Source organism: Rutidosis leptorrhynchoides, chromosome 2, assembly GCF_046630445.1.
Source record: "Rutidosis leptorrhynchoides isolate AG116_Rl617_1_P2 chromosome 2, CSIRO_AGI_Rlap_v1, whole genome shotgun sequence".
Classification (NCBI taxonomy): domain Eukaryota; kingdom Viridiplantae; phylum Streptophyta; class Magnoliopsida; order Asterales; family Asteraceae; genus Rutidosis; species Rutidosis leptorrhynchoides.
The window spans coordinates 89,483,229-89,555,317 of record NC_092334.1 but is presented as its reverse complement, the minus strand read 5'-3'; positions in this window follow the sequence as shown (position 1 = coordinate 89,555,317).

Below are 72,089 nucleotides of genomic sequence, written 5' to 3'. Positions count from 1 at the left end.
GAAAGAATGGTCCATTAAATTGGAGGATGCACTCTGGGCTTTTAGAACAGCCTACAAAACTCCAATTGGAACCATACCTTTTAGACTTGTTTATGGAAAAGCATGTCATCTTCCAGTAGAAATTGAACACAAAGCATTTTGGGCTTTGAAATCATGTAATCTTGATTTACATGAAGCTGGACATCTACGATTAAGTCAATTAAACGAATTAGAAGAATTAAGACATGAAGCATACGAAAATTCGTTAATCTATAAAGAAAGAACGAAGAAATGGCATGATAAAAGAATCAGAAGTTCAAAAGAATTTAAAGAAGGAGACAGAGTTCTTCTTTTCAATTCACGATTCAAGCTATTTCCTGGAAAATTAAAATCAAGATGGTCTGGACCATTCATAGTCAAAAGAGTTTTTCCATACGAAACGATAGAATTAATAAATTCAAATGGGATTGAATTTAAAGTTAATGGTCATAGAGTTAAACATTACATACATGGTCCGATGGAAGTCGACAACGAAGTTAATCACAATTTCGACACCACAGCTAACTAAGTGTGGGGAGAATCAAGTCTTTAAAGGATAATATGTATTTCTGTTAGAGTTAGATTGTCTGTTTTCGTGTAGTTCTTCAAAATGGAACCCGAATGGTCTTTCCCTAGCAGACCCTAAAGAACTAGTCTTCTCCCCCCATTCTGAATTTTTATTTTTTTTAGGTTTTTACGAAATGAAGACTGCCTGTGAACTAAACCATGGTCTAATGCTACACGCTTTGATCACTAAACGTAATAATGACATACTACCGAGTGAATTAGTATCAGTAATCAGAGAAAGAATGGACGGAGTTAGAAAAGAATCCAGATGCGAAGATAATAAGTTACAATTTGGTAAAGGAAAATCAAAATCCGCAGCGAAAAGAAGAGCACGACACCTAGAACGATGTCACAAATGCGGAAAACGGTCACATGGAGGTAAATGTTCAAATAATCAAATATATTCAAACACTGAATTTGTTACTTTATGCAGAGACGGACCGTTCATATGTTTAGAAGAAAAGACACTGAATGCTCGAGGTTACGCCTATGTAGCCATGGAAAACCAATTAAACCGACTATCTTATGAATGGGATAGATCATATAACTAAGAAATCTGTTTCACAGGTATGTCTGTACAGTTTTTATTTTTATTTTTAACCTTTTGATAATAAACGCTAATTTGTTCGCTAAAAAGTATTAAATTGGTATTGAATAAAATTAGGTTTGGCGACCGAAATTATTGATATCATTCAAAAATTTATTACATCACTGAGAAATTTAACGTTTATTCTTAAGGTATAAATATATTTAATCAATCAACCCAAAATATTTCAAAAATTCGTCATGAGTTAAATTAGGTCTTGGAACCGAAATTACTTTACCGAAAAGAGGGGCGCATATTTTTGATAATATTTGATTGATTAAAGTGGGATAAAAAGCCAAAAAGATTTTTAATTTTATTTTTACCATGTTTTTTAAAATTAATATATAAATCTTAAATTAATATTGTAAACTTTGTAAAAACAATATTTTCAAAATTGTAAATATTTGAAAAATTAATATAAGTTTGGTGTGAATTTATAATATGAATTTTTAAATTAAAATGGTGTGAATTTTTAATTATTAAAATATGAATTATTAATTTTATGCATTTTAAATTGTAAGTTTGGTGTGAATTTTTAATATTAATTTTGAATTTTATATTTAAATTGTGTGAATTTAAAAACAAAAATTTACTTAATCTCATTAACTTAAAAATATGATTTTTAAAATTCGTCGTAAGTTGAAGACTAGGTCTTTAAACCGAAATTGCTTTACCCGAGGGAGGGACGAGAACTTTTATTATCATTATTTTTAATCTTATTGAATTAAAGTATGCCAAAAACATTGAAAAAACTCAAAAATCTTAGCTTTTAAAACAATCGCTACAAAAAGACAAATTTTAAAATTTTGTCGAGGGACGGACTAGGATATCGATCCGAAACGACCTCGTCCTAAATAACAAGGGAAACAAAATTTTAAAATTAAGTACTTAATTGTTTTATAAGTTAATGATTATATATAAAAAAAATTATCAAACTCCGCGACTCGCGGAGTTCGAAGGGTTATTCACTGCGAGTCGCGGAGGGACTGAAAATCAGAAAAAAATATAACCGCAGAACAGATCAGTCCCCAACCCACAAAAACTAAAAACCTGCGAAAATACTGCCGAAAATAAACGAAAAAACACCCCCAAAATCACAATTTTTAACCGTTAATCACCAAATCTTTTTCTAAAATCATGTTGAGAAGGATGCTATCTAGGAATTACTCAAGAAAAACGGTAAATTTCTACACCTAAACACCATTTAATCCGAAATTTGGTGTTCTTGAGCAATTTTTTCCCCAATTTGATTTTAATACTTTTTAGTGTAATTATGCTTAAATTGTTTATGTATTATGCTTGTATAACCTAGATTGATGCTGTTTAACATGATTAGAAGCCTTAAACTTCAAATTTTGAGTAATCTAGGGTTTGTGTTCTTGAGCAAATTTGGGGCTTTTTGATATAAACAGGTTATGGCCGATTTTTGTCATGAATTGTTGCTAAATTAAGTAGTGTAACATGTTTAGGTAGTTAAATGATCCAAACTTTGAGCCTAAACATGATTTTGAGAATTAAAGTGGATTTTTTCAAGTCTAAAATTCATGAACTTGATTTTTGAAAGATAATGCCATTTGAGACTTGTTTAATTGCTAGTAATGATTATTTTGACATGTTATTTGAGTTGAATGCTTATGAACTTGGCGAACATTTTCGTATATGCTTATTTGAAAAAGTGTAGATTTGATAAAAATGTGAAAATGAGCTTAAGTTTGATATAAATTGATCATGTCATTGTAATTATTTTGATTGATGATTTTGCTGACACTAATGCATATTTGGATGCACAAAAATTGTGTTTGATGTGTTTTGCAGACTGAAAGGGGTGAATCTTCATCACGAGCCCGCAATGTTCCTTCTGAGAATGCGGAACAACAGGAGGTGGATAACTACTACAAGCAGGATATACCTCATCCAGTCATGACCTTTTCTGATATGCACTTGGAAGAGTTGCACCCGAACCTGAGATTTGACAGACTTTGGATAGATTATCCAAAATATCAAAGGGGTTTGCATACTCTTCATTCTAAGGTTGTTGAGGTACCAAGGGTCATAGAATGGGGACCCTTAGAAGCTGTAGAATTGGCCGGGCCAATTAGGGAATTACTTGTACAGAGGTATGGTAATTCTTCTTTTAATGACTGGGTACGTTTATTCACCATGCGTAGACCTGTATATAAAGTATGGTGTGAAGAATTGTTATGTAGTATAGAGTTGAATGATCGGGTAGCTAGTTTAACCGATCGTTCTTTTATTAGATTTTTGTTAGGCGGTTCGATGCGCCACATGTCTTTACTGGACATGGCTCAGGCTTTACGTATATATATGCCTGAGGAGTTAGCATCTGCCGATTGTAGAGGGTTGATACTAAACGGTAGAAAGATAGATGAAAATTTTGATAGACACGGTGTGTGGAGTCAAATGACAAGCCATCACCGTTTCAAAGGGGGAAATTACTCTTATTTGGACATAGATAGAGCCGAATTAAGAGTGATTCATAGGTTTTTAGCTAATTCGATTACACAAAGGGGTAAGAACAAGGAAAAGGTAAATGAACAGGATTTGTTTTACCATATGTGTATTCGAGACCCACAAAGCGCTGTAAGTATACCGTATTGTGTGGGTTATTATTTATCAGCTATGGTTCGGGGGATGCGACCGCATAGCATAATAGGAGGTGGTATTTTTATTACTTTGATTGGTGAATATCTCGGTGTGGATATAAGTCGGGGGGAGATTATTAATAGAAGAACCAGAACTCCGCGATACTATAGGTTTAAATGTATACCATGGTGCGAAAGTTTTGAAAAGGCGAAATAACGCCGCAGTACCATACCATGGTAGACATCCACAGGTTGAGAGAAACCAACAGCAAGGTAATGTAGGAGGGGGGAATGAGATGCAAGAAATGCAAAGGTTTATAGCTTCTCAGGAGTACGAAAATGCTAGACAGAGAGCATTTGAAGATTGTCAAGTTCATCAGAACCAAATCATAGCTCATTGCCAACATATAGGTAGAAACTATATTCCTACACCGAAACCCATCTTCCCTCCCTGGTCTATAGAGATGCAGCCACCGTATCCTACGTATGACCCTGCCGAAGCATTCTATAGCACCTATGGTTATGCCTGGAACCCCTATTGGTACCAGTATCATCCCTAGTATACTTAGTTTTATTTATTTTGTAATTTGTAATGATTGATACGTTTAATACTTTTGTTAATATTGTAATAGTTTTTATAATTGTCTAACTTTTATTCTTAGATTTTAATAATTTTTGAATGTGGGGTAATATACCAAACTTCAAAAATATGTATATATGTTTGCAGTTTATCTTATGTACACAACAGGGTAAAACAAACGCATTTTCAAAGACTGGCATTAAGTTCAGCAAAAGCAACTAATTTTGAAGACAAGATGCAAAATATATGTGAAATAACAACAAGACGGAATGAACAAATGATGTGCACCATTTATCATTCAGCAAACAAACGCCAATATATTTGGAAACTTTGGTAAAAATTTAATCATTTTCACACAAATCACCCTCAATAATTTAAATTATTCCTGATTTCTTGCAAATGAGGGCATTGCAAGATCTTAAGTGTGGGAAGGGGTTAAATTCTTTCGGATTTTAAAATTTTTTACTTTATACACTTGGTTACCATTAAAAATACTAGTAAAGCAGTAGTTGTATTAGAATCTAGTGCTCTCTGATAATAAAGAACAGCCCTGGTCTTATATACTGACTACCCAATTCTAGTAAAATTTTTCAAAATTTTCAATTAAATGAACTCAAAATCATGTTTATACATATTTATGAACGATAAAACTAGGTTTTAACACAGAAATTATTGTTACCTCGGAAAGGACATAAATTGAGAAACAAACCAAAATGTTAAAATTCATTTAAAATGGAATAGAGGACGATAAAAAGGAAAATAAAAGCCAAGTGTGGGAAAATTTACCAAGTTATCTTAAACATATGTCACATATATCTGTAACAAATAACTGAAAATACTTTTGCTTTGGACTAAACTAAACTGTTTTACCCGATGAAAGAAAAGAAGAGATGGATCTACACGATGAATCAATTCCATCATTAAAAGGAAGTAAAGTCTTCCGAAAAAGAAACGTGCTTCTTGATTTAGGTCATGAAGTTGTCGTCCAGACCAGCTGTAGGTTGACGAAAAATCTAGAAAAGTCATCACTAAAATCAGCAGGAAATTCACGGACCTCAGCATTAAACAGGGTCGCCAAGTGGTCAGATTTATCCTAACCATGAGAAGGATTTATCTCGTACAATGGGGGGGCACCATGCAAATTAGCTGGATAAGACTAATGAATCAGATCCCCAGAAAGGATAATCTCCTTAAAGATTAAAAATCAGCTTTTAAGACTGATATTATTCAATCCTAGAGATTGACCTTAAAGATTGAGAATTCAAACTCATGGAATTCAATGATATCTAAACTCGAGCTTGAACGAGAAAATATTTTGATCAAAATTACAAACCGATTTGTTTTCTGAAAACCCTATTTTCAATGGGTTCATTACCATTGAACGTAAAATCCTAGGAATTCACCTGGAATTCATTAGGTCACCTGAACTAAAACGGGTGTCAACCGTAAGAACGGTGGTTGCATAGTGGTCAAAGACAGGACCTTGTGCCATACCGAAAAATTATAAGGGTGAGCTTTACTATTGCTCCTACCAAGGATAGTAATTGCGTCCGACACGTTATAGACCATAATTAAAAGCATGTCAGGGGACATTGCCTTAACAGTTGCTTGTTCAACGCTTTCCTTTACAACCGGACGGTAGTTTACCGAAAGGTAATATACGGGACAAGTAAACTGGACGTGTTGCTTTCCAAATACAAGGTTAGCAAGTGGGCGACACAAAACCATAAGTTTTGAGCTAAAATTTTCAAATCTGAAACCCACCAAACCCACAAAAATATTTTGCAAACACCGATAAAGGGTTATTCCGGAAAACTTATCTAGGGTAAAAACTAGATTTAATTTTCAAAAGATCAAATGTTTTCATAAAGATCCAGTTTCCTTAATGGATCTAAATTTTTATAGTCATGTGGGACTGTAAACCATATCATTACTACCATTGTTTATACCGCCGTAAAGAAATCACTGATGTACAAAGTGTGAAGAATAAAGAAGTGATTCTAGTATTTCAAGACGATATTGCTTGAGGACAAGCAACGCTCAAGTGTGGGAATATTTGATAATGCTAAAAACGAACATATAATTCATAGCATTATTCCTCAAGAAATACAAGCTTTTAATTGCAATTGTTCTATTTACAAGTGATATTCGTTTAAATAATAAAAGGTGAAGACAAAAGACAGATTCGACGAATTGAAGACGCAAACGACCAAAAAGCTCAAAAGTACAAAAGACAATCAAAAAGGTTCCAATTATTGATAAGAAACGTCTCGAAATTACAAGAGTACAAGATTCAAAACGCAAAGTACAAGATATTAAATTGTACGCAAGGACGTTCGAAAATCCGGAACCGGGACATGAGTCAACTCTCAACGCTCGACGCAAAGGACTAAAAATTACAAATCAACTATGCACATAAATATAATATAATATTTAAATAATTCTTATAATTATTTAATATATTATATATATTTATAAATCCGTCGGCAAGAAAGACTCCAAAGTATCTGAGCTGTAATTTCAAACTCCGCGACTCGCGGAGTTTGAAGGCAAAATATACCGCGAGTCGCGGAGCCCCAAAAGTCGAAAATCCCTATAAAAGCAAACGAATTCTGATCGCAAATCATCATCTTTTTTCTTCTTCTCCTCATACGTAAAATATATATATATATTTATAATTTACATTTTAATTTTAATTATAATTCTAATAATAAGGGTATGTTAGCGAATGTTGTAAGGGTGTAAGTCGAAATTCTGTCCGTGTAACGCTACGCTATTTTTAATCATTGTAAGTTATGTTCAACCTTTTTACATTAATGTCTCGTAGCTAAGTTATTATTATGCTTATTTAAAACGAAGTAATCATGATGTTGGGCTAATTACTAAAATTGGGTAATTGGGCTTTGTACCATAATTGGGGTTTGGACAAAAGAACGACACTTGTGGAAATTAGACTATGGGCTATTAATGGGCTTTATATTTGTTTAACTAAATGATAGTTTGTTAATGTTAATATAAAGATTTACAATTGGGCGTCCCTATAAATTACCATATACACTCAATCGGACACGATGGGCGGGGTATTTATATGTACGAATACTCGTTCATCTAACCGGACACGGGAATGGATTAATAGCCACTAGAATAATTAAAACAGGGGTGAAATTATGTACAAGGATACTTGGTATAATTGATAATAAAATATTAAAACCTTGGGTTACACTCAGTCGACATCCTGGTGTAATTATTAAACAAAGTATTAAAATCTTGTTACAGTTTAAGTCCCCAATTAGTTGGAATATTTAACTTCGGGTATAAGAATAATTTGACGAGGACACTCGCACTTTATATTTATGACTGATGGACTGTTATGGACAAAAACCAGACGGACATATTAAATAATCCAGGACAAAGGACAATTAACCCATGGGCATAAAACTAAAATCAACACGTCAAACATCATGATTACGGAAGTTTAAATAAGCATAATTCTTTTATTTCATATTTAATTTCCTTTATTTTATATTTAATTGCACTTCTAATTATCGCATTTTTATTGTTATTGTATTTAATTGCACTTTTAATTATCGTACTTTTTAATTATCGCAAGTTTATTTTATCGCACTTTTATTATTCGCAATTTCATTATCGTTATTTACTTTATGCTTTAATTTAAGTCTTGTATTCATTTTTAATATTTTACATTTGGTTTTAACTGCGACTAAAGTTTTAAAATCGACAAACCGGTCATTAAACGGTAAAAACCCCCCTTTATAATAATAATATTACTTATATATATATTTGTATTTTTATAAAAGTAAACTAATATAGCGTTAAGCTTTGTTTAAAAAGATTCCCTGTGGAACGAACCGGACTTACTAAAAACTACACTACTGTACGATTAGGTGCACTGCCTATAAGTGTTGTAGCAAGGTTTAAGTATATCCATTCTATAAATAAATAAATATCTTGTGTAAAATTGTATCGTATTTAATAGTATTTCGTAGTAAATTAATAGCTATTTTATACCACTCCGCTACCACATCACAATCCCACGTAGTAAATAACCAAGATTTTATATTTTTTTTTCTTTCTTTTCAACCGCCACAAATTGATTAGCTAACTGGACTCTTGACCTTGATTTGGGCCGATATACAACTCATTTCTTTTGCTGATTGGGCCGAGAGCTCTTTTCTTGATGGACCGAGGTTTCTTTTTCTGGTGAGCCGAATTATATGAAGTCGAGATGATACGGTTTTAGATGATGATTGTTGATCATGATGGAAAAAGAGATGACTAGTGATATTAGTGATTATGATTATGGTTTAAGGATGTTAATGATATAGATCATACATAAAAATAATAAAGACAACGAAGATACATAAAATAATAAAGATGATGGTGATAAATCATTTATAATGACGGGTATGAAATGATGATAATATTATGTTGACGATGACTATGATTACAACTTATGATTTATGTTGTTGAGCCGAAGACGATTGGGTTGTTATCGGGTTAGCGGGACGTCGCGGGTTCAAACCCGGACATGGGTGTTTTTTTAAAAAGGATTACTTCTTTGAGGTAGTTACTTGTTGTTATTAAAATTATTATTATTATTATTATTATTATTATTATCATAAAAATTATCATTTTTCGAATTATTACTATTAACAAAAGTATTTTTATTAAAACTATCATTTTAAATATTATCACTCATATTATCATTATTAACATTATTAACATTATTATTATTATTATTATTATTATTATTATTATTATTATTATTATTATTATTATTATTATTATTATTATTATTATTATTATTATTATTATTATTATTTTCATTATATTTATTATTGTTATCCTCATTAGTAAAGTCATTATTATTATTATTATTATTATTATTATTATTATTATTATTATTATTATTATTATTATTATTATTATTATTATTATTATTATTATTATTATTAACATTAATTATATAGATATTACATTTAACAAATTACTGATTTTTGAGAATATTGACTAGTTTAAAAATAACTATACGTAAAATATAATTGAAGAAATGAAGTATATATATGTAGATAATTACACATTTAAAATATATATAAATAGTATATAGAAGGAATTATGTGGTTATATGTGTTAATATATATACATGATATAGGTTCGTGAATCCGAAGCCAACTCTATATTTGTTCAATGACGTCATATATATTTTTACTACAAAATACAGTATGGTGAGTTTCATTTGCTCCCTTTTTAGTTGCTTTTACAATATATATTTTTTTGGGCTGAGAATACATGCGCTGCTTTTATAACTGTTTTACGAAATAGACACAAGTACTTAAAAATACATTCTACGTTGAGTTGTACCACTGGCATACTTCCCTGTAGCTTGGTAACTACTATTTACATGGGCCAGTGTTAACGCGAATCCTGTTGATAGATCTATCGGGCCTGACAACCCCAACCGGGCTGGACGACCAGTATTCAACGGTTGCACAGTACTTCGTTTCGGTGACTACATTTGGTACGGTGTAGTGATTTTATATAAAAGGGAATATGCGACGATGATTAATAGTTAAGTATGGTTACCAAGTGCTCAACCACTTAGAATGCTTTTCATACACTTGCGAGTGTATTATGTTTATGATAACGGAAATCTTGTGGTCTATTAATATATTAAAATGATTGATATGATAAACCTATGAACTCACCAACCTTTTGGTTGACACTTTAAAGCATGTTTATTCTCAGGTACGAATTAAGTCTTCTGCTGTGCATTTGCTCAATTGAAAGATATTATTTGGAGTCATTCCTGGCATATTTAGGAGAGTACCTCGCAATGGGACCAGATGTTAATGATTTCGTCCAGGTGAATAAGGACGGGTTTTGACATAAACGGTCCGATCTATCACTCACTCATTCGAGAATTTTACGCTAATTTCAACTTTGTGAATGATGAAGTATTTTTCAATCTTCTGGGTGTTAATTATCATTATTCACTCAAGGATTTCGGGATCATGTTGGATGTCCCCACTGAGGGAGAAAAATTCTACAACATGCAACATGATCTTTTGAATCTTCCTGACTTCATTTCAGACAAAACTCCTCTAATCGATACACTGTGCAAAAATGATGCTCCAAGAGCTGAAATTGAGAAATCTGGTGTACAAGGAAAACATCTTCGTCATGAGTATGACACTTGGAATAAAATCATCATCCACAACATCTATTGCAAATCTGGTAATCAATCAAATATCCATGCCACTCAATTTGCTCTGATGTGGTGCTTAGAAAATGACATCAAAGTAAACATGGCGTATCTCATGGCATCAAGGATGAACAGAACTGTTACGGAAACCACTCGTGCATTACCCTACGGACTACATCTTAATAAAGTGTTTGACTATTTGGGTGTCACAAGTGATAACTTTCATCAACCTACACTTTCCATATTCAAAGGACCAAAAACCTCAGAAGTAAGCTCCCGAAAAAGAAAAAGGATGTATGGTGAAGCAGGGACCAGTAGAAAAAATACTGTGATACCTGACAGTGAAGACGAAGAAGCTGGTGAACAAGTTCAAGAGTGTGAGGTAATGGCAAAGTTGGACAAAGTCTACAAGGAACAAATTAAGAATCTCAAAAAGGAGTCAAAAATTGTGAAGATGATGAAAGGGGTAATAAAGAAGTTGACTTGCAAGACAAGTGACACGGAGGATGAAAATTCAAGTGAATCAATCTAAGAATTCTTTGAAGAAGGAAATTTGTGGAATGTGTTGCAGATAACATACGGTCGCGGACACGACTGACCGTGACAGTGACCGCAGATTGACTGCAATTCATTCAAGGTTCATTAATAGCAAATCAATACCACTAACTTACAAACAATATCCAAAAGCAATCAAATTTAACTCCTCCTTTAAAATTCTTGAACAAAACAATTACTCAAAATGGTTGGAAATCCTTTACTCAAGATTCTTTAAATTGAGAAATCTCAAAGAACATCTTGCACTCCAAAACAATGAGCTCTCCAAAATCTTTTATCTTCTCAAACTCCAAACATCACTCAAATCTAAAAATGATAAAAGTTCACAATAAACTTCCATGTGATGAAAAGAAGAACTCTCTAGATGATTCAAGATACATCCAAGAAGAACATGAAGTGTTCTACGACTATCCTACTCTTCAAAAAGAGTTTGATAAAATTGGATGGGGATCATTTCTCTCACTCAAAACCTACACCTTTCCCTCTCCTGTCAAACAATTCTATTTAAAGTTTGAATTTACCTCTAACAAAAAGGTGAAATTTACTTTGTTTGATCAAGAACATGTGATGACACTTAAGCAATTTGGCTACATCCTTAGAGTGCCAACTAAAGGAGTTGAGTTTTATGATACGAAGAATCATATACAACTCCTTCCGAAGTTCATTCCAAGAAGAGCACTAACCTCACTATTCATTGATCCCGAACTCAAACTAAGCACTCTCTGTCAAAAAGGCATCTTTGACAGTGATATTCGATCAGAATATGGAACGTGCAAATCAATCATAAGTCACAACATTTTCTTCAGAAAAGAAGGTGACGATCAAATGTCCGTAACTGAACTTGGACTCTTGTGGTGTCTAACCAAGTCAATACCAGTAAATCTTGCCTTCATAATGGCTTCAAGGATGCAAGATCTCAAACAAGATCTTACACAACCTTATCCCTATGGTCGCCGCTTGACGTTCTTGATCAAGCATCTCGAAGCGCTATACCCCACATCGTCTTCAGGAAACAAATGCACCATCACTCATGCCTAATTCCATCAAGACGTGTTCAAGCATTCTAGGAAAATTAATTTGTTGTATTTTCCATGCATATTTTCATATATGCATTACTATATTTCATGCTTGCTTTGAATAAAATATGTGCTTGTTGGTTTTTTTAATATATATGTTTTTCCAACGTGCACAATTTAAGGGGGAGTTTTGTTCTAAGGGCGAGCTTAGTTCTAGGGGGAGCTAACCTTTTTGCTTCAACAAAAGGGGAAGAAAGATGGATACAAGTGATTATTAACACTTGTGTATTTATAGCAAAATGTCCCTCATTACTTGTATGTTTGTCATCATCAAAAAGGGGGAGAATGTTGGTTGAATGTGGGTTAATGCACTAAACGATAAACTTAAGTATGATTAACCAAAGTGTGATTAATCAAAGAATATGTTTTGATGATGACACATACATATGCAAAAGTGATGACTGACATCTTAACATAAAACACGCAAGCTCACTAATCCACACTTTATCTTGAAAACGACCAAGTCAAACATAGGTTAAAGAATGAAATTAAAAGTTCAGCTAAACACACGGTCGAGGTACGGTCGACCGCATAGTCAACCGTGAAAACCCAAACTAAATTGCAACGCAGTTTTGTGAAAAACAAGTTGCACGGTCGCCACCACGGTCAACTGCAGTGCGACCGCAGTTTTCTCTGTTACCATTTTTGACCAAATAAAGTTTGACTAGTTCCCGACATCTATAATTCATGAAACCTTTCTCAACATACTTAGAATAGATGCCTTCTTCATAATCAACCGAGTTTTGGTCATAAAAACACTAATTGTGATTAATTACGTCTAATGACATCTTAATGACAAATTAACTAAGATTAGGCATAACACATAAGTGTTAATCAACAACTTATGATCTTAATTCGTATCTAGATATCCTTAGTATGATCATCAAGTACTAACACACTTAAGCCAATGTCACTAGAACAATGATTGCTATTAGAAATGACTTAGTGATTAATTAAGGCTAAATGAGGAACAATGCTCTCAAGATTAACTAGTAATGACTTGTAGTCCTAAAACACACTTAGATACATTTAGGATGGTCACCAAGTCCCAACTAGAGATTGCTCTTCCCTTGTGCATGTGTTGGACATTAATGTGTGCTTACACATTAATCATGTAATGTGTTATATTGCACATTAAACTTATTAAGTGATTGAATTATAAGTTGTGCAAGTATCTATATGATTGATCCTAGAATAACTATCTCTTGCTATGTGAGTATTACTTGCTACTTGCCAATATGCTTAGTACTCATAAACTTGTCAACTTGATTAATATGTTTGCTATGTGCTCATTAGTTAGGATTCAAGTAACTAACCTACTCCAATAGATTAAGTGTAAAATGGTTCACAATGAAAGTATAGTCAATTGTCTATTTGATCTAGTCTAAGTAACTAAGGGTGATTACTTATGACTTAGCTTTGATGTCTCTACATACTTCATGATTATCTTATAGAGACATTGTTCAATTAATCTCTAACTAAACTTAAAAAGAACATGACTTGTGATTAATTGAAACTAGGAAGTTAATGACATAGTGACTAGTCTTTAGAATTGAACCAAAGACATTAATGTGACTAACTAAGTCTTGACCAAACTGAAATTTCCCTAAATATCAATCAAGACACTTCTCCAAGAATGTTGGGTTTGCCACTTTTGGAATGATTAGTCACTTTCATGCAATAAGACCAAATCTCACACACTTAATGCATATATTACTTGTATAGGATGTTTGGTTTCTTTTGCAGGTGCTAGAAGGAGTAAAGGTGTCAAAATGTGGTATTCAAAATGTGATACTAATTTTGGACTGGAGCACGCACGATCGCACCACGGTCGACTGTGCAGGCAACCATGTGTCAACAGCTACTTTTTGAATCTCACTATAAAAGGCAAACATTTAAGAGAATTTGAAGCTGACCCTCTTGCATATTTCAAAGGCTTATCTCCAGTGATCACAAGTGCATCAACTACTACTCAAATGTGATCAAGCAAGAGAAGATTCTATGATCTTATAGATATAGAATTGGGTTGTTGTAAACTTACTAATCAAAATCATTTATCTTGTGAGTTTACTTAATGTAATGTATGTCCTAGTATTGTGTTAGGATCATCATTGCAAAGTGTATAAGTCTTGTAACTTCAATTAGTAGAAGCATAGTCTAGCTTAGTGATCTACTTCCTTAAAGGGACTTAGGAAGTTGATTAATCTTTTTTGGAGATTAATACTTGTCCAAGATGAAGACAAGTTGATCTAGGTTGGAGTTGATCTTTCAAAGGGATAGAAAGATTAGGTTTGTTGTCTACCAAAGAAGTTGAAGACTTGTAAATCGGATCTCCACCGGGTTTGGAGAAAAGTGCTTAGTGAAGCAACAAGTCCCGATTAGTGTAATCGGGAAGTGGATTAAGGTGGATTAGTTAACATCCACCCGAACCACTATAAATCCTTGTGTCTATGTTCTTTACATTACTTCATTTATCATTTTGAACAAATACACTACATACATCAAGTTTGAGTTGAGGTGGTTGATCAAAGTTAAATCGAATTTGGTGATCAATCGAAAAAGTGTTAAAAAGTATTAAGTAACTATTCACCCCCTCTAGTTACTTACAATTGGTATAAGAGCGGTTGCTCAAATCATTGCGCTACAAACGATCGTGAAAGCGTCAAAATTTGTTTTGTGCAAAAACTTGAGTCAACGATTCTCGGATCAACTCAAACTATGGGATACCCCGAATGATACCCATAACCTCCATAGCTATAACCCATAATTTCCTTAGCTTTATCCCGCTCGAAAAACTCGTTTAGAAATCGCTCCTAATAATACTAATATTAATAATAATAAGATTAATATTAATAATCTTAATATTAATAGTAATAATAATAATATAATTAATAATATATACGATGTAAATATAGATCAGAGAGATAGGTGTGAGTAAACACGCAAAACTGAGTTCAATATATATACAAGTCTGGTGGCCGACATTCATGCGAGCGCATGCGTGTTCTATATCCTTTCCATGCGAGCGCATGAATACATGTTACCTGTCCGATTCAATTGTTTACACTGCCGACACTTTTTACATAAACATGATTATATATATATATATATATATATATATATATATATATATTATTTAATATATAACATATTTAATCTTTAGAATTAATTAAATATTATATTATATTCTCGTGCATAGTTGATTTGTAATTTTTGCACCGATGAATTGTACGTTGACGCTCGACTTACGTGCATGTTCCGGTTTTTCGAACGTCCTTTCATACGCTTAGAAAACTTGTACATTACGTTTCGCGACACGTACCTTTATCAATAATTAGACTTATTTCACCAACAATTATACTCCATGAAATGTAACTTATACATTTGAATATTTTGATCATTTTCTTCTATAAATCGATGTCTCGCTATATATACATATGATAATTTAAATCAAAACATTTTGTATCTATTTAATATTATATTTCATCATTTCGTAAAATATAAATATAGTTTCATTTAGAAATATAAACTTATATATTTTAGAAATATTTGTTTACTAATATAATATTTAGTTTTTCAAAAACTAATTATATTTCAAAGTATAATTTTAGATCGTTTACATAATAGAGATTATTATATCATATAACGTTTTCATTTTAAAACTTAACTAAGTATAGTTCATTTATGTACTAGCGCTTATTTTAACTTCTTAATGTACTAATTGACATATCTAAATATTAATCGAGTCAATAAGCGAGCGTTACAATCGTTTACTTAATTAATTTGAAATCATATATATAATACTCGTTGTGAGTTATTTAAATATCTAATTCAAATAGTTAATGTTATAACTTATTGTACATATTCAAATTAAGTTATTCAAACAAAACATTTTAATAATTAAATTCTATTGAATCGAAAAACGTTTTCATACGTTTGAAACTAAATCAATTGAATATTATGAACTTTAGCTTTTCACAAACTTTTGTCTAACTCTCGTTAGTTGACACATTTGTTCTTACTTATAAATCACATTACTATCTATTCCGAATAACGTTAAAAAGAAACAATTTCTCAAATCAATGTGGACCTCGTAATAGAGACCCGTAATCATATCACAATGTATCTGATAATTCAATCATTTGATATTATCTTTTAATTTGGATAGTTTAATATATCTAATAGATATGAAAACCAATAAGTTTAATGTTCGATATCATACACGAAATACTTTGTTAATGTTTTCAATTAGCATTCATATATTTATATATATATATATATATATATATATATATATATATATATATATATATATATATATATATATATATATATATATATATATATGCACATCAAGTTATATATATATTGTTCGTGAATCGTCGAGAACAGTCAAAGGGTAAATGAATACATGAATATAGTTCAAAAGTTTTGAGATTTCAACATTACAGACTTTGCTTATCGTGTCGGAAACATTAAATCATTTAAAGATAAAGTTTAAATTTGGTCAAAAATTTTCGGGTTGTCACACATTGTTTCATAGATTATTCGTTCGACGTAAAGGACAAGCTTTGTTATACAAACTTGAAAATTGTTGGCATCACTGGAGAATTGATGAGGGCAGTTGGTAAGGTAAAATTGGATGTAACGTTGGGAGCACACCCTCTGGTCTGAACAGAAATTATGGACTTCACGGTTCTTAATAGCAGATCAAGGTTTAATGCTTTGTTTGGTAGGAGGACTTTACAAAAATTTGGAGCAATTACTTCCACACCACATGCAGAATTGCAAATTCCAACTCCAAATGGAATCGCTGTGGGTGCACTCTGAATATGTGGGACCGGCAAGAGAGAGGTCAGTCGTTTATGAAGCTCAGGAGAATTTTGCTAGAGGAGGACCGTCAAGGCAGTTGTTTAATAGAAATGATGTGAATGGGTATTTCAAACCACCCAAGATGTGGGCGCCTTAGAGGCATAACGCAGGACGCTGCACGGGGAGAATACTGTTAACATGAGTTGTGCAGTTCAGATTGTCAAAGCATGTTTTTTATTTTCATCAGTTCAGACAAAGCACAATACAATTTTTGTAATTTTCTGGATGGGATTGATCACCCTGTCCATACGAAGATGTTGCACAAAATATTGTATGTGCGACAAAATGATATCAATAAAATTTTATATTTTCTCACGCAAAGCGTTACGCGTTACGAATGTAAAACATATCATTCATACCTACCCACATAAGGCAATGAATTGTTATGCCTCTGATGGTAGATGCTCTTGTGTCAACATTATAGACACAAGGGATCGGCTAGCGTAAGTGTTTACTTGACTAGAAGGCACCGAGGTAAAAATAAGATATCTATAAAAATGTCATGATATACAGAATGGTTTATCACAAATGCATAAATCCATTTATATATGGAAAGTGGGAAAATTTAACATAAAATATAAGTGTATTTTGAAAGCCGCACAACGCCTAAGCGCAATACGGAGAGCGGAATATTCTTTAACAGAATACTTTACACACATATCTTAAACAAGCTTATCGTTTTTATGATTCATTATCAACATAAAAAACAACGTGTTTGATTCATAATTTGTTTTAGAAATTGATTATAAATATTCAACACATCTTTACAAAATAAACGCCCTTATGCAGCACGAAGGGCAGATAGCGATTTGATATATTTTATATATGAAAATAACCAGGGAATATATGTTTTACTGATAAGCTGATGAGAAGCAAACATACAATTTTTATAAATCGTATACATTATGCCATATAATAGCAGCAATTCTCAACTTCATAAATATATCATGAAATGACTTTTGGCGGACAGCGGAAAATGGATGGAACTCTAATACATATGCCATATCAAAATCAGTTCAACGCAAAAATGTTTTGTATACAATATGGCATATGCTACTTAAGCTTTTTATAGCTAACAATAGTTAGGCATATATATACTATCAAATACATGTTAATCATAAAAGAAGCATGGCAATTTCAAAAGTGATAGCAAAATGTATAAATATGTCAAACACACAGGTTATGTATTGTTATTACAGACAGATTTCAAAGTAATTTCAAATAGGGACTTCCAGGATATCTTTCACAGATGCATCTTCTCTCTCACATACCTCTACCACAGAAACAATTTTCAATGTGGACACTTCACTAATTGCCACTTGCAGATTTGCTTCAGCATCAGGATTGATGTATTTTGAAATTATAGTAGGTAGAGGATCTGGTTTGTCAGGAAGGGCATTTAAAATTTCTTCAACAGCATCTGAAATGTCCTTCTCAATGAAAGCCTCCGGATACTTATGAAAAGTTTGGCCACCAAGCCCAGAACTCAATACCCTCTGCACAAGGGCAGTAATGCCAGCCTTCAAGTCAATAAAATTCTTTTTAGAAGCAGCAGTAGCAACAGTGTTTTCTTTAACAACACGCTTCTCCGCCTCCAGCATTTTCTTTAACTCTTCATTTTCTTTCAACAGAACTTCTTTTTCATCCATTAATTTTTCTTTCTCTACCCTCTCTGTAACACACTTTGTTTCAACCAGCTGCAAAGTCTCTTCTTTCTTTTTCGCCAAGTCCACTGCTGTTTTCCACTTTAAATTAACATCTTTTAAATCAACCTCCAGTTTCTTCAGCCTCTGGGCATTATGAACAACATTAGCAACAATGGTTTCTTGAGCCTCCTGCATCTTAAGGCCATGCATCACATGATGATTAAGAAGCACCATTTTTGCAGCGGTAGACAGGCAACTTTGTTTATATATCATTGTGGATAGAGAGGAAGAAAGCTCAGCAATTGTGTTTGCCTGCAAAATAAACATATATTCATAAACTGCAAACAATTATATGTTATAAATTGATCTTCATGGATCAACCTGTGATGTGTACCTTTAGAAACTTAACAAAACTGTCAGATTTATTGACAGGGTTCTCCAAAAAAATTCTTAAACCAGCCAACGGCACAAAAGTATCATCATTGGTTTCATCATCATCATCATCATCCTCATTATCATCTTCAACATAAACAGCTTTATTGCTCTCATCTTTATTACCACCAGCAGTGGTTTCCTCATCATCTTTTGACAGAATCAATTCTATACAATGACAAGAAAAATGAGTATGCAGTTAGCATTGTAACATTTTACATATATTATTAAAAAAGGCATAAGTAAAAAGCATACTTATTTTCTTCGACTTTTCAGATGCTTTCCCTACTGCACGGTTCCAAACACGTTGAAAGGACCCGTCCTAATCCATCCGGACGAAGTCCATATCGATTATAAACAATTCCTAATAGTTGATTACATCGCGAGGTACATGGCCTCTATATGATACATTTTACAAACATTGCATTCATTTTTAAAAGACAAATTTGCTTTACATCGAAAGTTGACGGCATGCATATCATTTCATAATATATCCAACTATAATTGACTTAATAATAATCGTGATGAACTCAATGACTCGAATGCAACGTCTTTTGAAATATGTCATGGATGACTCCAAGTAATATCTCTAATATGAGTAAATGCACAGCGGAAGATTTCTTTCGTACCTGAGAATAAACATGCTTTAAAATGTCAACCAAAAGGTTGGTGAGTTCATTAGTTTACATAAACAATCATTTCCATCATTTTAATAGACCACAAGATTTCATATTTCCATTTCTCATAAACATACGTCCCACGCATAGAGATAAAAATATCATTCATATGGATTGAACACCTGGTAACCGACATTCACAATATACATATAAGAATATCCCCATCATTCCGGGATCCTCCTTCGGACATGATATAGATTTCGAAGTACTAAAGCATCCGGTACTTTGGATGGGGCTTGTTGGGCCCGATAGATCTATCTTTAGGATTCACGTCAATTAGGGTGCCTGTTCCCTAATTCTTAGATTACCAGACTAAAAAGGGGCATATTCGGTTTAATAATTCAACCATATAATGTAGTTTCGATTACTTGTGTCTATTTCGTAAAACAGTTATAAAAGCAGCACATGTATTCTCAGTCCCAAAAATATATATTGCAAAAGCATTTAAAAAGGGAGCAAATGAAACTCACAATACTGTATTTTGTAGTAAAAATACATATGACGACATTGAACAATGCAGGGTTGACCTCGGATTCACGAACCTATATCATTTGTATATATATTAATACACATAATTGTAATCGAGCAAGTTTATATAAATTATTATAAATAATGTACTTGTTTAATCATTTGTTATTTAGATCAATTTAATATATTTAGTTTATATATAATTATAACTAATATTTTACCATTCATAATAATATGTTACAAAAATATATATTAGAGTTTATATATGATAACAATATATATTTACGTATTAATTGATACCTTTTATATATATAGCTTAGTAATTATCATTCTAATAATAATAGTGTAGTGGTATATGAATTTTATTATCGTTGTATTGTATTTTTATATAAAACTATCCATTTTACAACTAATGATAATAAAAGTAAGTTTAATAATACATTACCAATATTTATATTATTAATAAAGATAATATTATTAGTAATTATACTCATATTACTAGTAATAAACATAATAATGATAATAACAATAATAATAATTCTTAAGGCTAATACTAAAACGATATCAATATTCATGACATTTATATTAATACTAATAATAATAATAATATAATAATAATAATACTACAATAACGATAATATTAGTATTGATAATATTAGTAATTATAACCATATTGATAATACTAATATTTATAAAGTGATACAAATTTGTAATATTAATGATAATAATATTAATAATCCTAATCATGTTAATAATAATAATGGTTATACTAGTAATAACCCTAATAATAATACTTTTAATTATTCGAATAAACATATTAATGAAATTAATAATAATAACAATTAACAACAACAATAATTTATAATATTAATAATAACAATAATAATAATGATAATAATAATAATAATATAATAATAATAATAATAATAATAATAATAATAATAATAATAATAATAATAATAATAATAATAATAATAATAATAATAATAATAATAATAATGATAATGTTAAATTATACCTTTGTAGCCTTAAAAACAATAAAACTATCGGAGACGGGACTCAAACCCGAGACCTCACGCCCACTCGAAACACTCAACACCACTCCTCTATCTTTGTTTTTCCGAAATTGTTAGAACCTGAATTTATATAACCCCTTTTCTGTTTCACCTTCTTCATTTGATTAACTCGTCGACCAGTGACCCAATTCATAATCAACATAACGAGTTAAGCTTTGAATTAAGGTTTGAAACTTATTTATAAAAGATCTGTAATGAATACTTTTATTAAACAGACAACAAAACTAAAAAAAATATATATATATATAAATCTGTTATTTCAGCTTGCAACGAACACATACCATCTCCAATACTGATTTTGATTTTTAGACAGTTTCAGACTAAAATTTCTTAATGAAATAGATTGTAAATCATTACTAGAAACTAACTGGATCATTAATTGATCTTAAAACATCAAAACATATTCGAATTTCTTGATGAACACAATATTTGACTTTTTAAATTTCAAACTTTGACTCTCAAATTTGAGCTCGATAGATAAAATTGGGACACGAAATTTTGTAGAAAGATCGATTGAATCATTCCTAACAACTTTACATTTATATATTTTGAAAAACAAAACGAATTTGAGCTGTTTGAAATTGGAACCAAAAACAGAGAAAAGGAGCTGTGTTATTTAAATAAAGTTTTGATTTTTCTGTTTTTAAATCTCAAATTGTGTAATAAGAGTTTTGTATAAAGGTTGAGTGATAATTTTACAACTGAATTCGCTAACTGTGATTGGTTTTGTAGCCTACTTGACTCGACGGAGAACTCATTCAGGTACCAAAAAAAAATATATATATGACAAGGATTGATAACAAATTTTGTTGTCTAGCAAATTGGATTGGTATCCTTTTGGACAGATTAAATTACCTTTAGAGATGGTAAATGATTGCAAGCTGGATTGGAATCAAAATCGTACGTACCATATATATAAATATTGTTAATAATTGATATTTATAATTATATTAAATTTAATCTAAATTCTAAATATAAATAATAATATTAGTAATAATAATAATAATAAATCACAATAATAAGGATTCTAATAAAATTGATAATAATAATGTTCTTGATGTTATGCGAGGTGTATATAAAATAGCTTATATTTTAGCAGTAAATACTATTAAATACGATACAATTTTACACAAGATATTTATTTATTTATTGAATGGATATACTTAAACCTTGCTACAACACTTATAGGCAGTGTACCTAATCGTACAGTAGTGTAGTTTTTAGTAAGTCCGGTTCGTTCCACAGGGAAAATCTTTTAATCAAAGCTTAACGCTATATTAGTTTAATTTATAAAAATACAAATATATATATAAGTAATATTATTATTATAAAGGGGGGTTTTTACCGTTTAATGACCGGTTTGTCGATTTTAAAACTTTAGTCGCAGTTAAAACAAAATGTAAAATATTAAATAAATAAAAGACTTAATTTAAAGCGTAAAGTAAATAACGATAATGAAATTGCGAATAATAAAAGTGCGATAAAATAAACTTGCGATAATTAAAAAGTACGATAATTAAAAGTGCAATTAAATACAATAACAATAAATAAAAATGCGATAATTAGAAGTGCAATTAAATATAAAATAAAGGAAATTAAATATGAAATAAAAGAATTATGCTTATTTAAACTTCCGTAATCATGATGTTTAACGTGTTGATTTTAGTTTTATGCCCATGGATTAATTGTCCTTTGTCCTGGATTATTTAATATGTCCGTCTGGTTTTTGTCCATAACAGTCCATCAGTCATAAATATAAAGTGCGAGTGTCCTCGTCAAATTATCCTTATACCCGAAGTCAAATATTCCAACTAATTGGGGACTTAACCTGTAACAAGATTTTAATACTTTGTTTAATAATTACACCAGGATGTCGACTGAGTGTAACCCAAGGTTTTAATACTTTATTATCAATTATGCCAAGTGTCCTTGTACATAATTTCACCCCTGTTTTAATAATTCCATAGACTATTAATTCATTCCCGTGTCCGGTTAAATGAACGATTATTCGTACATATAAATACCCCGCCCATCGTGTCCGATCGAGTGTATATGGTTATTTATAGGGACGTCCATTTGTAAATCTTTATATTAAAATTAACAAACTATCATTTAGTTAAACAAATATAAAGCCCATTAATAGCCCATAGTCTAATTTCCACAAGTATCGTTCTTTTGTCCAAACCCCAATTATGGTACAAAGCCCAATTACCCAATTTTAGTAATTAGCCCAACATCATGATTACTTCGTATTAAATAAGCATAATAATAACTTAGCTACGAGACATTAAATTAAAAAGGTTGAACATAACTTACAATGATTAAAAATAGCGTAGCGTTACACGTACAGAATTTTGACTTACATCCTTACAACATTCGCTAACATACCTTTATTATTAGGATTTAAAATTAAAATTAAAATTTTAATATAAATTATATATATATATTTACGTATATATTGAGAGAGAGATAGATTATATATGGATATTTTTACTCGTCGAACTGCGTTGCTTTTATAGGCTGTTTCAAAATTAGGGGCTTCGCGAGTCGCGGCCCATTTGGTCTTCGAACTCCACAAGTCGCGGAGTTCCATTTTACAGCTCACTCAACTTTGGCTCTTTGTTTGCCGACGATTATATAAATAAATATAATATATAAATAATTTTAGTAATTATTTAAATATTATATTATATTTATGTGCATAGTTGACTTGTAATTTTTAGTCCGTTGCATCGAGCGTTGAGAGTTGACTCTGGTCCCGGTTCCGGATTTTCGAACGTCCATGCGAATAATTTAATATTTTGTACTTTGCGTTTTGGATCTTGTACTCTTGTAACTTTGAGACGTTTCTTATCAATAATTGGAACCTCATTGATTGTATTTTGTACTTTTGAGCTTTTTGGTCGTTTGCGTCTTCAATTCGTCGAATCTATGTTTTGTCTTCACCTTTTATTATTTAAACGAATATCACTTGTAAATATAACAATTGCAACTAAAAGCTTGTCTTTCTTGAGGAATAATGCTATGAAATATATGTTCGTTTTTAGCATTATCAAATATTTCCACACTTGAGCGTTGCTTGTCCTCAAGCAATATAGTCTTGAAATACTAGAATCACTTCTTTATTCTTCAAACTTTGTACATTAGTGATTTCTTTACGGCGGTATAAACAATGGTAGTAACGATGTGGTTTATAGTCCCACATGACTATAAAAATTTAGATCCTTTAATAAATTGGATCTTTATGAAAACATTTGATCTTTTGAAAATTAAATCTAGTTTTTACCCTAGATAAGTTTTTCGGAATAACCCTTCACCGGTGTTTGCAAATTATTTTTGTGGGTTTGGTGGGTTTCAGATTTGAAAATTTTAGCTCAAAACTTGCGGTTTTGTATCACCCACTTGCTAACCTTGTATTAGGAAAGCAACACGTCCAGTATACTTGCTCCGAATATTACCTTTCGATAAACTACCGTCCGGTTGTAAAGGAAAGCATTGAACAATCAACTGTTAAGGCAATGTCCCCTGACATGCTTTTAATTATGGTATATAACGTGTCGGACGCAATTACTATCCTTTGTAGGAGCAATAGTAAAGCTCACCCTTATAATTTGTTAGTGTGGCACAAGGTCCTGTCTTTAACCATGCTATGCAACCACCGTTCTTACGGTTGACACCCGATTTGGTTCAGATGACCTAATGAATTCCAGATGAATTCCTAGGATTTTACGTTCAATGGTAATGAACGCATTGAAAATGGGTTTTCAGAAAACAAATCGGTTTATAATTTGATCAAAATATTTTCTCGTTCAAGCTCGAGTTTAGATATCATTGAATTCCATGAGTTTGAATTCTCAATCTTTAAGGTCAATCTCAAGGATTGAGTAATATCAGTCTTAAAAGCTAATTTTTGATCTTTAAGGAGATTATCCTTTCTGGGGATCTGATTCATTAGTCTTATCCAGCTAATTTGCACGGCGCCCTCCCCATTTTACAAGACAGATCCTCTCATGGTTAGGATAAGTCTGACCACTTGGCGACCCTGTTTAATGCTGAGGTCCGTGGATTTCCTGCTGATTTTAGTGATGACTTTTCTAGATTTTTCGTCAAACTACAGCTGGTCTGGACGACAACTTCATGACCTAAATCAAGAAGCGCGTTTCTTTTTCGGAAGACTTTACTTCCTTTTAATGATGGAATTGATTCATCGTGTAGATCCATCTCTTCTTTTCATTCATCGGGTAAAACAGTTTAGTTTTGTCCAAAGCAAAAGTATTTTCAGTTATTTGTACAAAAATATGTGACATATGTTTTGAATAACTTGGAGAATTTTTCCACACTTGGCTTTTATTTTTCCTTTTTGTTCTCCTCTAGTCCATTCTTAAATGAACTCTAACATTTTGGTTTGTTTCTCAATTTATGTCCTTTCCGAGGTAACAACAATTTCGGTGTTAACACCTAGTTTTATCGTTCATAAATATGTATAAACATGATTTTGAGTTCATTTAGTTGAAAATTTTGAAAAATTTTACTAGAATTAGGTAGTCAGTATATAAGACTAGGGCTGTTCTTTATTATCAGAGAGCACTAGATTCTAATACAACTACTGCTTTACTAGTATTTTTAATGGTAACCAAGTGTTTAAGATAAAAAATTTTAAAAATCCGAAAGAATTTAACCCCTTCCCACACTTAAGATCTTGCAATGCCCTCATTTGCAAGAAATCAGTAACAATTTAAATTATTGAGGGTGATTAGCGTAGAAATGATTAAATTTTATCAAAGTTTCCAAACATATTTGTGTTTGTGTTGAATGATAAATGGTGCACATCATTTGTTCATTCCGTCTTGTTGTTATTTCACATATATTTTGCATCTTGTCGTCAAAATTAGTTGCTTTTGCTGAACTTAATGCCAGTCTTTGAAAATGCGTTGTTTTACCCTGTTGTGTACATAAGATAAACTGCAAACATATATACATATTTTTGAAGTTTGGTATATTACCCCACATTCAAAAATTATTAAAATCTAATAATAAAAAAAATTAGAAAATTATAAAAACTATTACAATATTAACATAAGTATTAAATATATCAACATTACAAATAATAAAATAAATAAAACTAAGTAGACTAGGGATGATACTGATACCAGTAGGGGTTCCATGCATAACCATATGTGTTATAAAATGCTTCGGCTGAGTTATACGTAGGATACGGTGGTTGGATCTCTATAGACCAGGGAGGAAATACGGGCGATGGAGTAGGAATATAGTTTCTACCTACATGTTGGCAATGAGCTATGATTTGGTTTTGATGAACTTGCCAATCTTCAAATGCTCGATGTCTAGCATTTTCATACTCTTGTGAAGCTATAAACCTTTGCATTTCTGTCATTTCATTTCCTCCTCCCACATTACCTGGCTGTTGGTTTCTCTCAACCTGTGGATGTCTACCATGGTATTGTAATGTGGCGTTATTTCGCCTCTTCAAAACCTTCGCACCATGGTATACATTTAAACCTATTGTATCGCGGGGTTCCGGTTCTTCGACTAATAATCCTCCCCGACTTATATCCACACCGAGATATTCAGCAATCAAAGTAATAAATATACCACCTCCTATTATGTTATGCGGTCTCATCCCCCTAACCATAGCTGATAAATAATAACCCACACAATAAGGTATACTTACAGCGCTTTGTGGGTCTCGAATACACATGTGGTAAAAAAAATCCTGTTCATTTACCTTTTCCTTATTCTTACCTCGTTGTGTAATCGAATTGGCTAAAAACCTATGAATTACTCTTAACTCTGCTCTATCTATATCCAAATAAGAGTAATTTCCCCCTTTAAATCGGTGATGGCTAGTCATTTGACTCCATACACCATGCGTATCAAAATTTTCGTCTATCTTCCTACCGTTCAATATCAACCCTCTACAATCGGCAGATGCTAACTCCTCAGGCGTATATATACGTAAGGCCTGAGCCATGTCTAGTAAAGACATGTGGCGCATCGAACCTCCTAACAAAAATCTAATAAAAGATCGATCGGTTAAACTAACTACCCGATCATTTATTTCTATACTACACAATAATTCTTCACACCATACTTTATATACAGGTCTACGCATGCTGAATAATCGTACCCAATCGTTAAAAGTAGAATTACCATACCTCTGTGTAAGTAATTCCCTAATTGGCCTGGCTAATTCTACAGCTTCTAATGGTCCCCATTCTATTACCTTAGGTACTTCAACAACTTTAGAATGAAGAGTATGCAAGCCCCTTTGGTATTTTGGATAATCTATCCAAAGTCTGTCAAATCTCAAGTTCGGGTGCAAATCTTCCAAGTTCATATCAGAAAATGTCATAACTGGATGAGGTATATCTTGTTTGTAGTAGTTATCCACCTCCTGTTGTTCCGCATTCTCAGCAGGAGCATTGCGAGCTTGGGATGAAGATTCACCCCTTTCAGTCTGCAAAACACATCAAACACAATTTTTGTGCATCCAAATATGCATTAGTGTCAGCAAAATCATCAATCAAAATAATTACAATGACATGATCAATTTATATCAAACTTATGCTCATTTTCATATTTTTATCAAATCTACACTTTTTCAAATAAGCATATACGAAAATGTTCGCCAAGTTCATAAGCATTCAACTCAAATAACATGTCAAAATAATCATTACTAGCAATTAAACAAGTTTCAAATGGCATTATCTCTCAAAAATCAAGTTCATGAATTTTAGACTTGAAAAAGTCCACTTTAATTCTCAAAATCATGTTTAGGCTCAAGGTTTGGATCATTAAACTACCTAACATGTTACACTACTTAATTTAGCAATAATTCATGACAAAAATCGGCCATAACCTGTTTATATCAAAAAGCCCCAAATTTGCTCAAGAACACAAACCCTAGATTACTCAAAATTTGAAGTTTAAGGCTTCTAATCATGTTAAATATCATCAATCTAGGTTATACAAGCATAATACACAAGCAATTTAAGCATAATTACACTAAAAAGCATCAAAATCGAATTGGGTAAAAAAATTGCTCAAGAACACTAATTTTCGGATTAAATAGTGTTTAGGTGTAGAAATTTACCGTTTTTCTTGAGTAATTCCTTGATAGCATCCTTCTCAACATGATTTTAGTAAAAGATTTGATAATAAACGGTCAAAAATTGCGAATTTGGTGTGTGTTTGTGTGTGTATTTCGCAGTATTTTGTGGGTGTGGAGTGTGCAACTGATCTGTTCGGCTTTTTATTTTTTTTCTGTAATTTGGTCTCTCCGCGACTTGCGGTGAATTTGTTCTTCAAACTCCGAGAGTCGCGGCCACTTTTTTTTTTTTTTAAATAATAATCCTTACTTATAAAACAAATATAAAATAAATTTAAAATTTTGTTTTCCTTTGTTTTAGGCCGAGGTCATTTCGGATCGATGTCCTAGTCCGTCCCTCGACAAAATTTTAAAATTTGTCTTTTTGTAGCGATTGTTTTAAAAGCTAATATTTTTGGGTTTTTTTTAATGTTTTTGGCATACTTTAATTCAATAAGATTAAAAATAATGATAATAAAAGTTCTCGTCCCTCCCTCGGGTAAAGCAATTTCGGTTCAAAGACCTAGTCTTCAACTTACGATGAATTTTAAAAATCATATTTTTAACTTAGCGAAATAAAGTAAATTTTTGTTTTTAAATTACGCCAAACTTAAATTAAAAATGCATAAAATTAAAAATTCATATTTTAAAAATTAAAAATTCACACCAAACTTATATTATATTTTTGTTGTTATACATACAAACTTAAAAATATTAATTTTTCAAATATTTACAATTTTAAATATATTAATTTTAAAAATTGCACAATATTAATTTAAGATTTTATATTAATTTTAAAACATGGTAAAAATAAAATTAAAAATTTTTTTGGCTTTTATCCCACTTTAATCAATCAAATATTATCAAAAACATGCGCCCCTCTTTTCGGTAAAGTAATTTCGGTTCCATGACCTAATTTAACTCATGACGAATTTTTGAAATATTTTGGGTTGATTGATTAAAGATATTTATACCTTAAGAATAAACGTTAAATTTCGCAGTTATGTAATAAATTTTTGTATGATATCAATAATTTCGGTCGTCAAACCTAATTTTATTCAATACCAATTTAATACTTTATAGCGAACAAATTAGCGTTTATTATCAAAAGGTTAAAAATAAAAATAAAAATAAAAACTGTACAGACTTACCTGTGAGATAGTATTCTTAGTGATATGATCTATCCCATTCATAAGATAGTCGGTTTAATTGATTTTCCATGGCTACATAGGCGTAACCTCGAGCATTCAGTGTTTTTTCTTCTAAACATATGAACGGTCCGTCTCTGCATAAAGTAACAAATTCGGTGTTTGAATAGGTTTGATTATTTGAACATTTACTTCCATGTGACCATTTTCCGCATTTGTGACATCTTTCTAGGTGTCGTGCTCTTCTTTTCGCTGCAGATTTTGATTTTCCTTTACCAAATTGTAACTTATTATCTTCGCATCTGGATTCTTTTCTTACTCCGTCCAATCTTTCTCTGATTACTGATACTATTTCACTTGGAAGTGTGTCATTATTACGTTTAGTGATCAAAGCGTGTAGCATTAGACCATGGTTTAGTTCACAGGAAGTCTTCATTTCCTAAAATAAAAATTCAGAATGGGGGGAGAAGACTAGTTCTTTAGGGTCTGCTAGGGAAAGACCATTCGGGTTCCATTTTCGAGAACTACACGAAAACAGAAAATTTAACTCTAACAGAAATACATATTATCCTTTAAAAGACTTGATTCTCCCCACACTTAGTTAGCTGTGGTATCGAAATTGTGATTAACTTCATTGTCAACTTCCATTGGACTATCTATGTAATGTTTAACTCTGTGACCATTAACTTTAAATTCAATTCCATTTGAATTTATTAATTATATCGTTCCGTATGGGAAAACTCTTTTGACTATGAATGGTCAAGACCATCTTGATTTCAATTTTCCATGAAATAGCTTGAATCGTGAATTGAAAAGAAGAACTCTGTCTCCTTCTTTAAATTCTTTTAAACTTCTGATTCTTTTATCATGCCATTTCTTCATTCTTTCTTTATAGATTAATGAATTTTCGTATGCTTCATGTCTTAATTCTTCTAATTCATTTAGTTGACTTAACCGTAGACGTCCAGCTTCATGTAAATCAAGATTACATGTTTTCAAAGCCCAAAATGCTTTGTGTTCAATTTCTACTGGAAGATGACATGCTTTTCCGTAGACGAGTTTAAAAGGTGTGGTTCCAATTGGAGTTTTGTAGGCTGTTCTAAAAGCCCAGAGTGCATCCTCCAATTTAATGGACCATTCCTTCGGATTTGATCCTACAATTTTTTCTAGAATACGTTTTAAAGCTCGGTTGGTATTTTCAACTTGTCCACTTGTTTGTGGATGATATGCGGTGGAGATTTTATGAGTTACTCCATATCTTTTAAGAACTTTCTCAAGTTGATTATTACAGAAATGAGTTCCCCGATCACTTATTAAAGCTTTCGGTGTTCCAAACCTTGCAAAAAGACGTTTTAAAAAGTTGACTACAACTCGTGCATCGTTAGTTGGGAGAGCTTGTGCTTCCGCCCATTTAGATACATAATCAATGGCTACGAGAATATATAGATTATTATGAGATTTTGGAAATGGACCCATAAAGTCAATACCCCAAATGTCAAATACTTCACATACTTGAATGACATTTTGTGGCATTTCATCACGTTGACTTATTTTTCCGGCCCTTTGACAAGCATCACAGGATTTGCAAAGAAGGTGTGCGTCTTTGTAAATTGTAGGCCAATAGAATCCAGCATCATAAACTTTTCTTGCTGTTAGTTGAGGCCCATAGTGCCCTCCTGTTGGTCCTGTGTGACAATGGTTTAAAATTTTACTAGCTTCATCTCCGAATACACATCGGCGTATTATTCCATCTGGACAACTTTTAAATAGATGCGGATCTTCCCAGAAATAATGTTTTATATCACTGAAGAATTTCTTTCGTTTTTGGTACGATAATCCTTTTTCAAGGAATCCACATACTAAGTAGTTTGCATAGTCTGCAAACCATGGTATTTCATTATAATCTATCTTCAATAGATATTCATCAGGAAAGTTGTCTTGTATGGCCGATTCATTTAGAACTTCTAATTCAGGATTTTCAAGATGAGAAAGATGATCAGCGGCGAGATTTTCTGCTCCTCTTTTATCTCGGATTTCAATATCGAACTCTTGTAAGAGTAAGATCCAAAATATTAATCTTGGTTTAGCATCTTGTTTCGAAAATAGGTATCTAAGAGCAGAATGGTCGGTATAGACCACCGTTTTTGCTAGAACGAGATATGATCGAAATTTGTCAAAAGCAAAGACAATAGCAAGGAGTTCTTTTTCAGTAGTTGTGTAATTCGTTTGTGCTCCTTGTAACATCTTACTAGCATAATATATAGGTTGAAATCGTTTTTCAATCCTTTGTCCTAAAACGGCTCCCATTGCAAAATCACTTGCATCGCACATTAGTTCAAACGGTAGATTCCAATTTGGTGTTATCATGATCGGCGCATTAGTAAGTTTCTCTTTAAGAATATTAAAAGATTTGATACATTCATCTGAAAAGATGAATGGAGCATCCTTTTCTAGGAGTTTATTCATAGGAGTGGCAATTTTAGAAAAGTCTTTTTTGAAACGTCGGTAAAAACCGGCATGCTCTAGAAAACTCCTAACTCCTCTAACATTGGTGGGATGTGGAAGTTTAGCAATTACATCTACTTTAGCTCTATCCACTTCAATTCCTTCTTTTGAAATTTTATGTCCAAGAACGATGCCTTCTTTAACCATGAAATGGCATTTCTCCCAATTAAGTACTAGATTTGATTGTTCGCATCTAATAAGCATTCATTCCAGATTAACTAGACATGATTCAAATGTATCACCGAAGACTGAAAAGTCATCCATGAAAACTTCCATGCATTCTTCTATCATGTCGTGAAAAATCGCCATCATACACCTTTGAAAGGTTGCAGGGGCGTTGCAAAGTCCAAATGGCATGCGTTTGTAAGCAAAAGTACCATAAGGGCACGTGAACGTGGTTTTCTCTTGATCTTCGGGTGCTATTGGAATTTGGAAATATCCAGAAAATCCATCAAGAAAACAATAATAACTATTTCCGGCTAATCTTTCCAACATTTGATCAATGAAAGGTAAGGGAAAGTGATCTTTTCTGGTGGCGTCATTTAATTTTCTATAATCAATACATACACGCCATCATGTTACAGTCCTAGTAGGAATAAGTTCATTTTTCTCATTTGTAATGACAGTCATGCCACCCTTCTTAGGCACGCATTGAACTGGGCTTACCCATGGACTATCAGAAATTGGATAAATTAAACCTGCATCTAGCAGTTTAATTATTTCTTTTTTAACAACATCTTGCATATTAGGATTTAGTCTTCGTTGGCGTTGCACATACGTTTTATGACCTTCTTCCATAAGGATTTTGTGTGTGCAATACGAAGGACTTATTCCTTTAATATCATGAATCTTCCATGCAATGGCTGGTTTATGAGCTTTCAACACAGAAATGAGTTGTGATTTCTCATTTTCAGTAAAAGAAGACGATATTATTACAGGTAATTCAGATTCACCATGTAAATAAGCGTATTCCAAATGGTTTGGAAGTGGCTTTAATTCTAATGTCGGTGGTTCTTCTATCGATGATTTATATCGATATCTGTCTTCTTCTTTTAACATTTGAATTTCTTCTGTTGTTGGTTCATATCCATTAGCTATTAGTGTAGCTAACATTTCAGCTTCATCAATTGGTTCAGTTCCTTCTCCTAAAGAACATTCTCCTGTTCCTTGTAATTCTGGAAATTCTTCTAACAATTCTGCATGTGAATCTATAGTTTGAATATAATAACATGTATCATCTGCAGATTGCGGTTGTTGCATTGCTCTATCAACTGAAAAGCTAACACTCTCGTCCTCTATACTTAGGGTCAATTTCTTACCGAACATGTCTATCATTGCTTTAGCCGTGTTTAAGAATGGTCTTCCTAATATGAGAGGAACTTGAGAATCTTCTTCCATGTCCAGAACAACAAAATCTACTGGAAATACTAAAGTACCAACTTTAACTAGCATGTTCTCCATTATCCCTCTAGGATATTTTATTGATCTATCGACTAGTTGTATACTTATTCTGGTTGGTTTCAATTCTCCAAGGTCTAGTTTAGCGTATAGTAAATACGCATTAAATTTATACTAGCACCTAAGTCTGCCAATGCTTCTATTGAACTAAGACTACCCAGAAAACATGGAATTGTGAAACTTCCTGGATCAGATAGTTTTTCTGGTATCTTATTCAACAGCACTGCTGAACAATTAGCATTCATAGTAACAGCCGAGAGTTCTTCCATTTTCTTTCTATTCGTGATTAGATCTTTCAGAAATTTAGCATATCTAGGCATTCCTGAAATCACATCAATGAAAGAAAGATTGACATTTATTTGTTTAAACATATCCAAGAATTTGGATTGCTCGGCTTCAAGTTTCTCTTTTTTCATTTTACTTGGGTAAGGAAGTGGTGGTTGGTATGGTTTAACATAAGGTTTAGCCTTAACTATGTTATCTTCATTAACATTTTCAACTACCGGTTATTTTTCCTTATCTTGATCAGGTTGTGGTTCTTGTGGAGTAGGAATAGCTTCATCAGAATTTACAGGTATTTCAGGTGGTTTAAGTGTTGTACCACTTCTTGTGGTAATAGCTTTAGCTGTTTCATTCTGGGGGTTAGCATTTGTATCACTAGGTAAACTTCCCGGTTTTCTTTCACCTATTAACCTTGCTAGGTTACTTACTTCTTGTTCCAGATTTTGAATAGAAGCTTGTTGATTTCTAAATGCTTGAGCATTTTGTTCATTAGTTTGTTTCTGAGATGTGAGAAACTGCGTTTGAGTTTCAACTAGCTTCGTCATCATATCTTCAAAATTCGGCTTTTTATCATCAGTTTGTGGTGGTTTGTTTTGAAAATTAGGTCTTTGCTGGTTGTAAGTATTGTTGGATACTTGTTGATTACTAGGACCTTGTTGGTTGTTGTATGGAATATTTCGGTTATAGTTCTGATTTTGATTGTAAATAGGTCTTGGCGGTTGATAATTATTCTGATAATTATTTCCAGGCCTTTGGTTTATGTATGAAATATTCTCTCTTTATTCCATTGTTAATTCAATACTGAGACAATCTTTTGTCAAATGTGGTCCTCCACACTGCTCACAACTAATTCGTATTGAGTGAATATCTTTAGTCATCTTTTCCATTCGTCTCTCGACAGCATCTATCTTTGCAGAAATGGAATCTAAGTCATGGCTAGAATCGGCTCTAGCTGTTTTAGATGATCTAATGATATCTTTTTCTTGGTGCCACTCATGTGAGTGGGAAGCAGTGTTATCAATAATTTTGTAAGCATCAGTTTCGGTTTTCTTCATAATAGAACCACCAGCTACTATATTGATGTCTTTCCTTGTAGTGATGTCCCATCCTTGGTAGAATATTTGTACTATTTGACAGGTGTCTAAACCATGTTGCGGACATCCTCTTAATAATTTTCCAAATCTTGTCCACGCCTCATATAGAGTTTCATTTGGTTTCTGTGTAAACGTAACAATTTCTGCTTGAAGTCTTACGGCTTTAGATGCCGGAAAGAATTGTCTAAGAAATTTTTCAACTAAAACGTCCCATGTATCAATCGCCCCTTTAGGTAACGATTCCAACCAATCTTTGGCTTCTCCCTTTAAAGTCCAGGGAAATAACATGAGATATATCTGTTCATCTTCCACTTCTCGGATTTTAAATAGTGTGCAGATCCTATTAAAGGTACGAAGATGTTCATTTGGATCTTCCTTCGGCGCACCACTAAATTGGCATTGATTAGTCACCATATGTAGAATTTGTCCTTTGATTTCATAATCTGGCGCATTAATGTCTGGATGAGTAATTGAGTGACCTTGGCCAGTGCGTTTAGCTCTCATTCGGTCTTCCATACTTAAAGGTTCTAGATTCTCCATAATTGAATTTGTTGAATCGGAATCACTAGAGGATTCTGATTTAATGGTTCGTTCCTCAACAATCTCTGTTTGAATGATTAGTGGTTCCGGAGGAAAATTTAATGGTTCAGGATCTATGAATCGTCCCTGAATATTCTCCGGATTCTCAATTGTGAGGTCGGGTTCAAAAAATGGATTATCAACGGCGACAATATTAGCTAGATGTCTTGATCTAGTTACAGGTGGTGAACGTACAAAAGGTGGTGAACGTCTTGCTCGGTGCATTCACTGAATATCCTATTAGTTTTTAAAAGGAAAGAAAAATTATATAAGTTATCCAATTAATAGACTTTTCTAATTTTGCCCACGTTTCGAATAGCCAAAAGATGCAGCAGAGGGGCAGGATTCGTTTGGTCTCAATATAATTGAGGACTGTTTGGCTCCAATAACCCGGTCCACGTACAAATCCAACTATTACTACGAATCAGAAAATTTTGATGTCTATCAATTTAACCACTTAAAATAAATTTTCGTAATTTTAAGAAATTTAGATAAGAAGTAGAGAAAATTCTAAGTCCTAAAAACTAGAATAGCGAGAAATAAGAAATAAAAAGAGCGCGTCGAAAAAGGTCGAAAAAGAAAAGAATTGAAAAATAAAAGGCGTCAAAAAATAAGAAAGAAAAAGAAAATGACTATAAAACTTTAAAACACTCGACTAACCCAACCTTATTACTATCACTAACTTAAAATTATAATCGCAAATTGAGATTACTAATTGGAGTGATAATTGATACATAGGTAAAAGGCGTCGAGAAATAAGAAAATGGCGCGTCTAAACTTAAAAAGGAACTAAAAATTTAAAACTAAAAGTTGCGTCTAAAAATATTAAAGCTTACAAGTAAAACTATATCCCAAAAGGAAATAACTTAAAAAGGTATTAAATCTTAAAAACGCGTCGCAAAATTCTAAAGCACCTAAATCTTAGTCTAAAGAAAAAGCACTTAAGGAATTTTACGGCAAAGCCTAAAAATCTAGAAGTAAAAATAACTATGGCAAAAACTATGTTTAAAACTAAATATGAACGAAAAACACAAATATTACGCTAAAACAATTAAAAAGGGACAAAATATAAAAATATACTAAAAGTTGTAAAAATTACAATTTTTATAAAAATATTATTTTTATATTATTTATTTTCTAAAAGTGTAAATTTTATAATTTATTTAAATTAATTAAACTAAATATACAAAATAATAATAACTTAAATTAAGTAATTAAAAACTAAAAAACTAATTAGGGTTTTAATTAAAATAATAATAATAATAATTACACCGTAATGATGCAGTTAGGGTTTCTGGTCACCTGTGTTAGGGCTGCTCAGCGAGTTGCGGTTCCTGAAGCTGGAAAACTCCGCGAGTCACGGGGTTCCAAATTTCAGATGACAGGCTGATTTAAATTCGACGCGTTTTTTTTTTATATTTTCTGTTTTAATAATTAAATAAAATATTTATAAAAACTAAATAAAAACGTATAAAAATAGAAATACTTTATAATTTTATAAAAATCTTAAAAATAGATTTATATATATATATATATATATATATATATATATTTTCGGTTTTCTTAATTTTATGTTTTAAACAAAATATTTAAATAAAACTTATATTTTTATAAAATAAAAATAAAGAAACTTTATAAAACTTAAATATTTAACAAACCCTTAAAAATATTTATATTATTTTTTTTTCTTTTTATGTTTTTGAATATTTAAAACGTATTTTTACAAAAGCGTCTTTTTATAAAAGTAAACTAAAAATAAAAATCTTTTTTTATATATTTATTAGCGTTGCGCTTCCGGCTTTTAAGCTAGATTGTCCCCGGCAGCGGCGCCAAAAATACTTGACGTTATGCTAGGTGTATATAAAATAGCTTATATTTTAGCAGGAAATACTATTAAATACGATACAATTTTACACAAGATATTTATTTATTTATTGAATGGATATACTTAAACCTTGCTACAACACTTATAGGCAGTGTACCTAATCGTACAGTAGTGTAGTTTTTAGTAAGTCCGGTTCGTTCCACAGGGAAAATCTTTTAATCAAAGCTTAACGCTATATTAGTTTAATTTATAAAAATACAAATATGTATATATATATAAGTAATATTATTATTATAAAGGGGGTTTTTACTGTTTAATGACCGGTTTGTCGATTTTAAAACTTTAGTCGCAGTTAAAACCAAATGTAAAATATTAAATAAATAAAAGACTTAATTTAAAGTGTAAAGTAAATAACGATAATGAAATTGCGAATAATAAAAGTGCGATAAAATAAACTTGCGATAATTAAAAAGTACGATAATTAAAAGTGCAATTAAATACAATAACAATAAATAAAAATGTGATAATTAGAAGTGCAATTAAATATAAAATAAAGGAAATTAAATATGAAATAAAAGAATTATGCTTATTTAAACTTCCGTAATCAAGATGTTTGACGTGTTGATTTTAGTTTTATGCCCATGGGTTAATTGTCCTTTGTCCTGGATTATTTAATATGTCCGTCTGGTTTTTGTCCGTAACAGTCCATCAGACATTAAATTAAAAGGGTTGAACATAACTTACAATGATTAAAAATAGCGTAGCGTTACACGGACAGAATTTCGACTTACACCCTTACAACATTCGCTAACATACCCTTATTATTAGGATTTAAAATTAAAATTAAAATTTTAATATAAATTATATATATATATATATATATATATATATATATATATATATATATATATATATATATATATATATATATATATATATATATATATATATATATATTTACGTATATATTGAGAGAGAGATAGATTATATATGGATATTTTTACTCGTCGAACTGCGTTGCTTTTATAGGCTGTTTCAAAATTGGGGGCTCTGCGAGTCACGGCCCATTTGGTCTTCGAACTCCGCAAGTCGCGGAGTTCCATTTTACAGCTCACTCAACTTTGGCTCTTTGTTTGCCGACGATTATATAAATAAATATAATATATAAATAATTTTAGTAATTATTTAAATATTATATTATATTTATGTGCATAGTTGACTTGTAATTTTTAGTCCGTTGCATCGAGCGTTGAGAGTTGACTCTGGTCCCGGTTCCGGATTTTCGAACGTCCTTGCGAATAATTTAATATCTTGTACTTTGCGTTTTGAATCTTGTACTCTTGTAATTTTGAGACGTTTCTTATCAATAATTGGAACCTCATTGATTGTATTTTGTACTTTTGAGCTTTTTGGTCGTTTGCGTCTTCAATTCGTCGAATCTATCTTTTGTCTTCGCCTTTTATTATTTAAACGAATATCACTTGTAAATAGAACAATTGCAACTAAAAGCTTGTCTTTCTTGAGGAATAATGCTATGAAATATATGTTTGTTTTTAGCATTATCAGTTCTTAATGATAATTATAATAATAATACTAATTATATTAGTGTTGATAATAATAATAATAATAATATTTATATATATATTCAATTTTATATCTATATATTATATTTTTTAAAATAAGAACATTAATAACACCAATATTAACAATAATAACAATATTTATTATAAAAACTATATTTAATGAATTAGTATTTACTTATAATAGCTTATGTAGTATAACTATATGTATTATATTATAAAGAGTGTTAACTAATATTCTGATCATAATAAATAAAATTTAAAATTTTACCACAAATTATAATAATAATGTTATTAACAATGATAATGATATACACAATAATGTAACAAATTAAATATATCAAATTTCATATATACATATGTATGTATATAATATTATTAATAATACAGATATTAATACTAGTTAATACTAATATTGATATTATAATGATGATGAAAGTAATAATATTAATACAACAACTATATTTTAACTTGTATTATATATTATTTATGATGTAGTACTTAGTAATAATATGTATTATATGATAACTTTTATTTATTATTTATAAATTTAAATGTATTACTATATATAAATATAATTACAATTATTCATAGAAATCATATATATTCATTTTAAATTATAATATAATTATTTTGTATTTTCTTTTACATATAAAATTTAAATTATATTTTATGATTTCAAATTTTTATATATACATACATTTACATAACATATATTTACGTATTTATTTACAAACAAATGTTCGTGAATCGTCGGGAATAGTCAAGGTCGAATGCATTCCTGAAAAATTGTTCCAACATTATGAGACTCAGTTTAATAGACTTTTCTTATCGTGTCGAAATTATATAAAGATTAAGTTTAAATTTGGTTGGAAATTCCCGGGTCATCACACACGCTTTGTGCGCTTGCCAGTTCTCTTAGCGCCATACGGTTTAGGGGTGGTTTCAATGATTTCTACATCAGACGAAGAGGGATGTGCAACACTGCCACCTTCGCCATCCGTAGGTCGTTCAGGACTTTTTAGTTGCTGCTCAAACTCAGCTTCCTTTATTTTATCATCTTCAAGCTCAACAGCAGTTTTTGGTCATTTGGTTACAGAAAGGAGATCCAAATTGAATTTCTGAAAAGACATGTAAACCTGCATTTCTTCTTCTGCAGCAGATAAACACGCAAACAAACAGAAAAAGCATATGAGGATACATGTAACTCATAATAACATAATTTAAACATAGTATATTCATAATGGTGCCTACCGCGGCCTTTCCAATGCAGCACTGGCACATATCTAATACGCCAGTTATCACTCATGTTACAGAGGACTAAAATGGCTTCATGATCAGCATATGACCGTTGTGGAAGTTCCAATGCCTTCCAGTCTTCAACCGTTGTCCTCTCATCATCAGATAAAGTTATTGACTTACTCACTCCTATTTTTGTTTTCCTCCACTTACGAACATTTGCCCAAGCATCTTGAATGACCCTTTCATTGACAAAAAAGTAGGGCTCTTTTCAATTCTTTAAAGAAGATTCCTTCACACCAGTAAAAGCCTTATTTAGCTTACAGTCAAATGTGTACCAACATTTGCTCACCAATCGAGTTCTAAATAACTCATGAAAAACATGTATACTCGGTATTCTACCTACAACGTTATAATACATCTCAAAAAGAATAATTTTTTGCAATCCAAGCGGGTGAACTTGGCTAAGACCAATCCCATAGTGGGCAAGAATTTCTTGAAGAAATACGGAGGGAGGAATACGAAGGTTACCTATAGTTAGTTGAAGTTTATACAGCGTGATCATCTTTTTAGGGGGTTTGTCAGCTCTATCACTCGATGAAGGAACCCTGGGGTATAGCAATCTAAGATTCCTATGATCTATGTCTATCTCCGCTTCAGTTATACAAGAAGGAATAGTACTCACATCGCGAGTATCTTTTTGAGAAGAAGTGCTGCTGGATTCGGCCATGGTAATAAAGAAAGTAAAAACAATGGATGCAGAAAAGAGGAAGATTAAAGAACTGACCTTAAGTAAATTAATTGCTATGAAAGTAATTGCAGATATCTTCAAAGCAAATGATCAGTTTTCGGAAAAGGAAAAATGAAAGGGGAACGGATTATTTATAATCAATTTGATTGACGATGAAAGTATGTGATCGCGCCAGGTGTATGAACAAGTTGAGTTTGCGATATTACAAGCTTTTTGATCATTTCTTCAAGGTTGGACTTTTTCTCTTCAGCGTGGGGTTTCTGAAAATAACCGGAAGCCTGCTGTTGGAATCCTCCATTAGATCCGGCTGGAACCTCAAACCCTGATTTCCTTGAGGATTATAAGGATTGTTGAAATTCCTGTTAAACTGAGCACGTCCCTGAAACTGATTGTTGTTCTGTTGACTAATATAAGCGATCTCTTCTTTTTAATTCATAGTCAAACCTGCATCACAACATTTTCTTAATGTAATCCCCCACAAAACTCACAACCAACCTTTATGCCATGAATATCCTTATCCATCTTTTCTAAATGCCTACCAAATTGATCTAACTTAGCAGTTATAGACCCAAAATCATCATACGCACTAGTGGTTTCGATCCTCTTGACTGAAGCTGGATGCCACTCGTGAGTGTAGGCAGCTTGCTTTTCAATTATCTCTAGTGCCTCTTCTTCTGTCTTATCCATCAAAGTCCCACCTGCTGCTTGATCAATACTCTGACGAGTTGGAATGTCACACCCCTTATAGAAAATTTGGACCTTTTTTAAATCATTCAATTCGTGTTGTGGACATGAGCGTAACATATTAGAATAATGGTCCCAAGCATCAAATAATGTCTCGCTGCTCTTTTGTCTGAATTGAGAAATATCTGCTTGAAGTCTAGCAGCTCGAAACGCAGGGAAAAACTTTGATAAAAACTTATCTATCAAAACATCCAAAGATTCAATCGCTCCCTCTGGTTGCTTATCTAACCATCTCTTGGATTCTCCCTTAAGAGTCCAGGGAAAAAGCCTTGTCTTGATCGAAGTATCGGCAACTTCATGCAGCTTGAATAAGTTGCAAACATCATTGAAAATACGAAGATGATCGTTAGCATCCTCACTATCCTTGCCATGAAATTGGCAGTCAGAAGAAATCAAACTCAGAATTGGACCTGTGATTTGGAAAGTCTGAGTGATGTTTGGTTGAGTAATCGAATTGCCTTGGCCCCCTCGGGTGGCCTTCAAATTTTCTGCCATAGTCTGAGGACGAGGTTTTCGATCACCTATCTCTTCAGTCTCGAAAATATCTAATGAAACGTAAGTATCTTGCTCTTCTTCGATTACAGGTGATGATTCGGGCACCACAGTCTCAGAACTACTACCCAAATGAATTATATTATCACTTGAAGAAGCTGATGAATCCACTGTAGACTGTTGCTCTTGACTTAATGCTCTGAATAACTCTCTTTCTGGTTCTTCAAATGGTTGGAGAATCGGAGAATCTGAAGAACGCGTATGTGGCATGCACTACCTGTTATCTGCAAAATCACAACTAACAACTGATTAAACGCACCGATTCAATTGAGAATCACGAAAAAATAATATTAAACTATAATTAAAACTAGACTCAGAACAATTAGATAACAATCTTAATTTTCGACACAACTGTCCCCGGCAGCAGCGCCAAAAACTTGATGTGTGAAATCTAGTATATAATTTATCTCTGGAAAATGTCGGTTTAAATATTACTACACACTAACGGGTAGTGTACCCGATCGTGCAATAGTATAAAGTTGATAATTCTGAAATCGTTCCAAAGACAGTTTAAACGTGAGAATCAAGATTGCTACTAATGAAAATAAACTAAGTTAATCTATGAAAATGGAAAGTACGAGATAATTTATTTTGTGACTATTTAACGATTAGCCAAATCAAGATTTGATTATAAACAGAAAAGAACAATATTTTTGGTATTTTAAGATTTAAGCTTTAAAGCAACAAACAAATAAAAATAAAGATAGTTGTAATCAAATAGGAAAATGAATGTTCGTCTAGACCCTTTATACCTAGTCTTGGATGCATTTAGATTAAGCCCCAGTTATTATCTAACCTATGCGAATTATCTAGTCGGTTCACCTGGAATTCCCCAGCGCAAACACATCAATTAAGATTACACGACACGGAATTCCCCGTAGCCTAAGACCTCCTAATTGTGACTAAATATTTCAACTGAGATGAAGACTCGAATCACAATCACACTAACTCTCGTTGTGTATAATTCACCCCTATTTCGTCTAGCCTTTTGAATCCAATTTACTCTCGTCTTCGAGTAAGCAAGCAATCAATTAAGACAAACCAATTGTAAATTTATGCATTAGATTAATGAACTCTCGTCCTATCAAACAAATACACAACCAATTGAATCGAAAAGTCTAGCTTTAATAAGAATCGTTCTTTAATTCAAACATCAAATCATCATAAATTAAACGAATAACTGATAAGTAGCATCCAATACATAGGTTTATAAGTCTAGACAAACATTAAATAACTTAGCCAATAACCATGGCAACAAAAGAAATCAAAATAATAAATAATAAAGAAAACATTGTTGGATAAGTAAGAATCAACCTAACACAATGAATCTTGATTAGTGCTTGAATTGATCCTTGATAACGGAATGATTGGAGCGTTAGAGTAACCTTGGAATTCCCCAAAAGTGACTGAAAATCGCCCCTATTGCTCAGAAAATCGGCTGACAAAAAGTGATCTAAAGTTAGGGTTTAATTTCCCTATTTATAGCCCAAAATTCGTCACCAGGATCGACCCGCGCCGCGGCTCCTTCAGCCGCGCCGCGGCTTAATGCATGGCCAAATTCCATTCTTCATAAATATGCTCGACCTTCAAATTACCTTATAACCCGCGCCGCGGGCCTTCTAGCCGCGCCGCGGCTTAACATGTGCTCAGATTTTTCTTCATTTTTCACCATAAAAATGCCCAAAACCAATCTTGTAACATCATATTAAGGCGCCGCTGATAAAATAACATAGAACATACCTCAAAATGATCTAAAAAGCGTACAAATAATCTTCTCGGCTCTCGAAACCCAAATATAACAATTGTCTTCCAAAATACTCCAATTCGTATCCAAACGGACCTAATAATGATCGATATGGCGAGAGAAATCATAGATGAAATGCGCAATATCACTCCTAACCAAACATAGCGAGTGTCATTACAGAAGATCGAGCTATGAGTCTATCACCATCAATAAAACACAAAATCATTGCACATACTGCTTGATCAAGTGGTTTATTGCTTTTCTTTAAGGGTGATTCACATTTATTTTATACCATTAAGTGTGTTTTAAAGTCAAAAGTATTATATTATATAACACTTTAGAAATATATTTGGTCAAATGATTAAGAAAGAAACATTTTAGATAGTAATACCCCTTAATACAATTAAGGCCTATAAAATTTACATGCTTGGGTCTAAGTCACCCAGAACTCAGGACTCATAAAAATGCATGTATTTAAGACTAATTTAGTCCGTCAATAAATGTACGATATATATTAAATGGTGCTACAGTGCTAGCAAAAGTATGTAAGATGATAGGTAATGGTACCAATGTGAATTACATCATTGAAGGGTTCCCCTGTGTTTTTCAATAATTCTTCAAGTCACTCTAGCATTCTGGATACTTAAACCACGAGTGTTCAAAGTGGCGAGCGAATTTTGAATACCTGATTTTGTCATCGAGTGACCCTTAATCTCCTTTGATGTACCCCGCTTTACCGTAAGTGGGTAAAGACTAAAAGTTGAGGTGCAACAATTAATCTGAAATGTTCCTTAACCACCTTTTGAGCACAATCGTAAAGTATCAGTGCAAGAGCAACCATGTCGAGGGATATGGATAACATCTTCATGAAAAGTAACTTCTACCAAGTCGTCTTGCGGTTCTTGAACTAGTTCATGAATAGCTTGAACTTGAATTAGTGGTGGTGGTACTACTCGTGTCTGATGTAAAATTAGTGATGCAAAGTCAAACACTTAAACTGGTTCAATCAATAGCTTGAATTGATGTGGAATTAGTGATGCAAAGTCAGTCATATACTTGAACACGTGGTGGTTATTTATGATGCACAAGATCGGTTGCTGCTGTTGGATTAGATGGCCCAGCATCATCAGTAAATTCTTCATGTTGAATAAAAAATCCATGGTCATTGTTCGAAAAAGCAGCAACATGATTAATTGATCTCCCTCCTCTCACATCATCATCATCGAACTCGGAGTACATTAGTTCATTTAAATTAATTCGTGCTTGAAGTAGTTTAAGACGGAAGAGAGGTATGAAATCACATACTATATAAAGAGGCCCCGAAAAATGGGAATTATCACCACTGGCCTGTAAATTTATGATATATAGATTAATTTCCAATTATCAATTAATAAAATCCAATTATCAACGTAGGGAAGCACTAGGTCTATCGTCCCAACCCTATCACTAATGATTGACTTATGTTAAGGGCTGGTAAGTCTAACGGGGTCCTCAAACGAAAACGTTGATCTCGACAAAAAAAAGAGAAGTACAAGCAACTACATCAAAAACCAACATTTATACGGAATAGGAGCCAACCTTATTTTGACTTCTAGGGTTTGCTGGTTCTAAAACCTGTCTCCCCTTTTTTTTAGGAAGTAAGGAAGTGGATAAACCTTAGAACCCTGTAGGAGTAGGAGCCAGCTAATATATATATATATATATATATATATATATATATATATATATATATATATATATATATATATATATATATATATATATGGAATTGATTTATTTACATTATTATCCACCCACTTGTTTATAACAGTCACCAACCAAACGAGCTTCATCAGGACATTCAGGTACGGTAACAGCAATCAAATATGCAGTGCCTTGGTCTACTAAAGCCATTATCATCATACTCAGACAAAGTAAAAGTTTGGCGTAGAGCTTGGCTCATTCCGCCCCTCGACTAAATGTTTGATCATTTTCTGGACAGAAGTCAATCCCATCTAACCATATCAAAAGCTTACTCGAATTGTCAGTCCATGTTGACTGATATGTCAGCAACTGTTGGCTTTCATTGGCCGTGTTAACAACATACGCAAACTTGTGGCCCCAAAGATCTCTGCAGTTAAAAAAAACACCAAGAATATGAGCTCAAATAAGTTCGATGAAAGTTTCTAAAAAAATGATTGGTAAACATTGTGTTTCATATATAAAATTTAAACTAAATACACAAACCTACATCATAAAATATTACCGTAGAATTCATTATAAAAACGCCCTAAATTAAGTTCAAAAATATTATATGCTTAAGAAATGAAACAATTTAATTAATGATCAATCCCCCAATTTTACTTTTTAAGGTTAGTATAACAACTACATTTCCTCATTTGAGCCTAATAAGAAATTAAGCAAACTAATTTTATTGGCCTCAGCAAAATAATTTAGGGCAAATAGAATTATTTTGCTTAATTTCTTGTTAGGCCCAGATTGGTAAAGGTAGTAGTTATAGTAACCTCAAAAAGTAACATTGAGGGATCGATCATTAATTAAATTATTCGAATTTTTAAGCATATAATATTTACTTGAACTTAAATTATGGCGTTTTTATAAAGAATTCCAGGGTAATATTTTATGATGTAGGTTTGTGTATTTAGTTTAAACTAGTTATTGAACCCTTGCTTCGCGTCGGGGGTTCGATTTTTAATGTATTTTATTGCGTTTAGTAAAATTATTTTGTGGCTAACGATGATGTCGTTGAAGCGCAACTCGAGTCGAACTAAAAGGTATAACCCGTGAGAGATTTAAATGTTATTTTAAATTAACAATATATGTGCATCTCCGCGTTTCGCTATGGAATTGTCGTCTTTTAAAAATTTAACGCAAAATCAACGTGTATGAAAAGTACCCCAAATATTTAGTGTTTTTTAAAAAGCGTCCGTTTTGCGTATAGCTAGTGACATTGTGTTTCTAAAATTATTTCGAGTTTAACGATGGTGTTGAAAAAATTTAACTCGTTGCGAGCGAGAAGATATGACCCGTTGAATATTTGGATGGAGTTTATTTAAGATTTTTTATGAAAATGGTTATTTGACACTTTACCCCCCTGTTTGGGGGGTCGATTTGAATTTTTCAAAAAAATGTGGGGGCCTTTGTTGGTAAAATGAAATTTAGTTAAAATAAAAAAAAGTGAAAAGTCGAAAATGCCCCTGCTACTATTCATAACTTTTGTCTATTAGTTAATACTAGTTTTGTGCCCTTGCGTTTGCGGCGGGTTTATTAATTATTGACCGTTTGCGTTTAAGTAGATGATTTTATAGTCATAATAATTATTGAATTTAAAATTTGCTAGATGATGTCAAATTTTAATTTGTTTATCGTATTGTATATAGTGCTTAAATTTTAAAGTATTGAAATTAGTTATAGGCACCCATCTTTTATCTATATGGTCAATTTGGTTTGTTTGATAAATTATTGGACATACTTTTTTGGACCTCTTAGGTTTGGGTTTTTTAGAATTTGGGCTTTCTAATACAACTAAATATAAAATAACAATAGACTGGGAAGGTGGGTGATCTACTACGATTCGGTTCACATGTCATTAATTTTAATATTCCCTAGTAAAAAGAACCAACTCTCTCTCCTTTCTTTTTCTTCTCCAACAACTCAAACTAATGACTAAAACTTTCCAAACATTTGATCTTTAATTCTTCCTCTTTTTTCTAAATTCTGGAAGCCACCTCCAACGCCATTCAACCCGAATTTACGTTACGAACAAAATCAATCGATTTTGGCGGTTTCTTGTCCGTCACGCGCCACAACTCTCCACCGACGGAGATTTACATTTTCCGATCACTACTCAACATTTTTCTTTAGTTTTCCGGCTGTTTGGCTGTTTTTTTGAGCAAGTGAGTTTCTCACAGCAGTTATATAGTTTGAGGAGTTTTGATATTCTTTCTGTTTTTAAGATCTAATTGGTGGTAGTTATCACATGCAGCAATCGGCGACGGCGAGGGTGTCAGAAATGGCCACCGTGTCACCAACGAAAGCTACATCATTGTTCACATTATCTCTTTGTGTCATACCCCGTCCTAATTCGTCTGGACGAAGTCACCAACATCTGGTTCCATTGCGATGATCGACTCCAAATAATGTCTTTAGAATGAGCAAATGCACAGCGGAAGGTTTCTTTCATACCTGAGAATAAACATGCTTTCAAGTGTCAACCAAAAGGTTGGTGAGTTCATAAGTTTATCATAAAACAATAAAATTCATCATTTTGATAGACCACAAGATTTAAATGCTGCATGGTACAAATGGGCCCGAATCCTATACCCACCTGTATTGTACATGCGATATCTTTTAAATACAGTACACCTTTCTCGTGTACGAAATCATCTTTCATAAATCTTAGTAACCGTACACATATCTCGTGCACAAAAATAACATACACATAACATGTGCATAAAAATCATTCTCTCGATACATAACATTCACTTTTCATTTCTTTCATAGCTTGGCTTGGTAACCGACCTTAACATATAATGCGCATAAATAATATCCCCCAAAACAAAACATCTCGTCTGTATAATAATCATATAAACTTCGAAGTACTAAACACCACACCCACTAGCCCTTCCGTCTAGTAAACATTCTGGGTGGGGGTGTTAAACCCGGTAGCAACCTTTAGGATTCACGTGAATTAGGGCCATACCCGATTCTAATTCTTAGGTTACCAAGCAATAATAATCAGGGGAAAAATATTCACAACAATTAGTGGCAATTATCACGTCCAACTAATTCAATAATAATCCACAGAACTTCTGTCTGCATAATAATTCATTCGAAGAATGTTTTGCTTGTATCTATCTCGTCAAACATTTATAAAAGTATTTCATGTATTCACAGTTCAAAATATATTTCAAAAGCATTTAATAAAGAAGTTGTAAAAACAGCGCATGTATTCTCGGTCCCAAAAATGTAAAAAGTAAAAGGGAGCAAATGAACTCACCATACTGTATTTTGTAGTAAAAATACATATGACGACATTGAACAGGTATAGGGTTGGCTTCAGATTCACGAACATATATTATTTTTATATATATTAACACATATAATCGTAATCAAACAAGTTTAGATATTATTATTAATTGTTATCTCAGTAGCTTGTATTTTTCATTGTAACTATATTAACTTTACTTATATTATATACTTTAGATAAAATAATTAGTATATTATAAAAATATTAATGTTGTTATGTGATATGTTTTAAATATACTCTTATATAGCTATTTATTTGGTAAAATAATATCAATAACAATAAAAAAAAATTTTGTATCATTTATGACAATAATAATAGTACTAAAAATAGTTAGATGATGATATTGTTATTAATAGTTTTGATAATAATAATAATAATAATAATAATAATAATAATAATAATAATAATAATAATAATAATAATAACAATAATAATAATAATAATAAATATAATAAATATAATAATAATAAATATTATAATAATAAATAGGGTAAAATTGCTACCTCATGAAATAGCTTTAAAAAAAATATAGACATCATTGCCCGGGCTCGAACCCAGGACCTCTCGTTTACTCATCAGCACCCTTAACCATTCCTCCATTTCAAGTTTTCTGAAATTATAACTCATCTACATTTATTTAACCCGTAATTATTCTGTTCCATTTTCTTCTTTATTACCACATCTCCGAACCATCATCATTCTCGTCCTTTTAATTGAGGTTTTAGCCCAAAAAAACATTATTGGTACTCGACCCAGTAGAAAACGAAATATTAACTCGGCCCAACATCCCTTCGGCCCAACTAAAACTATATAAATCTCGGCCTATCTGTTTCAATTTTTTTTTTAAAATAAAATGTCCTAGCCTAGTTTCGAACCTAGAACCTCTTGCTTAAACACAAACACTGCAACCATTCCTCCAGTTCATCTTTTCTGTATTAGTAATGGATTAAATTATTATACACAATATTCGTCTGTTTTTCCTAATTCCATCATCATCTAATTACTATATACATCATCATCATAATCATCATTATTATTATAATCATAACTTAATTTATTATCATCTTATCATTTCCATTTATCAATGATATCATCTTTATTGCTAAACCTCATCTACATCGCTATCATCATTATTCGAATTGCATAACATCAATCTTACAAAAAAAAAATCACGATTATCGTTTCATACCTCATCATCTTTTATTATTGCATCATCCTTCTTAACCTCACCATCATTAAATCATTAACTCATGCATCATACTATGGTATTATCATTGAAGTAATTACAGAAGCTGTAATAGCCGATTGAACGAAACAATTATGAATACTGTTGCAGGTTTTGGCGATGGGTTTAGTAGGGTTGATGGTTGTAACAGTGACGGTTGTTTGATTGTAAAACTATATATGTAAATGGGTAATAGCAGCTGTCTTTGATGTTTTTAATGGCGATGAAGTGGTGGTTCGAAGTCTAACAGGAGTTGAAACGAAGTAGATTAATAGGCGAGAAGAAAGAAAACCCAAATGAATAGTTTATAGCGAGCAGTAACAACAAATCACATCGTCATCACCATTATCATCTATCATCATCATTCGTAATCTTAATCAGAAAAGGAAACAGAAAAAAAAAACCAAGACAGCTGTAACAATCAAAACACGATGGAGTTTGGGTGGTTTAATTGACGAGTAGGATAGGAGAGGGAGAGAGGAAAAGAGAGAGGTAGAGATGGTGGTTAGTGGTGATGTTTTACGGTGGTCTTGAGGTTGGAGAACAATATGAATTAATGGTGGTGGCGAGAGTTCATGAAGAAGAAATGGATTTAGAAGTGGTGTTTTTGTTCTCTAATATGCAGAACATATGCATACCTCTATAGTTATAATATTATAATTAATTTAATGATAATAATAATTAATAATAATAATATAATAATAAAACTATTAACCGAATCAATTGAATTGAAATAGTATTTCATCTTTCAATTAGCTACAGTGAAAAGTTACAAGTGGATGAAAAGAAATAAAGTTAGATAGATGGTTTCGGTAGTTGGTGATAGTAATAAGCATATCACTTATATAAACTTACAAATACAGTGATCATAATAATTAATAATAATAATAATAATAATATAATTATAATATAATTTAAAACATGTGATTAAGTTAGCCGTCGTCCTTTACAGACTGAATTTCGTACTCCGTTATTAATTAGTGGCGGATAAAAGTCTTCAGATAAATCCTAAATTTTTACAGTAATTATCTTTATTTATTTCAGTCATTATGGTATAAAATGGGTCATTAATTTATTAAATAAAAATTACATTCATTATTCACTCCTAACCCCAAGTAAAATATAAAAAGTTTTAAAATTTAATAACTAGGTCCTAAATACATTTTTAGTAAGTCTAAAATTTATGGAACTCATTTTTGTATCACCATTTATTTTAAAATTACATAAGTTTGAATTTAACTTGCTTAATATCCATCGAAACATCAAACGAGTATTACAATCAATTAATATTTATTTTTAATATACTTTATTTATATATATAGATATGTTTTAAATAATAATTATTATAATATCCTATTTTTTTTTTACATAATCAAATTTTTAATAGCAAGATCATATAATGTTTCAAATTATATTTTCAATTACCATTTATATACACACACACACACACACACATATCTATTTACAATTAATAGTTCATGAATCATCGAAACTGGTCGAAGGTAATTGAATACATGAACATAGTTCCAAAATTTTTGAGACTCAACATTATAGACTTTGCTTATCGTGTCGAAAATCAAATAAGAATTAAGTTTAAATTTGGTTGGAAACTCCGGGTCATCACAGTACCTACCCGTTAAAGAAATTTCGTCCCGAAATTTGAGTGAAGTCGTCATGGCTAACAATAAGAATGTTTTTCTGACGAATATGAGCTGATAAATAGAGTCTTATCATTATTGGTTAATATAGATAAAACGATAAAACGATTTGAGTACTCGAGTGAAGCTGTCACAACAGATCGAGATAGAGATTTAACTTTTGACGTAGCCACGGTGGATTTCCGGAATTCAAGGGATTAAAGAAAATCTTCGAAATCTAAAAGATTTGATTCTTCGGCGAATAAGGAAATTAAGATCTCTATACTTAAATACGGTGATCTGCCTCGATTACTCTGTTTGATATTTCCATTATAAATTAAACTCTTCCGTTCCATTATTCTCACCATTCCTATACTTTCTTTCTTAGTTCATACATCCAAAAGATTATAAAAATGTTTAATCAAGTTCTTATCCTTGATATTTTCCCAATTATCAATTCTGTCATCCTTCTTTTCAATCTTTCACCAGAAAAATCTGTTTACTTCTACTATTACCTTAGAGTGATACTATTCTTTATTATACCATGTCCTTATATTGATATTCATATTAATATCCACAGTTTGTAACCTCCGTTGTTATTGGGCTTTATATTTTCTCTTATATTTTGGAGCTCTTTGCCTTTTTATTCTCTTCTCGACCTCTAGTAAAGCGAGTAATGGTACGGAATTCGTAAGTAAGGAATTTCGAATGAACTTAATGTTTTAAACAAGAAAGAACGAAATAGCACGATTTGATTTGTCAAATTTCCAGAATCACTTAGAATAGAACTATCAAGAATATACTTTCTTGATATATTCGGAAGTTAAGCAGAATGAAAGAGTTATGTAACATGGCACGTGATGATGTTATGATCTGTGAATCATCACGACCCATTAGAAACTCAGCATGACTTACTGTAATATAATCACGTTGATCAAGTGTCATTATATTATACTAACTCATGCATCAATTTCCAACACTTCTTCAAAATCATTCATAATTCACACTCAAATTTTAAAGAAATTGAGAAACTAAAGTAGTTTTCTTTATGATGTAATATAGATAGCACGAAGAGATAAATAATTTCGGACGAGAATATTTATGAAAATATCTTCAGAAATATCGAAGATATTTATGATGATATTTTGGAATTGCTAAGTTCGATGGTTGATGAAGAAAGATTTTTCGCAAGATTTTAACATGAGTACGGAGCAAGATATTTGTTGAAGGTTTCATCGGATCTAGAATTACCTGAATTCTTTGAATATATGGTATGGTCATTGTATTTGGCCTTGGTCTCCTTCATGGTTTACTAAATCTTTTCTTCAGTACCAAATTTTCTATCGAGTATTCCTAACACTTCCTTCTTTATCATCAAACTTTTGGCCGTTTAGACCATCTATAATGTTTCTGTTTCCTCTGTATTTAATGTTACGATATTTGAATCATCGGTTATCAATCTGAGGTGGTTCCAGGAGAATTGTGTTTTTAGATGATTAAACGCAGATGGTACTATGGTGGAATATAAAAGGTTCTCCGGTAACAATAAAAGAGCACGCATATATATCAAGGTTATGATAAGGTTGTTTCGAATGAAAGTTGAAGTTGATTTGCTGAAACTGTGACAAAATTTACTACTTTGAAAAGGGATTGTAAAGTTATTTTGGGTAATAATAATGCTAAAGGATCTAGCACAGATACATGTTAAACGTTTACTCAGGTTCTGAGAGTTTTCCAGATGCATAACTATATGCATAAATCTTTCCTTCCGTAGATGAAGTGTGGTTGGTTCATCCTCTTGATTGAGGTGTTTTCAATAATCAAGAAAGGTTTGAACGCAGATTGTATTTGTCAAGATATAATGAGGTTTAAGATTAAATCAAGTGGCAATCTTGAAGAAATGTTTAGTTTCATATGTTATAATCAATATTTTAATTTATTTTAATTGTCCACAGTCGATAGTCCACAGTCGATAGTCCACAGTAATAGTCCAATAATTCATATATAGTTTAATATATAATATTCGAATTAATTAATACGTATCGTGACCCGTGTACATGTCTCAGACTCGATCACTGTAGTGACCCGAACTTTTCCATGTTTATATATATTAATTGAGATTGATATTTACATGATTAAATGTTTCCAACATGTTAAGCAATCAAACTTGTTAAGACTTGATTAATTGAAATAGGTTTCATATAGACAATTGACCACCCAAGTTGACCGGTGATTCACGAACGTTAAAACTTGTAAAAAAACTATATGATGACATATATATGGTTATATGTATAGTTAACATGATATTATGATAAGTAAACATATCATTAATTATATTAACAATGAACTACATATGTAAAAACAAGACTACTAACTTAATGATTTTGAAACGAGACATATATGTAACGTTTATCGTTGTAACGACATTTAATGTATATATATCATATTAAGAGATATTCGTACATCATAATATCATGATAATATAATAATTTAAAATCTCTTTTGATATTATAAACATTGGGTTAACAACATTTAACAAGATCGTTAACCTAAAGGTTTCAAAACAACACTTACATGTAACGACTAACGATGACTTAACGACTCAGTTAAAATGTATATACATGTAGTGTTTTAATATGTATTTATACACTTTTGAAAGACTTCAATACACTTATCAAAATACTTCTACTTAACAAAAATGCTTACAATTACATTCTCGTTCAGTTTCATCAACAATTCTACTCGTATGCACCCGTATTCGTACTCGTACAATACACAGCTTTTAGATGTATGTACTATTGGTATATACACTCCAATGATCAGCTCTTAGCAGCCCATGTGAGTCACCTAACACATGTGGGAACCATCATTTGGCAACTAGCATGAAATATCTCATAAGATTACAAAAATATGAGTAATCATTCATGACTTATTTACATGAAAACAAAATTACATATCCTTTATATCTAATCCATACACCAACGACCAAAAACACCTACAAACACTTTCATTCTTCAATTTTCTTCATCTAATTGAACTCTCTCAAGTTCTATCTTCAAGTTCTAAGTGTTCTTCATAAATTCCAAAAGTTCTAGTTTCATAAAATCAAGAATACTTTCAAGTTTGCTAGCTCACTTCCAATCTTGTAAGGTGATCATCCAACCTCAAGAAATCTTGTTTCTTACAGTAGGTTATCATTCTAATACAAGGTAATAATCATATTCAAACTTTGGTTCAATTTCTATAACTATAACAATCTTATTTCAAGTGATGATCTTACTTGAACTTGTTTTCGTGTCATGATTTTGCTTCAAGAACTTTGAGCCATCCAAGGATCCATTGAAGCTAGATCCATTTTTCTCTTTTCCAGTAGGTTCATCCAAGGAACTTAAGGTAGTAATGATGTTCATAACATCATTCGATTCATACATATAAAGCTATCTTATTCGAAGGTTTAAACTTGTAATCACTAGAACATAGTTTAGTTAATTCTAAACTTGTTCGCAAACAAAAGTTAATCCTTCTAACTTGACTTTTAAAATCAACTAAACACATGTTCTATATCTATATGATATGCTAACTTAATGATTTAAAACCTGGAAACACGAAAAACACCGTAAAACCGGATTTACGCCGTCGTAGTAACACCGCGGGCTGTTTTGGGTTAGTTAATTAAAAACTATGATAAACTTTGATTTAAAAGTTGTTATTCTGAGAAAATGATTTTTATTATGAACATGAAACTATATCCAAAAATTATGGTTAAACTCAAAGTGGAAGTATGTTTTCTAAAATGGTCATCTAGACGTCGTTCTTTCGACTGAAATGACTACCTTTACAAAAACGACTTGTAACTTATTTTTCCGACTAGAAACCTATATTTTTTTTGTTTAGATTCATAAAATAGAGTTCAATATGAAACCATAGCAATTTGATTCACTCAAAACGGATTTAAAATGAAGAAGTTATGGGTAAAACAAGATTGGATAATTTTTCTCATTTTAGCTACGTGAAAATTGGTAACAAATCCATTCCAACCATAACTTAATCAACTTGTATTATATATTATGTAATCTTGAGATACCATAGACACGTATACAATGTTTCGACCTATCATGTCGACACATCTATATATATTTCGGAACAACCATAGACACTCTATATGTGAATGTTGGAGTTAGCTATACAGGGTTGAGGTTGATTCCAAAATATATATAGTTTGAGTTGTGATCAATACTGAGATACGTATACACTGGGTCGTGGATTGATTCAAGATAATATTTATCGATTTATTTCTGTACATCTAACTGTGGACAACTAGTTGTAGGTTACTAACGAGGACAGCTGACTTAATAAACTTAAAACATCAAAATATATTAAAAGTGTTGTAAATATATTTTGAACATACTTTGATATATATGTATATATTGTTATAGGTTCGTGAATCAACCAGTGGCCAAGTCTTACTTCCCGACGAAGTAAAAATCTGTGAAAGTGAGTTATAGTCCCACTTTTAAAATCTAATATTTTTGGGATGAGAATACATGCAGGTTTTATAAATGATTTACAAAATAGACACAAGTACATGAAACTACGTTCTATGGTTGAATTATCGAAATCGAATATGCCCCTTTTTATTAAGTCTGGTAATCTAAGAATTAGGGAACAGACACCCTAATTGACGCGAATCCTAAAGATAGATCTATTGGGCCTAACAAACCCCATCCAAAGTACCGGATGCTTTAGTACTTCGAAATTTATATCATATCCGAAGGGTGTCCCGGAATGATGGGGATATTCTTATATATGCATCTTGTTATTGTCGGTTACCAGGTGTTCACCATATGAATGATTTTTATCTCTATGTATGGGATGTGTATTGAAATATGAAATCTTGTGGTCTATTGTTACGATTTGATATATATAGGTTAAACCTATAACTCACCAACATTTTTGTTGACGTTTTAAGCATGTTTATTCTCAGGTGATTATTAAGAGCTTCCGCTGTCGCATACTTAAATAAGGACAAGATTTGGAGTCCATGCTTGTATGATATTGTGTAAAAACTGCATTCAAGAAACTTATTTTGTTGTAACATATTTGTATTGTAAACCATTATGTAATGGTCGTGTGTAAACAGGATATATTAGATTATCATTATTTGATAATCTACGTAAAGCTTTTTAAACCTTTATTGATGAAATAAAGGTTATGGTTTGTTTAAAAATGAATGCAGTCTTTGAAAAACGTCTCATATAGAGGTCAAAACCTCGCAACGAAATCAATTAATATGGAACGTTTTTAATCAATAAGAACGGGACATTTCAGTTGGTATCAGAGCGTTGGTCTTAGAGAACCAGAAAATTTGCATTAGTGTGTCTTATCGAGTTTGTTAGGATGCATTAGTGAGTCTGGACTTCGACCGTGTTTTCTTTAAAAATGATTGCTTAACATTTTTGTTGGAAACTATATATTTTTAACATATGAATATTATGTGATATATTAATCTCTTAACGTGTTTGATATTATGTGATAGATGTCTACCTCTAGAACAAGTCCCATTGACTCACCTAATAATAATGAAGAGTCAAATGTAAATTGGAATAATTTGTGGACTGATTCACAAGTTCCCGAAGAGGAACCGGAAGAAGAGTCGGAACCGGAAGAAGAATCGGAACCGGAAGAAGAATCGGAACCGGATGAAGAAATAGAACCGGTGGGGGAAATAATAAAACGGTTAAGTAAAAGAAAATCCTCAACCAACCGACCAAAGTTAATTATGGTCAATGGTGTTTCCGCCAAGGAAGCAAAATATTGGGAGGATTACCAATTCTCCGATGAATCGGATTCCGACGAGAATTCCGATGATGTTATAGAAATTACCCCAACTGAATTTAAAAAGGCAAAAGAAAATAATAAGGGAAAGGGCATAAAAATAGAGAAATCTAATTCCAACCCCGATGAACTTTATATGTATCGTCAACCCCCGAAGTCCTTAAGTTGTAACAATGACCCGGGAACCTCTAAACCACCAGGTTTTTCTAAACCAATGTGGACAACGACGGTTCGTATTAGGGGAACATCATATATCCCTAGAAACTTGGCAAAACGAACCAAAACCGAAGAAGAAGAAACGAGCGAGTCGGAATAAGATAGTTGTATTCGTGTGGTGTAATATATGGAATATAGTGTTCTTATGCTTTATGATATATGTAAAAATTGCTTGTATTAATAAGTATTTTTTTTTTATGAATCTAACTCTTGTCTATTTTACAGTTTAAAAATACAAAATGGATAGACAACCCAATATTTTAAGAGACCTACCCGGAGACATGATTGATGAAATCTTGTCTAGAGTCGACCAGAATTCTTCGGCACAACTATTTAAGGCGAGATCAGTTTGTAAGACATTCGAAGAACGTTCCAAGAATGTCTTGGTTTATAAGAGACTTTCGTTTGAAAGATGGGGGATATCACATTGGGAAACCCATAAGTTACGATGTGTTTACTTTGACGCATATATTGCGGGGAACCCAAATGCTATTTTACGCAACGGGTTAAGAAATTATTTTGACTCAATATATCCGAATATTGGACTTCGTGATTTAGAAAAAGCGGCTAACATGCAACATAAAGAAGCATGTTATGCTTACGGATTAGTAATGTTCGCTTCTCACCAAAGTGAGAACAAGAACATCGGGCTACAACTATTAAACAAAACGTTTCCACAAGTGACGGAGTAGGTAATTGGGGTAAGAAATGAGGTTTTTAGATTATTACGGGACTGTTGGACATTACGTAACCCTCGTCCCTTTGATGATGTTACAACACGCTGTCTTATCAACGGCCATAACGGTTATGTTGCACAAGACCAAGGATGGGAAGTAGTCCTAGTAAAACCAGAATGCATGACTTGTTTCTGGACGTATGAATTACGTGTCTTTATTGCCTTTGCTGAACGACTTGTGTACTAGCTAGAATTGTCTTCACAACTATCTTGTATCAAAGTTATTGTGTGCTATATTTCATGCTTTATGTAAAATAAGCGGTATTGTAAGTTTGTAAAATATTGTATAAAAGTTTGAACGCGAAATATTATTATAATCAGTTTTTCATATAGAATTGTAGTAGTTGAATTGTATATTAGCTACTAAGTATGAACTTAACGGGTAGGTACTACCCGAATTTAAACTTATAAAACGCTAATATGAAGAAAAAGCTTTTATAAATGAGTTCATATTATGCTACGAAATACTATTAACTACTCTTAATATTCTGTATGATTAACTTGTTCCATTTAACTATTTTGAAGGAAATGGCACCGACTACTCGACACACCGTGAATATGAATGAAGAGGAATTCCGTACTTTTCTAGCTTCAAACATAGCCGCAGTACAGGCTGCGCTACATACCAACAATAACCTTGGATCTAGCAGTACAGGAAATCGTGTAGGATGCACCTACAAAGAATTCACTGTCTGCAAACCTTTGGAATTTGATGGAACCGAAGGACCGATCGGATTGAAACGGTGGACCGAGAAGGTTGAATCGGTGTTTGCCATAAGTAAGTGTACTGAAGAGGACAAAGTGAAGTACGCTACGCATACCTTCACAGGTTCTGCGTTAACATGGTGGAATACCTATCTAGAGCAAGTGGGACAAGATGATGCGTACGCACTACCGTGGTCAGCATTCAAGCACTTGATGAACGAGAAGTACCGTCCCAGAACCGAGGTCAATAAGCTCAAGACAGAACTTAGAGGGTTACGAACCCAAGGATTTGATATTACCACGTACGAAAGACGATTCACAGAATTGTGCCTATTGTGTCCGGGAGCATTCGAAGATGAGGAAGAGAAGATCGACGCGTTTGTGAAAGGATTACCGGAAAGAATCCAAGAAGATATAAGTTCACACGAGCCCGCCTCCATACAACAGGCATGTAGAATGGCTCACAAACTAGTGAACCAGATTGAAGAAAGAATTAAAGAACAGGCTGCTGAAGAGGCCAATGTGAAGCAAGTCAAAAGAAAGTGGGAGGAAAACGGTGATAAGAATCACCAATACAACAACAACAGCAATTACAACAATAATCGCAACAATTATCCCAACAATCGCAACATCAATCGCAACTACAACAAACGGCCCAACAACAACAACAACAGCAACTACAACAATCATCCCAACAACAATAATAACCGCAACAACAACAACAATCAGAAGCAACTATGCCAAAGGTGTGAAAAGAATCACTCGGGGTTCTGCACCAAATTTTGCAACAAGTGTAAAAGAAATGGTCATAGCGCGGCGAAGTGTGAGGTCTACGGACCAGGGGTTAATAGAACGAAAGGAACAAATGGTGTCAAAACGAGTAATGGCGGAGCAAGTAGTGTCGGAGCAAGTTATGCCAATGTAGTTTGTTATAAATGTGGAAAACCAGGCCACATTATTAGAAATTGCCCGAACCAGGAGAACACGAATGGACAAGGCCGTGGAAGAGTTTTCAATATTAATGCGGTAGAGGCACAGGAAGACCCGGAGCTTGTTACGGGTACGTTTCTTATTGACAATAAATCTGCTTACGTTTTATTTGATTCGGGTGCGGATAGAAGCTATATGAGTAGAGATTTTTGTGCTAAATTAAGTTGTCCATTGACGCCTTTGGATAGTAAATTTTTACTCGAATTAGCAAATGGTAAATTAATTTCAGCAGATAATATATGTCGGAATCGAGAAATTAAACTGGTTAGCGAAACATTTAAGATTGATTTGATACCAGTAGAGTTAGGGAGTTTTGATGTGATAATCGGTATGGACTGGTTGAAAGAAGTGAAAGCGGAGATCGTTTGTTACAAAAATGCAATTCGCATTATACGAGAAAAAGGAAAACCCTTAATGGTGTACGGAGAAAAGGGCAACACCAAGCTACATCTTATTAGTAATTTGAAGGCACAAAAACTAATAAGAAAAGGTTGCTATGCTGTTCTAGCACACGTCGAGAAAGTACAAACTGAAGAAAAGAGCATCAATGATGTTCCCATTGCAAAAGAATTTCCCGATGTATTTCCGAAAGAATTACCGGGATTACCCCCACATAGATCCGTTGAATTTCAAATAGATCTTGTACCAGGAGCTGCACCAATAGCTCGTGCTCCTTACAGACTCGCACCCAGTGAGATGAAAGAACTGCAAAGCCAATTACAAGAACTTTTAGAGCGTGGTTTCATTCGACCAAGCACATCACCGTGGGGAGCTCCTGTTTTGTTTGTCAAGAAGAAAGATTGTACATTCAGGTTGTGTATCGACTACCGAGAGTTGAACAAACTTACCATCAAGAACCGCTACCCACTACCGAGAATCGACGACTTATTTGATCAACTACAAGGCTCGTCTGTTTATTCAAAGATTGACTTACGTTCCGGGTATCATCAAATGCGGGTGAAAGAAGATGATATTCCAAAGACTGCTTTCAGAACACGTTACGGTCATTACGAGTTTATGGTCATGCCGTTTGGTTTAACTAATGCACCAGCTGTGTTCATGGACCTTATGAACCGAGTGTGTGGACCATACCTTGACAAGTTTGTCATTGTTTTCATTGATGACATACTTATTTACTCAAAGAATGACCAAGAACACGGTGAACATTTGAGAAAAGTGTTAGAAGTATTGAGGAAGGAAGAATTGTACGCTAAGTTTTCAAAGTGTGCATTTTGGTTGGAAGAAGTTCAATTCCTCGGTCACATAGTGAACAAAGAAGGTATTAAGGTGGATCCGGCAAAGATAGAAACTGTTGAAAAGTGGGAAACCCCGAAAACTCCGAAACACATACGCCAGTTTTTAGGACTAGCTGGTTACTACAGAAGGTTCATCCAAGACTTTTCCAGAATAGCAAAACCCTTGACTGCATTAACGCATAAAGGGAAGAAATTTGAATGGAATGATGAACAAGAGAAAGCGTTTCAGTTATTGAAGAAAAAGCTAACTACGGCACCTATATTGTCATTGCCTGAAGGGAATGATGATTTTGTGATTTATTGTGACGCATCAAAGCAAGGTCTCGGTTGTGTATTAATGCAACGAACGAAGGTGATTGCTTATGCGTCTAGACAATTGAAGATTCACGAACAAAATTATACGACGCATGATTTGGAATTAGGCGCGGTTGTTTTTGCATTAAAGACTTGGAGGCACTACTTATATGGGGTCAAAAGTATTATATATACCGACCACAAAAGTCTTCAACACATATTTAATCAGAAACAACTGAATATGAGGCAGCGTAGGTGGATTGAATTATTGAATGATTACGATTTTGAGATTCGTTACCACCCGGGGAAGGCAAATGTGGTAGCCGATGCCTTGAGCAGGAAGGATAGAGAACCCATTCGAGTAAAATCTATGAATATAATGATTCATAATAACATTACTACTCAAATAAAGGAGGCACAACAAGGAGTTTTAAAAGAGGGAAATTTAAAGGATGAAATACCCAAAGGATCGGAGAAACATCTTAATATTCGGGAAGACGGAACCCGGTATAGGGCTGAAAGGATTTGGGTACCAAAATTTGGAGATATGAGAGAAATGGTACTTAGAGAAGCTCATAAAACCAGATACTCAATACATCCTGGAACGGGGAAGATGTACAAGGATCTCAAGAAACATTTTTGGTGGCCGGGTATGAAAGCCGATGTTGCTAAATACGTAGGAGAATGTTTGACGTGTTCTAAGGTCAAAGCTGAGCATCAGAAACCATCAGGTCTACTTCAACAACCCGAAATCCCGGAATGGAAATGGGAAAACATTACCATGGATTTCATCACTAAATTGCCAAGGACTACAAGTGGTTTTGATACTATTTGGGTAATAGTTGATCGTCTCACCAAATCAGCACACTTCCTACCAATAAGAGAAGATGACAAGATGGAGAAGTTAGCACGACTGTATTTGAAGGAAGTCGTCTCCAGACATGGAATACCAATCTCTATTATCTCTGATAGGGATGGCAGATTTATTTCAAGATTCTGGCAGACATTACAGCAAGCATTAGGAACTCGTCTAGACATGAGTACTGCCTATCATCCACAAACTGATGGGCAGAGCGAAAGGACGATACAAACGCTTGAAGACATGCTACGAGCATGTGTTATTGATTTCGGAAACAGTTGGGATCGACATCTACCGTTAGCAGAATTTTCCTACAACAACAGCTACCATTCAAGCATTGAGATGGCGCCGTTTGAAGCACTTTATGGTAGAAAGTGCAGGTCTCCGATTTGTTGGAGTGAGGTGGGGGATAGACAGATTACGGGTCCGGAGATTATACAAAAAAACTACCGAGAAGATCATCCAAATTCAACAACGGTTGAAAACCGCCCAAAGTCGACAAAAGAGCTACGCTGACATTAAAAGAAAAGATATAGAATTTGAAATTGGAGAGATGGTCATGCTTAAAGTTTCACCTTGGAAAGGCGTTGTTCGATTTGGTAAACGAGGGAAATTAAATCCAAGGTATATTGGACCATTCAAGATTATTGATCGTGTCGGACCAGTAGCTTACCGACTTGAGTTACCTCAACAACTCGCGGCTGTACATAACACTTTCCACGTCTCGAATTTGAAGAAATGTTTTGCTAAAGAAGATCTCACTATTCCGTTAGATGAAATCCAAATCAACGAAAAACTCCAATTCATCGAAGAACCCGTCGAAATAATGGATCGTGAGGTTAAAAGACTTAAGCAAAACAAGATACCAATTGTTAAGGTTCGATGGAATGCTCGTAGAGGACCCGAGTTCACCTGGGAGCGTGAAGATCAGATGAAGAAGAAATACCCGCATCTATTTCCAGAAGATTCGTCAACACCTTCAACAGCTTAAAATTTCGGGACGAAATTTATTTAACGGGTAGGTACTGTAGTGACCCGAACTTTTCCATGTTTATATATATTAATTGAGATTGATATTTACATGATTAAATGTTTCCAACATGTTAAGCAATCAAACTTGTTAAGACTTGATTAATTGAAATAGGTTTCATATAGACAATTGACCACCCAAGTTGACCGGTGATTCACGAACGTTAAAACTTGTAAAAAAACTATATGATGACATATATATGGTTATATGTATAGTTAACATGATATTATGATAAGTAAACATATCATTAATTATATTAACAATGAACTACATATGTAAAAACAAGACTACTAACTTAATGATTTTGAAACGAGACATATATGTAACGTTTATCGTTGTAACGACATTTAATGTATATATATCATATTAAGAGATATTCGTACATCATAATATCATGATAATATAATAATTTAAAATCTCTTTTGATATTATAAACATTGGGTTAACAACATTTAACAAGATCGTTAACCTAAAGGTTTCAAAACAACACTTACATGTAACGACTAACGATGACTTAACGACTCAGTTAAAATGTATATACATGTAGTGTTTTAATATGTATTTATACACTTTTGAAAGACTTCAATACACTTATCAAAATACTTCTACTTAACAAAAATGCTTACAATTACATTCTCGTTCAGTTTCATCAACAATTCTACTCGTATGCACCCGTATTCGTACTCGTACAATACACAGCTTTTAGATGTATGTACTATTGGTATATACACTCCAATGATCAGCTCTTAGCAGCCCATGTGAGTCACCTAACACATGTGGGAACCATCATTTGGCAACTAGCATGAAATATCTCATAAGATTACAAAAATATGAGTAATCATTCATGACTTATTTACATGAAAACAAAATTACATATCCTTTATATCTAATCCATACACCAACGACCAAAAACACCTACAAACACTTTCATTCTTCAATTTTCTTCATCTAATTGAACTCTCTCAAGTTCTATCTTCAAGTTCTAAGTGTTCTTCATAAATTCCAAAAGTTCTAGTTTCATAAAATCAAGAATACTTTCAAGTTTGCTAGCTCACTTCCAATCTTGTAAGGTGATCATCCAACCTCAAGAAATCTTGTTTCTTACAGTAGGTTATCATTCTAATACAAGGTAATAATCATATTCAAACTTTGGTTCAATTTCTATAACTATAACAATCTTATTTCAAGTGATGATCTTACTTGAACTTGTTTTCGTGTCATGATTTTGCTTCAAGAACTTTGAGCCATCCAAGGATCCATTGAAGCTAGATCCATTTTTCTCTTTTCCAGTAGGTTCATCCAAGGAACTTAAGGTAGTAATGATGTTCATAACATCATTCGATTCATACATATAAAGCTATCTTATTCGAAGGTTTAAACTTGTAATCACTAGAACATAGTTTAGTTAATTCTAAACTTGTTCGCAAACAAAAGTTAATCCTTCTAACTTGACTTTTAAAATCAACTAAACACATGTTCTATATCTATATGATATGCTAACTTAATGATTTAAAACCTGGAAACACGAAAAACACCGTAAAACCGGATTTACGCCGTCGTAGTAACACCGCGGGCTGTTTTGGGTTAGTTAATTAAAAACTATGATAAACTTTGATTTAAAAGTTGTTATTCTGAGAAAATGATTTTTATTATGAACATGAAACTATATCCAAAAATTATGGTTAAACTCAAAGTGGAAGTATGTTTTCTAAAATGGTCATCTAGACGTCGTTCTTTCGACTGAAATGACTACCTTTACAAAAACGACTTGTAACTTATTTTTCCGACTAGAAACCTATATTTTTTTTGTTTAGATTCATAAAATAGAGTTCAATATGAAACCATAGCAATTTGATTCACTCAAAACGGATTTAAAATGAAGAAGTTATGGGTAAAACAAGATTGGATAATTTTTCTCATTTTAGCTACGTGAAAATTGGTAACAAATCCATTCCAACCATAACTTAATCAACTTGTATTATATATTATGTAATCTTGAGATACCATAGACACGTATACAATGTTTCGACCTATCATGTCGACACATCTATATATATTTCGGAACAACCATAGACACTCTATATGTGAATGTTGGAGTTAGCTATACAGGGTTGAGGTTGATTCCAAAATATATATAGTTTGAGTTGTGATCAATACTGAGATACGTATACACTGGGTCGTGGATTGATTCAAGATAATATTTATCGATTTATTTCTGTACATCTAACTGTGGACAACTAGTTGTAGGTTACTAACGAGGACAGCTGACTTAATAAACTTAAAACATCAAAATATATTAAAAGTGTTGTAAATATATTTTGAACATACTTTGATATATATGTATATATTGTTATAGGTTCGTGAATCAACCAGTGGCCAAGTCTTACTTCCCGACGAAGTAAAAATCTGTGAAAGTGAGTTATAGTCCCACTTTTAAAATCTAATATTTTTGGGATGAGAATACATGCAGGTTTTATAAATGATTTACAAAATAGACACAAGTACATGAAACTACGTTCTATGGTTGAATTATCGAAATCGAATATGCCCCTTTTTATTAAGTCTGGTAATCTAAGAATTAGGGAACAGACACCCTAATTGACGCGAATCCTAAAGATAGATCTATTGGGGCTAACAAACCCCATCCAAAGTACCGGATGCTTTAGTACTTCGAAATTTATATCATATCCGAAGGGTGTCCCGGAATGATGGGGATATTCTTATATATGCATCTTGTTATTGTCGGTTACCAGGTGTTCACCATATGAATGATTTTTATCTCTATGTATGGGATGTGTATTGAAATATGAAATCTTGTGGTCTATTGTTACGATTTGATATATATAGGTTAAACCTATAACTCACCAACATTTTTGTTGACGTTTTAAGCATGTTTATTCTCAGGTGATTATTAAGAGCTTCCGCTGTCGCATACTTAAATAAGGACAAGATTTGGAGTCCATGCTTGTATGATATTGTGTAAAAACTGCATTCAAGAAACTTATTTTGTTGTAACATATTTGTATTGTAAACCATTATGTAATGGTCGTGTGTAAACAGGATATATTAGATTATCATTATTTGATAATCTACGTAAAGCTTTTTAAACCTTTATTGATGAAATAAAGGTTATGGTTTGTTTAAAAATGAATGCAGTCTTTGAAAAACGTCTCATATAGAGGTCAAAACCTCGCAACGAAATCAATTAATATGGAACGTTTTTAATCAATAAGAACGGGACATTTCAATCACAACTCAAACTATATATATTATTGTAGAATCAACCTCAACCCTGTATAGCTAATGTAGTGACTCGAACTTTTCCATGTTTATATATATATTAAATGAAATTGTTATTTACATGATTAAGTGTTTCCAACATGTTAAGCAATCAAACTTGTTAAGACTTGATTAATTGAAATAGGTTTCATATAGACAATTGACCACCCAAGTTGACCGGTGATTCACGAACGTTAAAACTTGTAAAAACTATACGATGACATATATATGGTTATATATATAGTTAACATGATTTTATTATAAGTATGTATCTCATTAGGTATTTTAACAATGAGTTATATACATAAAAATGAGACTATTAATTTAAGAAACTCGAAAACGATATATATAACGATTATCGTTATAACAACGTCTTACTAGGTACATATGAATCATATTAAGATATTGATACACTTGGTTAATTATGTTAAATGATAAGTAAATATATTATTAAGTGTATTAACAATGAAATACATATGTAAAAATAAGACTACAAACTTAATGATTTCGAAACGAGACATATATGTAACGATTATCGTTGTAACAGCATTTAACTATATATATATCATACTAAGATATATTATATATCATAATATCATGATAATATAACAATTTAACATCTCATTTGTTATAATAAACAATAGGTTAACAATATTCAAAAAGATCGTTAACCTAAAGGTTTCAAAACAACATTTACATGTAACGACTAACGATGACTTAACGACTCAGTTAAAATGTATATACATGTAGTGTTTTAATATGTATTTATAAACTTTTGAAAGACTTCAAGACACTTATCAAAATACTTCTACTTAACAAAAATGCTTACAATTACATCCTCGTTCAGTTTCATCAACAATTCTACTTGTATGCACCCGTATTCGTACTCGTACAATACACAGCTTTTAGATGTATGTACTATTAGTATATACACTCCAATGATCAGCTCTTAGCAGCCCATGTGAGTCACCTAACACATGTGGGAACCATCATTTGGCAACTAGCATGAAATATCTCATAAAATTACAAAAATATGAGTAATCATTCATGACTTATTTACATGAAAACAAAATTACATATCCTTTATATCTAATCCATACACCAACGACCAAAAACACCTACAAATACTTTCATTTTTCAATTTTCTTCATCTAATTGATCTCTCTCAAGTTCTATCTTCAAGTTCTAAGTGTTCTTCATAAATTCCAAAAGTTCTAGTTTCATAAAATCAAGAATACTTCCAAGATTGCAAGTTTACTTCCAAGTTTTCTAAATCCATTCCAAGTAATCATCCAAGATCAAGAAACCTTTGTTACTTACAGTAGGTTATCTTTCTAATACAAGGTAATAATCATATTCAAACTTTAATTCAATTTCTATAACTATAACAATCTTATTTCGAGTGGAAATCTTACTTGAAATTGTTTTCGTGTCATGATTCTGCTTCAAGAACTTTCAAGCCATCCAAGGATCCTTTGAAGCTAGATATATTTTTCTAATTTCCAGTAGGTTTATCTAAGGAACTTGAGGTAGTAATGATGTTCATAACATCATTCGATTCATACATATAAAGCTATCTTATTCGAAGGTTTAAACTTGTAATCACTAGAACATAGTTTAGTTAATTCTAAACTTGTTCGCAAATAAAAGTTAATCCTTCTAACTTGACTTTTAAAATCAACTAAACACATGTTCTATATCTATATGATATGCTAACTTAATGATTTAAAACCTGGAAACACGAAAAACACCGTAAAACCGGATTTACGCCGTCGTAGTAACACCGCGAGCTGTTTTGGGTTAGTTAATTTAAAACTATGATAAAATTTGATTTAAAAGTTGTTATTCTGGGAAAATGATTTTTATTATGAACATGAAACTATATCCAAAAATTATGGTTAAACTCAAAGTGGAAGTATGTTTTCTAAAATGGTCATCTAGACGTCGTTCTTTCGATTGAAATGACTACCTTTACAAAAACGACTTGTAACTTATTTTTCCGACTATAAACCTATACTTTTTCTATTTATATTCATAAAATAGAGTTCAATATGAAATCATAGCAATTTGATTCACTCAAAACGGATTTAAAATGAAGAAGTTATGGGTAAACAAGATTGGATAATTTTTCTCATTTTAGCTACGTGAAAATTGGTAACAAATCTATTCCAACCATAACTTAATCAACTTGTATTGTATATTATGTAATCTTGAGATACCATAGACACGTATACAATGTTTCGACCTATCATGTCGACACATCTATATATATTTCGGAACAACCATACACACTCTATATGTGAATGTTGGAGTTAGCTATACAGGGTTGAGGTTGATTCCAAAATATATATAGTTTGAGTTGTGATCAATACTGAGATACGTATACACTGGTTCGTGGATTGATTCAAGATAATATTTATCGATTTTTTTCTGTACATCTAACTGTGGACAACTAGTTGTAGGTTACTAACGAGGACAGCTGACTTAATAAACTTAAAACATCAAAATATATTAAAAGTGTTGTAAATATATTTTAAACATACTTTGATATATATGTATATATTGTTATAGGTTCGTGAATCAACCAGTGGCCAAGTCTTACTTCCCGACGAAGTAAAAATCTGTGAAAGTGAGTTATAGTCCCACTTTTAAAATCTAATATTTTTGGGATGAGAATACATGCAGGTTTTATAAATGATTTACAAAATAGACACAAGTACGTGAAACTACATTCTATGGTTTGAATTATCAAAATCGAATATGCCCCTTTTTATTAAGTCTGGTAATCTAAGAATTAGGGAACAGACACCCTAATTGACACGAATCCTAAAGATAGATCTATTGGACCTAACAAACCCCATCCAAAGTACCGGATGCTTTAGTACTTCGAAATTTATATCATATCCGAAGGGTGTCCCGGAATGATGGGGATATTCTTATATATGCATCTTGTTAATGTCGGTTACCAGGTGTTCACCATATGAATGATTTTTATCTCTATGTATGGGATGTGTATTGAAATATGAAATCTTGTGGTCTATTGTTACGATTTGATATATATAGGTTAAACCTATAACTCACCAACATTTTTGTTGATGTTTAAAGCATGTTTATTCTTAGGTGAATACTAAGAGCTTCCGTTGTTGCATACTAAAATAAGGACAAGATTTGGAATCCATGTTTGTATGATATTGTGTAAAAACTGCATTCAAGAAACTGATTTCGATGTAACATATTTGTATTGTAAACCATTATGTAATGGTCGTGTGTAAACAGGATATTTTAGATTATCATTTTTTGATAATCTACGTAAAGCTTTTTAAACCTTTATTTATGAAATAAAGGTTATGGTTTGTTTTAAAATGAATGCAGTCTTTGAAAAACGTCTCATATAGAGGTCAAAACCTCGCAACGAAATCAATTAATATGGAACGTTTTTAATCAATAAGAACGGGACATTTCAGTTGGTATCCCAGAGTTGGTCTTAGAGAACCAGAAAATTTGCATTAGTGTGTCTTATCGAGTTTGTTAGGATGCATTAGTGAGTCTGGACTTCGACCGTGTTTTCTTTAAAAATGATTGCTTAACATTTTTGTTGGAAACTATATATTATTAACATGTATATATTATGTGATATATTAATCTCTTAACATGTTTGATATTGTGTGATAGATGTCTACCTCTAGCACAAATCCCATTGACTCACCTAATAATAACGAAGAGTCGAATATATATTGGACTGATTCACAAGTTCCCGAAGAGGAACTGGAAGAAGAATCAGAACCGGAAGAAGAATCAGAACCGGAAGAGGAGGAACCGGAGGAGGAAATAGAACCGGTGGGGGAAATAATAAAACGGTTAAGTAAAAGAAAATCCTCAACCAACCGACCAAGGTTAATTATGGTCAATGGTGTTTCCGCCAAGGAAGCAAAATATTGGGAGGATTACCAATTCTCCGATGAATCGGATTCCGACGAGAATTCCGATGATGTTATAGAAATTACCCCAACTGAATTTAAAAAAGCAAAAGAAAATAATAAGGGAAAGGGCATAAAAATAGAGAAATCTAATTCTAACCCCGATGAACTTTATATGTATCGTCAACCCCCGAAGTCCTTAAGTTGTAACAATGACCCGGGAACCTCTAAACCACCAGGTTTTTCTAAACCGTTGTGGAAAACGACAACTAGTATTAGGGGAACATCATATATCCCTAGAAACTTGACAAAACGAACCAAAACCGAAGAAGAAAAAATGAGCGAGTCGGAATAAGATAGTTGTATTCGTGTGGTGTAATATATGTAATATAGTGTGCTTATGCTTTATGATATATGTAAAAATTGCTTGTATTAATAAGTATTTTTTTTACGAATCTAACTCTTGTCTATTTTACAGTTTAAAAACACAAAATGGATAGACAACCCAATATTTTAAGAGACCTACCCGGAGACATGATTGATGAAATCTTGTCTAGAGTCAGTCAGAATTCCTCGGCACAACTATTTAAGGCGAGATCAGTTTGTAAGACATTCGAAGAACGTTCCAAGAATGTCTTAGTTTATAAGAGACTTTCGTTTGAAAGATGGGGGATATCACATTGGGAAACCCATAAGTTACGATGTGTTTACTTTGACGCATATATTGCGGGGGAACCCAAATGTTATTTTACGCAACGGGTTAAGAAATTATTTTGACTCAATGTATCCGAATATAGGACTTCATGATTTAGAAAAAGCGGCTAACATGCAACATAAAGAAGCATGCTATGCTTACGGGTTAGTAATGTTCGCTTCTCACCAAAGTGAGAAAAAGAACATCGGGCTACAGCTATTAAACAAAACGTTCCCATAAGTGACGGAGTCGGTAATTGGGGTAAGAAATGAGGTTTTTAGGTTACTACGAGACTGTTGGTCATTACGTAACCCTCGTCCCTTTGATGACGTTACAACACGCTGTCTTATCAACGGCCATAACGGTTATGTTCCACAAGACCAAGGATGGAAAGTAGTC